The sequence below is a fragment of the Myripristis murdjan genome, chromosome 12, assembly GCF_902150065.1.
Source record: "Myripristis murdjan chromosome 12, fMyrMur1.1, whole genome shotgun sequence".
NCBI classification, from domain to species: Eukaryota; Metazoa; Chordata; class Actinopteri; order Holocentriformes; family Holocentridae; genus Myripristis; species Myripristis murdjan.
In genome coordinates, this window is record NC_043991.1 from 4,262,455 (window position 1) to 4,333,674 (window position 71,220).

General features: G+C 42.4%; 2 protein-coding genes across 5 annotated transcripts; one reads left to right on the top strand and one right to left on the bottom strand.

The window, feature by feature from the left end:
- The first annotated feature begins 1,542 nt into the window (after nucleotides 1-1,542).
- Nucleotides 1,543-3,322, top strand: LOC115369353 (claudin-23-like). The gene has a single exon (XM_030065944.1). The coding sequence runs from the start codon at nucleotides 1,601-1,603 to the stop codon at nucleotides 2,426-2,428; it is 828 nt and encodes a 275-aa protein (XP_029921804.1). The 5' UTR covers nucleotides 1,543-1,600; the 3' UTR covers nucleotides 2,429-3,322.
- An 18,055-nt stretch (nucleotides 3,323-21,377) lies between these two features.
- On the bottom strand, nucleotides 21,378-52,751 carry LOC115369332 (low-density lipoprotein receptor-related protein 2). 4 transcript variants are annotated; one of them, XM_030065917.1, is made up of 35 exons: nucleotides 52,610-52,751; nucleotides 52,168-52,387; nucleotides 51,086-51,232; nucleotides 50,632-50,880; nucleotides 50,107-50,337; nucleotides 49,692-49,940; nucleotides 49,170-49,400; nucleotides 48,751-48,999; nucleotides 47,332-47,562; nucleotides 46,905-47,153; nucleotides 44,562-44,792; nucleotides 44,131-44,397; nucleotides 43,115-43,330; nucleotides 42,561-42,749; nucleotides 42,144-42,266; nucleotides 41,360-41,527; nucleotides 40,585-40,800; nucleotides 38,738-38,967; nucleotides 38,417-38,546; nucleotides 37,268-37,461; nucleotides 35,637-35,823; nucleotides 34,887-35,099; nucleotides 33,728-33,911; nucleotides 32,900-33,101; nucleotides 31,748-31,912; nucleotides 30,596-30,832; nucleotides 29,328-29,552; nucleotides 28,794-28,928; nucleotides 28,144-28,345; nucleotides 27,332-27,457; nucleotides 26,210-26,317; nucleotides 23,934-24,170; nucleotides 22,950-23,208; nucleotides 22,218-22,323; nucleotides 21,378-21,540 (listed from the first exon to the last, which is right to left on the bottom strand). In XM_030065917.1, the coding sequence occupies exons 2-35, from the start codon at nucleotides 52,265-52,267 to the stop codon at nucleotides 21,472-21,474; spliced, it is 6,555 nt and encodes a 2,184-aa protein (XP_029921777.1). In that variant the 5' UTR covers nucleotides 52,268-52,387; nucleotides 52,610-52,751; the 3' UTR covers nucleotides 21,378-21,471. The 4 variants fall into 4 exon arrangements, with proteins under 4 accessions (XP_029921777.1, XP_029921778.1, XP_029921779.1 ...); XM_030065918.1 differs by lacking the exons at nucleotides 49,692-49,940; nucleotides 50,107-50,337; XM_030065919.1 differs by lacking the exons at nucleotides 46,905-47,153; nucleotides 47,332-47,562.
- Nucleotides 52,752-71,220: the final 18,469 nt, after the last annotated feature.

A 71,220-nucleotide genomic window follows, 5' to 3' on the forward strand; every position in this document is an offset into this window, starting at 1 on the left:
TTTCTTGTAACCTTCTGTTCTGGCAACGTGTAGGATCTGTGTGTGATGCCAATACAGTGTGTAAGGTGAAGTGAATTGAAATTAAAGGAGAGTAAGAGCGAAAGGGAGGGAGATACAAGAGATCAACTGAAGCATAAAGAGAGAACGAGCGAGAGAAATGCAGATAAAAATAGATGGAAGCAGGTAAAGAGATAAAGCCGAATGTAGAGACAGAAAGGTATTTGCGAGGTTGTCATGCCATGCAGATTTCTCATAGCCGTTTCCTGCACAACTGCATTCTTACCAAACTCTTCCCACACGCCGTCCTCTGGCTGCGTGACACTGACACGCTGGAAACTTCATCCTGCAGGGATTCAACCCACAAACTGAGGCACAACAGATTCAAAACACAGATACAAATTTGCATCACACTGAGAAACGGTCAAAGAATCACCCGGGACAAGAGTCGGGACCTCCTTCATGCAGCTTTTCCATACAAGTCTCATTAGTTTTACACTGCACACCTAATGGTTTTTTTTTTGTTTTTTTCAGTTAAGCTCCTAACCCTAACCATGCTAGATACAACACAGTGTGCATGCATGATTTTGTGAATAAAAGCATTTCTGCTAAAAGCTCCAGCAGTAGTGCATGTTTCATTCCAGAGGTACTGAGAAGTTTTTAATGACAGTAGATGTCGACACAACAGTAAGGAGAGCTCCAAAAACTCCTGGGTCTTCATTGACTAAAAAACAAGGAATAAAATGGTCCAAAATGACAGTGAAATTGGTCGACACAAATATTTCAAAGTCTCACAATGAAAGAGTGAAGAAAAGATTTGTGCTATCATGGTTATATTCTGCTTTTTTAGTTTTTTTCTTTCGTTCTCATTGATTAAGCTCTTGGTAAGTTATACTACTACTACTACTAAAAAAAATCCTGTTTAATTTGATTAATTATCCAGGGAGTCACAGAGCCTGAAAATTATTCAACAAGAAAGAAAAATTCAAAAATGACAGAAAAATGCAACAGACTTGTTAGTGAAAGGAAGAGAGTGTTTCTCTAATCCCTCATTTTATCTCAGGAACCCCCCAAATAACCTCAGGACCCACTGGAAGGCCCCGACCCTCAGGTTGGGAACAGCTGCTTTAAATGATTATATTTGTATTAGACTGAATTACTGAAAAAAAACATGCCAACCAAACGTTTTGGAACAAGACTGACATGCTTTATGTCTGTTTGGGTCAGTTTTTAACGAGGTGGCCGCTGATCCTCTTGAAACCTGCGCTTCCCTCAGGTGTGACTTGCAGATCTCTGTGTTTTGCCTCTGATCAGAGGCTCATTAACATGATAAAAAGCCCCGTCGAAACTCCTCTCCCCTCCCCTTCGCTGCTGCTCTTGGCCGGGATGAAACGCTCTCAGGCGGCTCGGCTGCAGACGGCGCGCCACACCTGTCCTTATCTGGGACAGAGGCAGACAGGTGAGGCCACGCCCCCTCCAGGTTTCAGTCCGACTTGTTTCTTAAGACCAGCTGTCTGGGCAGTCAAAGCAGAATCAAGGCTGGGAGCGAGTGTGAAACGTCTCAGGTGGAAAAACTAAAACTAAAACACAAGAAGCGGTCGAGATGCCGAGGCGAACTGCGCAGGAGTGGATCCGGACGTCGATGCGGACGCCGGGCATCCTGATCTTCGGGATGGTGATGGCTCCCTGCGGCTGGATCCTGGATCTCACCTCCACCGTGGCCCCCAACTGGAGGACCCTGCACAGCGTCCAGGGTCAGGCGAGCGACGTGATCATCCAGCAGGGCATCTGGGACATCTGCAAGGCTTCCGAGATCGACCGGGTGATCGAGTGCAACCAGGTCGACACGGCTTACTTCAACAACCAGATCATCGAGGTGGCCCAGGGGCTGATGGTGGCCTCCCTCATCGTGACGCTGATTGGCATTGCCGTGGCCATCCCGGGCGTCCGCTGCTGGAAAGACCGGCCCCAGTGGGTCGTGGCCGGGCTGGGCGGGCTGCTCATCTTCCTCTCGGGCGTCATGACCATCATCCCCATCGCCTGGTACACGCACATCCTGCCCAACGTCACCACGACCACCACCTCCACGGACATACGCGTCGGCTTCTGCATCGTCCTGGGCTACATCGGCGGCATTTTCGAGATCCTGGGCGGCTTCGTCATGTTCATCGGCATCTGCCGCTGCTGCGGAGGCAAGAACCGGGGAGAGAAGCCGATCGAGGAGGTGATGGGCGCCCAGTTCAGGCACCAAAAGCCGCCGTCGAGGCGCGTCGAGGTGCCAAGTCTCAACCGGACCCGGAGCTCCGCCAGCAGCGTCCCGTACTCCAAGGACTCCATGGAGGATGATGTGTCCTTCCCCCGGGCCAAGAGCCCCGCAGCCCGGTCAGTCAACACCTCCTACAGCGGCAGACCCTACGATGCGGACCTGTGAGAGGCAAGACGCGGGGGAGTTGTGGGCGCCTCTGACTGACAGGATGCAGGGACAGAATCGGGAAAAGTAAATTTCCTCCATGAGAAAAAGAGCTACAGTAACCCTAACACATATCCTAGTAGCCCATAGACTTTAAACTAAACGATATCCGATAATAATAAAATCAAACACAAAATACCATAAAGTGCTATAAAGTCACAATAAGTTTACTATTTAATGATATAGGAATATTGTGAAGTATTATAGTGATACTATAAGAAGGAAAAATGTCATGAAGGTCATAATTAAATCACTACTAAGGACTATTGAGTCACTTTAAGTCCCTGTAGGAATATCATAATGTTACAGTGGGGCTGTAGCCTAATGAATGATGATGTGTTAGATGGTGTGTGAGCCACAGAGGCTGCTGTTACAAACTGGCATCCTTTAATGAAGCAAATCAGCCAACACAGTGGATGCAGTGTGTGTGTGTGTGTGTGTGTGTGTGTGTGGCTCCTGCTGTATAAGATGATGATTCATCATGACTTAATTATAGCGCCTTATAGATGTATGACTCTGGCTGTGTGAAGGAAACATGAGGAAATGGAAGGATGTGAGAGAGAACGATGACACTGTTTAATAGAAATGAAAAGCTGATTTTTTAGATTCAGCAGGTTGAAGCTGATCTCCATTTGTAAATAGGCCTCATCATAAGTTTACTTTGTTCCACTTTTTTGTATTTTTCTTTTCTTTTCTTTTTTTTTTTTAAAATGTAAATACTTTTTCCTGTGCACTTTACACTCCTGTAGGACAGCAGGCCGCCTGTCAAAAAGCACCAGGAGGTGAACGGTGCAGCCCCTCGTTACTCTGTGATAAAAGTGCTGTTTGAATTATTAAATGTGAGCTGTATTTATGAAAACCTCCTGACTGACTCTCTGTCTTCAACTCTTTATACTTTTACTTTCACCTGTTGGTTGTTTAAGCAGCAACAGGTCCGCCTGGACTTAAAACCTCACTTTGTGTTAGAGATTTAACTCTGGAGCGAGTCCAAGGAAGGCTGGAGTGGTGTGCATGTGTGTGTTTGTGCATGTTTGTGTGTGCGTGTGCGTGTGTGTGTGTGTGTGTGTGATAGTGTGAACCTATCTGATAAGGATGCAGGAATCAACTAATGTGACTAAATTGCCTCAAGTAATTTGTGTATATTTGATAATTTGATTATATAAACAGTGTTATGGATTATGCATCATGCAGATCAGTCATAGCTTTGTTACCTGCTATGCAAATTTCCCTTTCCTGTAGCTTGTACAAAATAAATAAATAAATAAATACATAAATAAATTATAGGGCAAGACAGTGCAGTTAGGATCAGAGGGTCAGACAAAACACACTCCTCAAAATTTTTTTCCAGCTGTGGTGCTGCAGTCTGACCACTAAATTATCTTGAAGATGAAAATCAAAATCATAAAGGTGCAGAGTTCAGTTTTGTTGATGTGAGTGTATTTTGATTTTATTCTTTCAGACAGTATAGTTTCAAAATGTTGTGGATAAAACAGCTCACAAGTCAGATTTTTGGCGCTTAAAGAACTTCATGCTGCTGTAAAGGTGCAGGAAACCATTTCAAAATAATTTAAACTCCAGAGTGCATGCTGGGAACCAAAAAAGATTGTGTTTTTGGAGATGCAAGGTGACATTATTCTGTCATGTTTTATTGTGACTGTACAGAGTTAGAGCTGGTGCTGGTATAGGATTGCAAAGACCACACACACACACACGCACACTAAGATAAGCTATACTTTATAGTGACATGGTTCTTCCATTACCAGCCTGTCAGCTCAGTGTTAACCTCATAAGCACACATGCAATGCAGCCTGACCGGTTTGTGCGGCTGGTTTGTGAACGCACCTCGTCTGACAGCCTCAGCTCGTCTGTTTGAACCGGATTAACGTCTCGAACAAGGCGGCTCTGTGACCGGCCCTCGTCCCAGTGCCTCAGTGCTGCCGTCTGGAGGTTCACCGGCCTCCAGCTGGACAGAGAGGACGACGCAGGAGTGACGACAGTGAAGGGAGGAGTTCATGCTTGGCACAACAATAAAATAAAAAGGAAACAAGATTAGAAACCCTCAAGCGAGGCTCAAGGGTTCCTATTCCCTCAATACAGCCGATGATCTTAGAAACACTTTGGGGGAGGAAAAACAACAACAAAAAATTTTTTAAGATTCTCTCAGCCAATAACAAACTTTTAACTCTACAGTCAGACATGGCAGTTCAACAAAACTGGTGCAGTTTATGAGTTTGGGTTCATTTACATTCATGCTCACAGCTGAATAGAAGCAGAATTTACATTAATAAAAAAAAAATAAAAATACATAATACACCCAACAAAGTGCAGTGTTATAAACACATCCACAGTATTAGAGCCATTTAGCCACAAACTGAGCTGATGAATCCATGAACAGACTGAAAATATTTTGATGGTTGAGTTAAACAGTCTAAGTAGACTTTTACCTTTGAAAGAATATTTGTTGATTTAATGTTGTTATCCCAAATCTCTGAATGCGAAAAAAGGTTATTTTTGCATATAAAAATACAGAGAAGATTAGACATAGTAGTGTTTTTTTCTCCCTGATGTACAAAATGAACTGAACCAAAACTAAAATCATGACCTAAAAACTGTAATACAAACCTTTTATTGAACTGTTTCATCCCTAGTATGCATTCAAATACATAGACTCACATCCAACCATGCATGCATTTTAAAGTTCCTGTATTATAACTACAGTATCGACTGGAGCACTGTACTTCCTATTTTCATTTCCACACATCTAAAAACCATATCCCACAAGTTCAAATCTACCTTAAATCAATATTTTACCTAATTTATGTATTTATTTAGTTATTTATTTGCATACTTATTCATTCATTCATTGTGTTTGGCCTAACAAACACTGTCTCCTGATGTCTGTGACATTTAGAGGAAACGGTACATGCATGTTCCTTTTACTGCTTGGCAACATTAATGTAGCTTGTTGGCTGTGACAAAGGTTCAGTAAAACACCTTGAGGATCAATAATCAGCCCTGCAGGAGGTACGTTTGTGTCGATTGGACCTCGGGGGACAGAGCTGTATCCCTGCTGTCCACCTGTTTCTTTCCTCCAGGTATGCAGACCAGGCTCATGAACAGGTGAGCAGGTGTTGACACAGCGCAGGCCTCGCGGGCTGCGGCAGGTCGAGTCGGCTACATCTTTTCTCAAATAACCAGGAGCGCTCGGCGTCAGCCCACATTCATCTGTTTATGATTCCTTCCTGTCCCTGTTGCGGTGCAGGTTGGGTAAACACTGAGCTCGATACTATCTGGATGCCAGGGAGAGGGCAGTCATGCAGCAGGTATGTGCTCAGGCTGACAGGCAACACACACACACACACACACACACAAACCTGGAGGCAGCTTGTGTTCCTCCATCCTGCTGCCTGTGGAAACTTTCAGCGATGATGATGATGATGTAAGTGTTGATAAACTTCGGCGTAACCCAGGTCTGACACGCTGAACTGGTTTGGGATGTAGGACAGTGAGCCCGACCCAGAGACCGTCCCCTCACTGAGAGGTCAGAGGTCACACGGCTCACGGTTTAACTCGTTCTGCTTGTCTGAAAAACCGAAGTGAACTTGGTGAGGTCGAACCTCGGGGGCCACGGTCACTCCAGAGGTCAGTATTAACCACGGTGCACTGCAGTTATTGCAGGACATGAATGATGCAGTTCAACATCGGGCTGTATATTAATACAATGGTGATAATAGCAGTAACAACAATATTACTAGTGCTGCAACAAAAGGAGTAACCCTAATAACACTAATAGCAATAATAATGAAACTTCTAATGTTAGTAGCAGCAGTCAGAACAATGATAGCAAGAATAGTAAGAGTGATAATCATGGGTGTGATGGTTGCAGGACTGAGTAATACTAATAACTGGAGTAGTACTAATATAACAAATGACAACTAAAGTACATATCGTACAGTTATGAATTATTTCATGATGCAGTGTGAGCTTGTAGGAAGGGCCAATGATATGAGTGTAAGTAAACAAACCTCAATATCCATTTAATCCCAGGAGCCCATGTGGCACGTTACCTGTTATTGTTCACCTCCACTTGTAGCATTAATCTGGCAGATGATGATAATGATAATAATAGAAAAGAGAATTTTTAAATGCAAGAATCAGATGAAACTAACAAATGCAGACTTATCACAATCAGCTGTAGAAAATGTAACAGTGTGGCCTTCTCGAGTTTCCAGGTGTTTCTACCTGAAACAAAGAACAAAACATCACTGAGTTCCCACACAGAGGGCTGAGGGGAAGTTAACTGGGGGAAATGAAATAACTAGTAATGACATGCAGTCAACAGGTGATTATCAAACCAAGAAAGCCAGCTTGAAATAACCACGTCAACAAGGATTTTTTTTTGTTATTGTTGAAACCATCGTGTTTACTCAAGCAAGCTCAAGACAATCTCATCCGGGCCCTGACATCATTATAGTCCCTGGTTCACCCTCATATTTAAAAGAAAACTTTTGTACCCACACAAACTTAATTTTTGGTGAACTCATTAAACAACTTGGATTATTTAGGTTGAACACTGACGCTATTTTATTGTTTTCTATCCTAAAATAACTTCCACGCTCGTCTCAGGGACAACAAACTCCTCAAGAAATCAAGAAGATCTGTACAGATTCAGACCGACTGAATCACCGCTTCCTGACTGATGAACTGAGAAGAGAACAGAGTGAAAACGGCTGATAATGTTACACGATGCAAACAGGAGAGGTGTGAATCAGGTGATTATATTGTGACTGTAACCACCAAGTGACATTCATTCATCTCCACAAGTCATTTAGTCTCATCTTGTGTTAAAATATTGTTTTTTCTTCAAACAATGTTAAAAAAAAAAAAGCTTGTTTCCAGATTTTTCTTGAATCAAGTGTAATTTTCTTGATCTCAGTGGCTGATCTGCTGTATTCGGCTTTGTTTCCACAGATTTATACTTGTTCTCATGTTTGATGTAAAATAAGATTTTAACACTGAATGTGAGACTAAATGATCTAAGTCAGATATTTTATTGTAATGGCGAATGGGAAAATCAGGTTTTCGCTTCATATTTCATGTAAAATCAAATGGTAAAAGCTGGGAAGTGTTCATTAATTTGGGTTAACATAAATACTTCTTTCACTTTTCCCTGTATGATGCACCACCAAGAAAAAATCAAGCAAAAACAAACAAAAAACACTTTTTCTGAATTATTTTTAATATAAAAATCAATACTAAAAGCAGCACTGTAGCATTATTACATAATAAACCAACTTGAAACTATAAATGCTCTAGCTTTATATTTCATAACAGCTTGAAGGACTCACTTAATCGCCTGATTTTATTTAATAATAGTAGCAGAAATATAAAAATGTGAAATATTTGAAATAATAGCTGGATAGCTTTTTATGTAAGAAATGAAGAACATGATAAAATATGTGTACAAAAAAGTATAAAAGTATATTTGATGCAGTCTTGTATATTATTATGCGTTATATAATCAATAACAGGACAGCACACACATCAATATGACATAATCTAAAATACTGGACGTCCCGTGACGTTCAGGAGACGTCCAGCCGGGTTTGACCTGTAGTCTGACACCTGAAGGATTTTTTAAAAAATACATTCCTAACAGATTATTGAAGAGATTATTTTCAAATTAATGCTCAGACTTCAATTCCATGTTTGTAAAGCAGAGTCGGCATGAAGCGATTCACCTCAAATAATCAATAAGCTGCAGGTGAATATGATAATAATGACCTGTAACAATCACATTAGTGGACATGAGAAACTGAAACTGTAACATCGGCTGACATTTTCATCGGTTCTGTGGCAGGACAAACATCTTTTCTTATCTTTTTTTTTTTTTTTTTTTTAAAGCAGTGGTATAGTCATGGTGATAATACGATGGCGTATTAGGGCCATTGTAGGGGGGAAAAAAATAAAATTCAGAGGAAAAAACTCATAAATTTATGAGAAAAAAACGTAATTTTTTTGGTCAAGGAGCCACATGTGTTGACTTTTCGAGGTTGGATCAGCCGCACGCTGCACATTTTTCAAATTTTCTCCTAAATTTGTCAGTTTTTTTCTCATAAATTCCCGAGTTCATTATCTCAGAAATATTAAGGTTTTGTTGCTTTATTCATTTATTTTTTTCTGTATATTTACCACTTTAATCTATCCAAGTTTTTTTTCCTTGTAAATTTCCAAATTTTTTTTCTCAGAATATTACCCTCCCTCCCCCTGCTCTGTAATTTTTTTGCTCCCTACAGTCACCCTAATACAATGCCGTATGATGATGATGACATCCGTCTGCAGAATTTATTAGCAGTCGCCTTATAATTTCAAAAAACAACAACAACAAACAAAAACAAAAAAATGAGGTCCAGTTCTCCTGGAGGAAATCAGTTGGAGAGACGAATAAAAGGTAACGAAACACATTGCTTTGTAGACAGAAAAAAAAGAAAGTGTGTCTGTCGTGTGCAGAAACACATCTCCACGTGTCAGAATGTCATCAGTCTTCAGGCTAATTGCTGCTCGCTGTGTTAAAAGCAACGTGCACGTGTGTTTCTGACTGCGTGGATTATTCCATAATCCAGGGCCACAATAATCCAAACTTTGATCGCTAGTCGAGCAGAGGGAGAGACAGAGCGTGGGAAAGAGAAAGACACAGGAAAAATCAAGAATGAGCTATGCTGTTCGCTAAAGCTCCTGCTTATCTATACAGTGATTTACAAAAATAATTCATTCAGTCGGTGCACAGAGAAAGACGGTCAGGGCTCAGAGAGGAAATTCCCTCCCAGCTCTTGTTAACGGCGACGACGTTCCTGCGCTCAGTGAGTTCGGCTTCCTCCTGGTTTTGTGCTGAAGCTTAAACACCAAACAGCAGCTCCTGACGTGAAACCGAAAATCACACGAGCGAGCGAGCGAGCGAGACAGAAACAGAAGGACAGGAGTGAGACTGTCACTCCTCTGTCTGGCCTGGACAGAGGAATGAATGTCGAGGCCATAACCAACTGAGAATAAGAAAAAGCATGGAGGTTTTGTAAATATAATGTGTGCACTGCAGAGTGTTATTGTGGAAATGACCACATATTATATGAATTATCTAAAGCCGAACTTTTGGAAAAATGTTTTGGAAGAGTAAATATGAAAATCTGAAATCAGATTCAGGTGCATCTCTAATATTTAGAAAGACTTCCCATGCATCCACTCACTCTGACTCAGCTTTTTTTTTTCTCCGGTTATTATTTCGATGCCACTAAAACGTGCACCGCTCAGTGACACACACTCAGTCAGGAAGCTGTGGGGGGGCTTTGGCTGACCAGACTGACAAAACTTCAAAATAAAGCCGCTCCCCGGTTAGGTGGGTATCCAGGCTTCCTCTTAAAAAAGGCAGAAAAGCAACATCCGCTCTGCCAAAACCAAACTGTCACTCAGATCCCGACTGAAAGACAGGAGCTGGCAGCTGGACCCTTTCATACTTTTATTGAAAGATTAATTCTGGTAACCGATTTATAAACGACAGCAGAGGCTCGAGCTCTCATGTAAACAGTTCGGCTGCCTGTCTGACATTTAGTTGATCAAAATGACGATATCAGGAGTTACATGGAAATGAGCTCTAAACGAGTCCATCCGGTCTCCAGAGATCTGTTTACTTCAAGAGCAGCTGAACTTCCAGGGAAACTCGGTGGAAGAGCTCATCGGCTGAGAAATCACGCCCACGCCTTAAAATCTCCATGAAATGAGCTCTAATTACTGAAAAACAGAGCATCTTAAAAAGTGACACCATTCTGCACCACAGAGGGTGTCAATCAAATTTCAACCTGTAAAACCTTCACAAATCTTTAAATGACATCTTTAGACCCCTGCTCTATCCTATGACGGAGTATTAGGGCCAGTTTACACACTCAAGCATTTATGAGGCAAAAAAAGAGAAAAAATTCTGAGATTATAAAGTTTCAAATTTACACAAAAAACTTTTTTCTATTGAAATTCGATTTTTTTCCCCTCATAAATTTCTAAGTTTTTTCTCATAAATTCATGATTCTAATCTCAGAAATTCTGAGTTTTTTTCTTGGAATATTACCGTCCCCTGGCTCTGAAATTTTTTTTCAAACATTGGCCCTAATACGCCGCTGTACTCATCCACCTCATCCCTTCAGATAAAAATGACTGAGATGCTGTTGGTTTGCACTTGTGAATGATCCTTCCCTCCATCATGGCCTGCCCAAACTTCCTGTTTCAACAGGAAATACATCAAATCAAGAAAGTATAAGTCCATTTCATGGGCTCTTTAACTTTTCAGAGTCACCGCTCGTCAACAGCCAATCAGATTCCTGCACTTACACTAGTCCCGTCTAATGAGATTTGTTTCATGAGCAATACTTCCACCTGGCAACAGCCGGACAAAAAGGATGAGAAGTTGATTTTTTGGGGGAGGGGAAGACTAAGGGGTAAACATCCTAAAAATGAAGCTTGGAGAACGGCTGCATCAATCATCAGGGTTGACACTAAGCTAAGCTCTGACACCATTTTATTCATTTATTTGATTAATACCATTAAACTATCGCCTGCCAGCCAGCCACGTGAACACGATGGAACAATGTCAAATCAAGAAAGTCAACGCCTGTCGAAACACAGCTCAGCAGCGACGTCCTGCCTTTCTGTTTATGCTGTGCTGCGCTCATTTTCCTGCCCGGTCTGCTTGCACCTGCAGCCGCACCTGCAGCTGCACCTGCCCGCACCACCCGCCGTCTGCACCGACGCAGCCACCTGTCGGCTGCGTCGCCGGCAGGATGAAGGTTTGGTGTCGGGGGCCGGTCGCTGAGCCGTGCAGGAGCCACCAGGCAGCGTGGAGTTTGTGCTAATAGATACAGAGGTGAATACGATACGATTTTCTTCGGTCTCTCCGTCGAGCTTCTCTGGAAGTTGATGGGCGCCGAAGGAGGATCGGGAGCGGTTGACCTGGAGGAGGAAGGAGAAGGAGTCACGAAGGTCAGATGACTCTACGTTACTGTAAACACTGTGTGGTCTGGCCCATCGAGCACGAAGCAGTCGAGGGTTCTGGAGCTAAAACCAGCCATCCTTAGTATGATGGTTTGTGTCCACAGGTGTGTGTGTGTGTGTGTGTGACTCCAGGTGTCGCGTCCTTTCCCAGATTTGGACGCTTGGTGGGCGTGGCCACTCCTGATGATTGACAGTTGCTCTCGCCTGTAAACACTTCATGCTGCACCTGATTGGATGAACGCTTCACTAGTGGGCTGTCCTCTCCCGGATTTCAAACCGGACCATCACCGGCCGTCATTTTAGATCGACAACGGTTACTTTAAAAGTTTGTCGGGGGTTTCCAGAGGCAGCGAGTCACACTGGACGCCCGTAATTTGAAAAAAAGAAGCCTCGACCTCAACTTTATGCAAATGAGGAGACGCCAACGTGACACTGAAATGCAACTCAACTCTGATCCTGTAGACATGAACCATCAGCAAGGGTACTGTAGTTCACCAAAACTAAACTGAAAACTAAAACTAAATTAAACAATATTGTGTACCTGCAAAACAAACTAAAATAAATGACAAAATACAGAAAATGTCTTTAGTTTTAGTCTTTGGTCAAATTTATCAACACAACCAGCATGAGGAGACGTTGGTGCTTTTGTGTATTGAGACCGGGATGTCGACTGGGAGCCAGCTGCCTTCACAAAGTGTCAAACACCCCCCATATTATATAAAAAATTAAAACTAATCAAAACTAAACTAAAAAAAAACAACAACAAAAAAAAGAAACAGACAGCAAGCCCACACAGAAAACTAAACTGAAATTAAAACAGAATTGAAAACAAAAATTAGAAATGCAATAAAAACAAAAAATGAATGAAAGATACATCACTATCCTAACTCTGCTCATCAGTTCATCAGGCTGCCAGGTGGATTTTCATCGTCACGTTGGAACGGTTCAGGATTTCAAGGAAAAATCCAACCTGTGCTCTCGTCCTGTCACGGATCACTGCTCTGAGATGTTCCGTCCATTTCGGCATTTCTTTTTGCTGAAGCCTTTTAATTTGTCTCGCCAAATTCTGCCTCACTTTTTCTACATTTCCCAGAATGCTTTTTGACAACCTCCAGAGAGCAGGTCTGGACTTACCGCGAGCTGTTCTAGGTTTGCATGTAGAAACAGAGCGAAGAAAAGCAGCTGTGTCCTTTTTTAATTTTCTGTAGTTATGTTACCGCCTAATGTGTGTTTTATTGTATCCTGCTTTAATCAGTTTACCTTCGATTCTTTTTTTTCATTTAATATCTTTTTTTTTTTTTTTTTTTACCAAAAGCCCTCTAGGGACAGGTGTTGCTGTTTACATTGTATGGGTCTAACCATTAATAAATAAATGAATGAATGAATAATAGCATTGTTAACTTGTCAAGCCTGTTGCGTTTTGCATTCCTCTCTATGAAGGCTGCAGCGGTGCATTCTGATTCTTTTGTGATGTATTTCTCTGTACGATCGCTGAACGTCAGTGCAAAATGTCGGCTCTGGAAAGAAGCCCTCGCTCTTTTATTCAGAGGAGCTGCACAGGGTGTTTTCTTTGAACAATGTAAATATGTTTTAGGGTGGAACTGTCCTTTAAAAAAACAGTAAAACAGCAGAAAACAAATGCTTCTAATGAAATATCAGCCCTTTAAAGTGACACAACAACATCAGTGATCAAGCACAAAGTTAAACAGAGGAACTTTTTAAGCATATTAGAAACGTACACATTCTGTTAAAATTAAAACAGATATGAGGTTGCAGGATCGTACCTTCATGGAGAATCATTCACGTTACATGGCCACATTGTAGCCGTGGCTTGCTGCCAACTCCTTCCTGTTGACCAAAGACAAAACATGCAATCACTTCTTTTTTTTTTTTTTTTTTAATTATTGAGACAGGTGAGACATTTCCACGGGTGCAGGAGTAATTTTGACATGTAAGACCCTCTAGTTGGACTGGGGTGATACATGCTTTCCTGGATTAAAAAAAAAAAAAATCTAAATTTGGGTTTAAACTTTTTATGTTCAGGTTGTCCGGTCTGCCAAAAGACAAACCTGCTGCACTGAACATCATCTGGGACACTGAGCTGTCACTCAAAAACTCAGTAGCCAATGGGGACACACACACACCTGAAAAACCCCGCCCACGCGAGACGTTTGTGAAAGAAGTGCAAACAAAAATTCAGGCAGCGCAAAGCAGAGAACTGCAGTCTGATCAGCAGGGGAAGCTGGAAAATAAAGGATATATTTTCAAAAAAAGGCCAATAATTTGCTCAATTACACAAATCATTTATTCAGGTTCAACATGAAAGATCAAACCTGAACTTACTGTTCAACATTGATCTGACCTTTTGTTCAATACTGATCTTGCAGTTTGTCTAAAATTGATCTGACAGCGAACTTTGTGACCATTTCCTAACAGTAGCAAATAAAATCCACTTGGTCATGGTGAGGAAAAGGGTAGATTTAGGTAGAAAAATGGGCACAAAACATGCACAGCAAACACACAAGAGAGTGTGGAGACCAAAACATCGTCACTGTGACCGAGAACTGAAGCAAAAGATGTTTGTCTTACACATCTGCCATCATCCAGTCTTCCATATCGCTGTGGCCGTTTTGCTATTTATACACGGTGTCCACAAAGTCTCTTTACAATTTAAAAAATCTATTACAAATGCAATTGATGAGATATGTCAATCAGATTTGCTCTATGTACTCAGTGGTTATCAAAGTTTTTAATGACATGGCATTTGTGTATTTCAGCAAAAGATCACTGATGCCATTGCCACCATTGATGAGGCTCTGCTACAGCAAACAGTGCAGCTAATGGTGCCCATATAGAGGTGTATTAAATGAGGCAAAAAAAAAAAAAAAAAAAAAACAACTTCAATATCTACTCCTCATTTTGTAATAATTTCCACATATTTGTCTATTCATTTGCTTTTGTAATAAATTTGTTAAATTGTAAAGAGACTTATACATCAAATCAACAGGAAACAGGAGTAAATCACTGAATATCTGCTGTGTAACCACAGCCACACTGTGGCAAACAGAAATTTTGCAGTGTGCGGCTTCAAAAGCGAGGTCATAGTGAAAATAGTTTATGACTGAAAGCCTTTGATTGGTCAGATTATTAATTGTTAGAGTTCCCCGCCCTCTCAAAGTAACAGGTCTGCAGAGATACAAACAAGCGGAAAGATAAATCACTTCCAGCTGGAATAAACCGTTTCTGCTACAGCGAATCTAAAAGCTGGTCGGGTCACAGCAACTGGCGACAGAAACAAAATCCAGTGAAAATGTGGATGATCACAGTTCAGAGGGACTCACCTGCGCTTCGCCTTGTATCTCTGTCGTATCTTGGCGACGATGAAGGCCAGGATCACCAGGCCGACGATGACGCCCAGCACGCCGAGAGTCAGCGGCAGGCTCACCGCCTCGTTCACCGTGTCCTCGCAGGCCGCGCCGCGGTAACCCAACGCGCACTCGCACACCAGGTCACCGCCGCCACCTGGAGGAATCACGCAGGTACCGCGGCCGTTGCACTGCGTCTCCCCGCAGGTGGGCAGGCTGAAGTCGATGCCTCGGGGCTGTGGGGGCGGAGGGGTGGACATCACAGGAGAGGAGAGGAGAGCGAGGGATGGACGAGTTACACCCTGGAAAATAAACACAGACACACACAAAACTCATCATTATTATTTGTATTATTAGTACTAGCATTATCATAGTGGACGCAGGATTCTTGGCCCCATAGAAAGTGAATGGGTAAAACTGGCGGTTGGTTCCTGCCAAATCAGAGTATTTCCCTTTCCAGGTGGTCCACGTTGCCATGGCAGCAGCTGTAAATATTCGTGTGACGTCACGGCGTTGGCAGAGGAGTTTGTTTTTCACCGGGAGCAGATTGCCTTTCAGAGGAGCTCTTATTTAATTTTATTTATTTATTTATTTATTTTTCTGAAGGCACTTCACCCTGTCGCCTGTAATATTCCTGTAATATTTCTGTACTTAGCCTACTCAGTTGCATCTATGGAAAAAGGGAGCCTGAATTTGTAGGCTATGTAATGTAGCTACACACTGGGAATTGTGACAATGCATTTTTTTTTTTTTTTTTTTTTTTTTTTACTGCAGATATCCTATAAGTTAAAATAATAATCATACTAACATAATAATAAATAAGCGCACCTGTATCTCCCTTGGTTTATCCTCCACCTCTGCAGCTTCACACCGGAGCACCAAGTGTGAATCAGGAGAAAGAGCTGACTTTGATTTAAAAAATAAAATAAAAAATACAACAACTTTAGGTTTTAGGAGGAGTTGAGCCTTATAGGTTGATGGTAGCTTTGCCTGAACATTTTCAACAACAACTCAGCTAATTAGGATTAATTTAACTCACATCTAAAGGGCTAATATCAATGTCAGGCTGTGAATTTGCTTCGGGCAAGCAGCATAATATTTAAATCACTTTAGCAGCAGCACATGATGATTTAACCTCCCCCTTCGTTGTTGCTCTGAGCTCAATCCAACAGCCAGATGCTGGTTTTGTCAAGATGGAAGTTTAAACAAAAAGTCTTAAATGCCGATCAGTGAAGACTACAGCTGTTGCAATGGCGAGTTGAACCGCCTGGAAATACCCTGATTTCCCATTGAGTTTCTATGATGAGGGCTTTTCCACTGACTGGCAGACTGACATGTGCTGCTTTTCCACCAAAACACAGCGGCGCCAAAGGTCCCGGGTCTTGGAATAGAGTTCCTGTGGCAGAGCGAGTTCTCCAAGCTCCTGTGTGTTTTTACATTTCCATCCTGAGAAAAGTGAACCCGATGCAAATCAGGAGGAGGCGTCTAGTCGCTCTGCTGCGACCCACAAGAGCAAAACAGTAAGCTGTCATTGTGTCATATTTACTTACAGCTGTCAGAACAGACGGTCAAAAAAAAAAAAAGAGACTGAGGCACTAGAGAAGCAAAAGCTGAAAAGAGGAAACTGTTTTTGTGTAGAGTTATGGAGATCAGCCGTGACATGGAGACAAATGCCATGTTTTTAAGCGATTTGATCTTTTGATGTAATGACCTTTTAACAGTTTGTTTGCAGTTGCTCGCTTATTTTGTGGGTATTTCTGTTTTACCAGACAGCCACAGCCGAGAGAGACAGGAAAGGCAGGGCGGAAAGAGGGGACAACATGTAGAAAGGGTTCACGATGACTTTGAACCTGGGCCGCTGCCACTTAGCCTTCGTATGTCACGGCACCCGACCGTGGCGTCCCTCACATCGACTTTTAAAAACAAAATGTTCCAAATGTTCGGGAATGTTCAGTGCTCAAACTCCACCCCGACAACCCCAGGGAGCTCGGAGCTCGTTTTGGGGTCAGCGAGTTCTACCTCTGGGGCAAAAATCAGAACTGGTTCCTCCAGTGGGAGCAAGGCAAGGGCTCCTGGTTCCACAACAGGGTTCTTGTGTTTCAGAGGCCGTTATCCGAAGTCAGATTGGAACAAATATGTCTCGTCCTCTAATGCTGATGCCAGTACTTTCAAACAGAAGTGACCGATAGGTGACTATGCAGTACTGAGTATCTCTAAATCGACTGTTAACAGGGTTCCTGCACATTTTCAATTTCAGGATTTAAGACTTTTCCAAACTTACATTTCTACTACTGATTGCTACATGTTAATAAGGCATGTAAATATTAAAACCGTTACATCTGCTTGATCACTTGCTGGCCTTGCTTGTTGTTGGTTTGAGCAAAAAAATTATGCGACAGCGGGGGCTGACGATCAAGATTCACAAGATAACCGATCACAGAAAACATCGGTCAGTGGAAAAAGTCTTTGTGAAAAGTGTGTAAGGCAATGTTTCTTCTTAATAACGGCTGGAGAACCAGGTCTATTTTTTTTCTTTCTTTTTTCTTTTCACCTTTTTTTTTGCTCCTCAGGATGATTGGATTTGAGCAGAGAACAATGATTTATTGTTTTTGCATCACACAACCAGTATGAAGGGATAGGACTTGAAAAGCTTCTGGCTTCTTCCTACCCCTTTTGAACATGAACTATATTATTCAATTGACAATCAATCAATTTTTAACATGTTCAATAAACTATAATCATAAAAAAAAGTGCTCGGTAAAGCTGAAAACAAGGCCGCTTTGCTTAGTTCCTGAAAAGTTTTCACCCAGCAGAATGAAACCCACATGATGTCATTGTCCCTTCCTCTCTAATCCGCCATTCAGACACACCAGGGAGTCATGCAAATGAAACCCAAACACACACACACACACACACACACAGATCCCAGAAAACGCCCTGGCTGGCAGCTGCAGTGCTGTCTCACCCACACACAGGACTGCAAGCTGTGTGTTTCATGGACTCGCTCTCAGGCATATTTCACTTTTAATCATTAAAGTGAAGAGGAGAGTTTCATCAGTGGAGCTACAGAACAATAATGCATCTCGTCTTGAGGATAAATGCCTTGCTCATGGGGGAAATTTGACTAGATTTTGCACGAGGGCCCTTTGCCAAGAACTCTAGTTTCATTTTTTTTGTTATCAGCATGGCTTCAGCATTTTGGCAAATTTGCATTAGGTCTGCTGAGCTCCAGGAATTCAGCTTCTCTCTCTCTGCCTGGTTTAGGGAAGCACAGCGAGCTTCCATGAGTGACAAGAGCACAGAACATTAGTCGACATTAATACCGACATTTGGTGGAGGTTGGCTTTCACATCAGCTCATAACCGGCTCCTATCTACTTAAGCAAATATTAACCTTTTCCAAAAGGCAAAATGAAAGGTGCTGAAGTGAAGGACAAGCCTTTTCACTCTCAGCTGAAACCAAAGGATGCAGCATAACACCGTCATAAAACTGATTTAACTTCAAGCAGAGGCTTCAAGCGGCAAATGAGGACGTTAAAGAATCATCATTCATTCTTCTTGAGGTATTCAGCACAAGACTGAACCCAGGGAGGACATTATAAATCCACCACATGCTGCGATCCCAACCTCTTACACGGGACGTTTCACCGTGAAAACACCACTGTGTTTTGATTTAGTCAGGCCAAAACCTCCCGTTATTCCAAGAGATAGCAACACGTCAGATCAGCCGATAACTCTGAGTTGTGACGGTGAAGGTATTGTCAAACGTCTGGTCAGTCAGGTTTCCTAATAACACAGCAGGACAGAGGACGGCAGCGGCTGTAGGGCGGGCCTCCTCGTCCACAAACATCCAGCGACGGAGCGTATTATCAAAAACAATACTCACAAAAATAAAGAGTGCCGATCCTCAGACGTCGGGCCTGTCCCGTGGAGGAGCGCCGAGGAGTTTCTGGTTTTGGCTCAGGGCCGTCCTGAGTGTGTGTGAAAGGTGTTGAGTGTGTGAAATAGAGTATAAGTTCCCTTTTCAGTGAAGGAATCCGTAACAAAGGGAAGGAGGGGGGAGGAAGGAAAACCAGCCCTGTAAATACCTGTCTGCTTATTACCTGAACACACACACACACAGAAACAGGCAGGCGTTCACACACTCCTCCCTCTGCCTCAACATTTACCTGAGCTGAGTCACACACACACATATACATAAACACACACACACACTCTTGTTCACACAGACCAACTGCAGCGTTTCATCATAACAATGTACACAGCAGCATTTTTTCAGATTAGAGCAGATTCTTTTCGTTAAGCTCCGACTCGCACAGACACACATGCAGACGCTCCCACAGCGAACTCAGAAACATAATAATAAAATTTGTTTGGATGGCACCTTTCAAAAGAGATTTGCAATGTGTTTTAGCAAAAGCTTACAGGGTAAACATTTTACGGCGGCAGATATCACTTAAAAACCAGTTAGGAAGAAGATGAACCACCACAAACATTACAAAACCAAACACAGTGGTAGGAAAAAAGCATGGTCAATTAAAGATAAAACACCTCAAATCAGCCACATAAAATTTTACATATGTGCAAACATTAAAAATAGCATTGATTTTGCTGGCTCTAACTCCTCAAAAAAAAAATTCTGATGATTGTGAGGCCATATGGGCTTAGATTAAAAGAAAATAAACGCCTTATCTAAAGATTCCTGCAGAATAAATGATCCAAAATGTATTATTACATTTGTTTGATAGGTAAATTCACGATGTGCTGTATCACTGTGGCGTGTGAAATGTTGCAGTAAAAATAAAATGATCTCTGAGAGAGGGCACTGTGTTAAAAAATTGACTTGGTTTTGCCAGTAAATGTTTCACAAAACTGAATAGCAGGAATAACAAAACACTTTGATATGATACACACACACACACACACACACACACACACACACACCCTCCCTCAGGACAATCCCTGTCCCGGTGTAATAGGAGTGTGTTTCTCAGACAATGAGAATGAGGAGAATGAGGAGGAGGAGGAGGAGGAGAAACAGGGCAAGTTAGAACGAGTCGACTGCAGGACCCGACAAGACTGAGTCTGCACAACAGCTGGCAGCTCTCACATCCACCAGCTGATAACCTGAAAAAAAAAAAAAAAAAGGTTTATTTGTGTTTATAATCCCACTTGTTTTGTTGATTTTCTTAATCCAAATAAGTTCCTCTGCCTTGTTTCAGTTTATTCACACTTGTTCCCAGAGGAATTCCTGAAACAAGTGAAACTACACTGGAAAAAAAGTGGGATTATCTCTTTTTTTTTTTACCTTGGAAAACAAGATTTTAACACTGAATGAGATTAAATGGCCCGTTCAGTGGTAGAGGCAGTGTGTCTGACATTCAAGCACCGACAGGCGGAGGACAGGCTTTCAGTGGCTGACAGACAGGCGGAAGTACAAAAAACAAAGCGGTCACTGATATTCAGCTTACTTCCTACAGAACAAAGAGTAGAGACAGGAAGTGGACGCCTCTGCCTGACAGTGGTATCAGATTACACCGCTGACTCGATGATCTGCCATGATGTTTTGTGTTCTTGGATAAATTGTGGTGAACTGCGAAGCAAGAGTCGCTGGTTGGGATTATCTGAAAAGGAAAACAGATGATAAACCCATAGTTCAGATTCTCACCTGTATCATGGTGTTCGCGTCTCTGTGCGAGTGTTATACATCCACCAAGTTTGGTCCATCAGCTCCCTTCCCACTCTGAGAACAGGAGTGTGCTGCTCCAAAATGATCAGATATGGTTGATCCAGGAAAACATCATCATCTTGAGCGAAAACACAAAGCTGAGGAACTCGTCTTAAAGGATGCACAGCAGCACACGGTGGTTTTGGTTTAACTCTCAGACGATCTTTTCAGCCCTCTGCTTTCCAAAACGGGGGAACTATTTTATGCCGTAGCACTGCCGCTGTATCACCACGCGGCGGCGCTCTGGTCCCACATTCAGCGTGCAGGGCGACACAAAGGCAGAGCTACGAACTATCAAGTCTCTGTATATCAATATTTTTTTATATATTACGCACAGTAATATATATATTATGTATTACTGTTTTTACTAACAACCACAATCCCCTTCTCATACATGCATATACACACCCACACTCACTGAAACACATCATCACACTCGTTTTGTAATTATTGTTGTGTTGTAATGTTGTGAGGTCTGCACAGCGTTAAGCTCCCAATGAGTCACTTTATTCTCTTTTTTTGAAGCAACGTTTTGATCTGAAAGTTCAGCGTCAGGCAAATATAAAATTAATCAATTAATTCCCAGACAAATGCCACAGAGGCTTAAATACAGATGTGAAAAGGCAGGAGAAATGGTCTGTAATCATGTTGTACTGATGCTGTGATTGTAACCATGTCTGCTTTTCAAAGAGCGAGTGATGAAAACCAGGCAAAAAATGTTCAATGTTTGTCCAGTGACGGAGGAAAACCCTGAGAGGTGGAAACAAAGAGCTGCACAGACAGGTTTCTGGTTCATCTTATGTTCTTTATTGCGCTAAAAGTTTAGCCAGGTTGAAATTCATGACAATGGAAATGCATGCTGACGTGATGAAGCCAGTTTTAAGTCTGTTTGAGGTTTAGTGATTGTAACTCCACAGCAGCATTCATGTCGACTGGAGATTCTGCTTCCTGAAGGAGAAGAAACAGGAAAATATGAGTAAGAAATTCACCTGCAGTAATGAGAGAGTAATAGTAATAACAAGACATCATACACCAATCCATCAGAAATCCAATGCACTGAACCCTTTTATACCTGAACAAATTTACTTTGTTTCTTTAAAAAGGAAACCATCTTTGTAAAAAGAAAGTGCCACAAAATTACCAAAAAATGTGTTAAAAAAAAGCTGTAAAACAGAAAAAACAATCACAAGGAAATTACCTAAAAATGACCTAAAAGATTAATAAAACGGGAAAATGACCAGAAAATTTGCCAAAACATTTTTAAATGTCAATAAAACTATATTTATAATTATATATTTTAAACTCCAACAACATTAAAGCTGGGCTGTGGGCTCCACAAGTTTCAAAGGGTTAAAAACTGAACAGATAAGGCCCATCAGAAATGGACTCAATATCTAAGAAACACAAAACTTTTAATATTTGAGGAGAGAGAAAAAACATTGAGATGCACTGTGGAACATTTACTCAGATTTATGACCGACTGTCCTGCTGAGTTTCTCCACGTTACCAGACAGTAAATGGAATCGGGCCGGTCTACAAGTTTTTTCCAATTTGCAGACCAGGGCCTCTGTGCGGTACCAGTTATAATAATAAATAATGAAAATGTTTGGTGTGGCTCGGTTTACCTCGAAGACCGGGTCATAGAATTCACTCGGCATTCCCATGTTGGCCATCAGAGTGTCCGTCTCCGTGCCTCTGCTTCCAAGCGACGGAAACTTTTTCCATGTTTTCCTTTTGACAAGATCAAAAAAAAAAAAAAACAGAAGTGAAAGAGGACTGCATCATGGAGGACACGTTCATACACACTTGTAGACTGTGAGATATCAGTCTTAAGTTTATTGCCAGCCACACTGTGGGACATGGATCTAATAAACTTGGACATCAATACACAAGAAAACATCATCGGCGTACGTGATCCTGTGAACATTGAAGCTCAGCAAGAAGGGCGATTAATGTGTTTGGACACACACACAACATTGCAAAACTAAGATGTGTGCAATTTCCAGCATTTGGTAAGGAGTGTGCCATTTAGACTGAGCTGGCAAAAATGCACAATAAGTATGAAAAAAAGAGGAAAAATACCAGTGAATTGGCCTGACGATGAGCACCATGTAGACTCAACCACCATAAATTATGTGCTTGTTCCACATTCGTCAGTTGAGTCTAGAGGATCTTAACTTGAGTTTCGCGCAATGCACCTTTACGAGAATGTAATTTGAAGCGTGTTCTCACCTACTGCAGTAGATTTTTACAGCAGAACGTCTACTTACAGTGCAGTGAAATATCAGCAAACTAATAGTACTCCTACTTCAATAGCAATTTGTGGTACTCTTTCCGCTGTATAACACCATCCATACCTCTTAGCACAGAAGACCATACAGGCTGCAAATGTGGCCGTCAGGCAGAGGACACTCAGGACAACAGCGACGTGATTTCCCTGAGCTGCTTTCTCTTTGCAAGACTCGTCGTCACAGGAAGACGAGTTTTTCTGGACTGAAAGACTTGAATCCTTTTGGCCAGCAGGGTGTGAGGAGGAGGAGGAGGAGGAGGAGGAAGACTTTGCAGAGAGCTCATCTTTAGACTGGGTGACAAACAAGTCCGAATTTGTGAATGGACCTGGAGGAAAAAAGTCAGCTTAGTGACACAATTACCAATTATGATTCTTTTGTTGCAATTGCACTATGATTCTGATACATTTTTCAATATTTTAGCAAAAATTTTGATAAAAACAGATTGTTTCTTTGTATTTACTGCATTTGAATATGATAGTCTTTTTCTCCCATAATGAACAATTTAATTCATGAGGCAGAAATCAGGCTAACATCACAATATCATGGCAGGAATCCATTTTGAGCAACCATCATTCCAACAAAACTTCAGCCTCTTGCACATCAGGAATTAAGTTTCCATTTTTTAAATCTCACTTTCCAGACTAGATGCTGTTTGGGAACAAAAACTCAGCACTTGCATTGAAATTGTCAGGACTCCTTTCAACCCCCTTTAAATGAATACTCCAACATTTTGGGCTATTTGATACCATTTTCACTTCTGTATGTCCAGTGGTTGAGCTCCTATGGGTAGTATTATGTGTTAGCTTAGCATAAAGACTTGAAGTCTATGTGAGTCATTAACCTGGCTTTGCCAAAGAGGAAGTTGTCTCTGAAGTTGTCTTAATTCCACAGTGTGTCGTGGATTTGAAATACACGTCTCAGTCTGGGTAAATTGGAAAAAGTTGGAAATTGGAAATTTTGCCCAAAATGCTGGATTATTCCCTTAAAATCTGTTTTAATCTAAATTTCAATTACTGTAGCTTTCCATTTTACAGCAGCCGACAAACTCACAGTCCTGTTCATCCGACTGGTCCGGACAGTCCACGCGTCCATCACAGAACCGGGCGCTGTCGATGCACCTGCTGCCATCCAGGCAGGGTTTTTTGCGGGCGGGGCAGCGAGGGAGGGCCACGCAGGAAGTGACGTTGACGGGGTGGAAGTCCCGCCCACATTTACAGGTGCGACCTCTGGGATAGGCCAGACACAGGTGGAGACAGTCGCCGTTGTTGTTTGAGCAGCTGTTGGTTCCTGGAAGAAATTAAGGGTGGATAAAATAAATATGACTGGAAAAATGGCTACTTCTGGTATGAATTTCTTCCAGTGCCTGACCGATGTGGGATTTTTAAGATCAATACAGACTTTAGAGGGGAATATTTCACTGATTGCTGATACGACAGCTGATACAGTGAATTTTTGAGCTGGAAGGAAAATCAAACTTTTCTATGTGGATTGTGCACCAATTTTAATTACCCTAAGCATTTTTTCTGCATTATATTCTGTAAAAAAAATTCCATACCGGTCAAAATATCTGCCAATACCAGTATGATACCTATATTTTTGTGATAGCCAATAACCAATATATTCACAGTAAGCTACATTTGAACACAAATCTACTTTAGACTGTTGACTTACACTACAAAATTAGTTTGGTCTCGTTATCAGTTTTAAAATCCTGTTTTCCTGAACTTTATTAAAACTTTGAGAGTGTCATGGATTCGCTCCAGTGGAAACAGTGAAGTGTGTTTGATGTAAAAAGCATCACTAAAGGCCAACAGTCCACCAGGCTTTGTGACAGACACATTTCATTGGACTGAACGCAACAAATATAAATTTATACTCATACTGTGGCTTTAAAAACAGAATCGAGGATCTGCCGGTTAGATGAAATAATCCCACTTGAATCAAATGTACTTTTTTTTCTTGGTCGTAGTTGGCTGACCTGCCCTATTCTGCTCATTTCAGCCTTTTTATACTTGTTTCAAAAGCTGTTTCACTTGTTTCAGGATTTTTTTTTCTGGGAAGAAGTGGGATTACCTCATCCTTCTTTAAAAACAAACATTTTAATATGGAATGAGATTTAAATTATTAGCAGGCCTTCCTCCAGCTGAAACACACTGTTGTTGTTGTTCACTGGGTGTGTTTGTGGACCCTGCTGCCTCAGTCTACACAAACATCTATGCTTCTTTTGCTTTGAAAAGAACTCTTGCTTACGTGTGTGAAAGTGTGTGACGGGTCAGCAGAGTGAGAGAAAGCGCGAGGGAGTGGAATGAAACAATGAGTGTGTGTGTTACAGCTCCATTCATGGCTGTTCTTTCCCAGTGCAGCAGAGTTACAGACTCGGGTCTCGCCCAGCTGGCCGGGCCACGTCGCTCGCCGGGTATCACATCACCGCACCGCCTATTCAGCCCAAACTGAGCCTGAGTGGCTCCTTTATCTCCACCAGGAGAGGCTGGTTACATTTGTACCTGCTACCTATTTCAAAGCAAACATTTAAGACACAAAAAGAAAAAAAACAAGCACTGATATAAGCAGACAGATCTTTTCAGCTCCTAACAACCAATTCGATGTGCTGCCTTCTTTAAAAAATTAAGCGCATATCCTGTGTGGCCGTTGGCTGGCATTACAAATCAGGGCAGGAAATGACTTTTTAAATAGCAGCAGTGTGTAGTGATTTTAGGGTTCTATTTTAATGATTTGCATGGAGCAAGTGCATTCAGGGTGTGTCCAAGTTCACTTTTAATAGTGGATAAAAGGCTGGTTCCTCCAAGCTCCTGGTTCTAAAGGCTTGTAGTGAGTCTCTTCATTAATCCTAGCTGTGTTTTGGGCGTAACATGCAGTAAACCAATCAGAGCGCCGTTTCCCATCCCCTTTAAAAGCCAGGTGTGTCACACCTTGGTGGGTTGCTGTTATAATGGAGGATTCTCCAGGTAAGAAGGAAGCCAAAAGGCAGAAAAGGTACAGAAACATGCAGTCGGATTGTAGACTTTACAATAATTCAACAGTACAGCAGCCCTGTACTGTTGAATACGTTTTACACATGCTCAATTTCTTATTTCTGTATTTATTGTTGTAATATTTTTGTAGGATTAATGCACACATTCCTTTCACTAATTTCTAATGCAATTTCTAACACACATAAAATGTTCTTCTCTTGCAAATTTGAGCAACTGCAGCTGACCCAGTGTCCCCTCAAGGATCAATAAAGTACTTTTGATTCTGATTCTGAAACAAATCTTACTGACACACACACACACACACACACACACACACACACACAGCGTACTTACCAGCCTGGCTGTTGTTGCTGTAGGCTCTCATTTCCACGATGACGTGTTTCGTCTCAAACCACATCTGCTTTGGCTCAACGCCGTCGCTGAACCACACTCTGGTTACGTCTTCGAGGAGAGAAAGAAAGAAACAAAAGAAAGGATTAAAAAAATAAAAAACTCCAGTGATGCACAGACTAAAAGGATCACTAATCATATCTGCGACAGGGAGCCACAGAGGCAGCATGGGAGCGGCTGTCTGATGTCAGCTCACAGGATTTCAGATTAAGATTAAGATGAAGATTACATCAGTTTTATGTTAATATGAGCAGTGGCAGCAGTGTTGGATGGTATAACTGATGGTTTGCTATAACTAAGGTTTTCTTGTGATCCTGCACCTGATTACATTAAGCATTACATTAGGCTGTGGCGCCACCTAGTGCCTGCAGGGGGTAATGAAGTAGACAGGATGAGCAGATACCCACAATTCACTGGACTGAGTTTCTTGACTGCACCACAAGATGCAGGGATTAGAGGTGAAGTGGAGAGAGAGTCCCATTTTTATTTTGTACAGTACACATCATGATGATCAATTTAATTTTGATGTGTTTCAGTCTGCTAACTTCATTTCAAAAGCCTGGAAAAGTAGACAAGATAGTTTGTTTAATTAATATTACATTCATTTGTTATTAATATATGGTCAGTGTCTGATGTAGGAGTTTTGTCCTGCCTGATGAATCTGAGGATGAAAGATGCTTCATTTGTCTCTTTGTTCCTTTATTTCTGATCATGTACACACTAATTAAATATCAATCATTCATTTTGTATTTTGTCTGAACCTCAGTTTATTAACATGTGATGTTTCTGATCATCAATATTTTTGATATTTTATGATTTGGTAATTTATTTCCTTTTTTGTTTTTTAATTGTAACTTGTTCTATGTTCTTGTATGTTTGCTGTTATCGGTGCAGCTGCCACAGAGCCGTTCCTGGTTAAATAAATACGATTAAAAAAAAATAATTCTCTTTGCCCCCGTGTTTCCTGTCTCTCTCTACTATCACAATAAAGCCTAGCCAACTTGCGCACCACTCATATCCACATGGAACAATCAGACAGCGTGTGTGTGAGTGTGTGTGTCTTACTTTTGTCCATTGTGACCCACAGGAGGCGGTTCTCGATGTGTGTGAAGGAGACGAGCACCCCCGTCCCTGTTTCATACCGTCTGTATCCTGATCCGTCCACCCCGATGGAGCTGATCACTCCCTCACCTGGGGAACACATTTTACACACACACACACACACACACACACACACACACACCACACACACACACACACACAGAGGGTAACCAGAGCAAATAAAAGCCTCTCTCAAGTCTTTGATGACAGCAGCTCCTTAAGCATTTCCCTCTATTTGTTTCTAAAACCTTTTTGTAAAACAGGTGAAACCCTCTGCCAGTGGGAGGAGATAATCCAACATTTTTCCAGTGCAGTTTCACTCTGCAATACATTCAGTGTTTAAAATATCACTTTACATGCTGTACATATGATGAATTTGTCTTTCAGTGTTTGCACTGAGCTGGCAGGGTGAACAGACTGAAACACTGCAAAAAAAATATCCAACTCAAGTCAGTTTGTGTCATTTTATCTGCCAGTGGGATGAGATAATCCCACTTATTTCCAATGCACTTTGATTTTTTCTGGTGACAAAATCTGTTGAAACAAGACAGAATGAGGCAGATCAGCCACTAGGATTAAGAAAATGACACTTAATTCAAGAAACAAGGTGATTAGCGTTGGAAACAGGTGGGATTATCTCATCCCACTGACAGATTTTCCACCTGGTTTGTGAACAAGAGACTAAATGACTTGTTACAATGGAGATTTTCTTGAAGTGCAGTGAATTCTTGTCTTCCTCCTGCAGAAACACACTGAGCGTGGCAGCAGTGCCTCACCGATGTCGGCCCAGTAGATTATTTTTCCCTCGCTGGAAAACACCAGCGAGGTGGGAATGCTCGACTTCCTCCACAGCACCGCCTGGTTCCGGCCATCCATGTATGAGCAGTCAACCTGGGGCTGGCTCCGCCCGCCCGCCGCGCCGATCGCCGTGTAACAAAGCCGCCCCGAGGCCGGGTGCAAGGCGATGGATGTGGTGCCCTGAACGTACGAGAGGACGGGAGTTAAATTCAATATCAATATATTTTGGTTTTATTCGACTCTAACATTGTTAACATTGTTGGAGTATTGGAAGAATTTTAAAAAACAAAAAACAAACAGTAACATTGGAGCATTAGTTTTCAAAGTGGGGTGTGGGGGCCTCCAGGGATCCTTGATGTGTATCCAGGAGGTCCTCAGTAAAATGAGGAACAGTTTAATTTTACTGTCATTTATCTGATGGAGCTGGACTGGAGCTCTTTTTTCCAACCAATGTTTTTTTTTTTTTGCATTGGTCAGGAGGTATATCACTGAAAAAAAATTCACAGGAGGTACGTTATATGGAAAAACCTTGAGAACCTCTGGTCTAATATATTTAGTTATTATCGGGTGTTAAACATTTTTACAGGACTGACTGACAGGGCGGCAGGGCGCCGGCGGCCGGGATCACCTTCAGAGATCCCTGCAGCAGTGAGGTGGTGTAGCCGTCATGGATGGAGGTCACGTGGAGGTCGGGCCGCCGGGCGCTGCTCCAGTAAAGGTTCGAGGTCACCCAGTCGACCGCCATCGCCGTCACAGAGTCGTCCTGGAGGGAGACACCAGTTTGGTGGCAAAGGTCATGAACCCACCATGTGATGAGACAAATCCTACCCAACGTGAAGCCAATTAAAGGCTCATTTAAAGTTCAGTTTACAAATTAATCTAGATTCTTGTTTTTTTTCACTATTTACAACCACTAACTGATGGTAATCTTAGTGGGCAAAATCACACGACTGATTCCTGCATGCATTTCTGGGCATGTGTGTTGTGTGTAGATGAATTGTTTGGCTTGTTCGGCAGAGCGCTCAGCTGCTTTTATATTATGTTATAAAATACATCTCCATTTCACAATGTAGCTGTTTTTTGCATAGATTTAAACCGTTCAAGAAATCCCTCTTCTCTCTCTCTCACTCTTTCGCTAGGGAAATAAACAACACACTCGTACCTTCAGTTTGAGGATGTTTTCGGCATGCGTCAGCCTCTGCCTCGACCTGGTGCTGCTCAGCTTCAGCAGGTCCACGGTTCCCTGTCCGGCGTCGGCCACGTACAGCGACAGCCCCTGGATGGCTGCGTCCAGCGCCGATGCCTCCGTGATGCCGGGCAGGGCCAGCACCCGATTGGTCGGCAGCTTGTTCAGAGCCACGCTGTCACGAATGGAGTGCAGGTGGATCTACAGGCGACAGCAGGACGAGACATTTGAGGGGAAACAGGGAGACAGAGCAAACACATCTTCATAAAGCAAGGGATAAAACAGATTTGACGCAAAACAGGTAGATACAAAAGGTGGTGATGGGGGGGTTACACTAATAGCTTTTCCTAGTTTTGTCATGGATGCTACTGGGATGTGGTCTGGGATGTCATAAATTTTAGAAGATGGTGCGGGCAGTATTTAACAAGGTTCACTGTGGAAAAACAAGCCAATCAGAATTTGCTCCTCTTGTTTTATCAAAACTGGGCCTCATCAAAAATCAGGCGATCAGGTGGAGTCTTAAATTTTCATCATCCTGCCCAGCAGCCAAAGATATATTCTGGTTCAGCTCCGTCCCCACAGCAGCAGTGGTTTGATGGACACCAGAAGCATTAATGCTGCCTTTTTTTCCTTTCCAAATATTTTTTTTTAGTTTTGCGCACTAAAAATCATTTTGATTTTGATTTTTCCAGGGTTGTGATCAACACAGAACATGATCAAAAAGCAGTAATAAGATATTTTGTATTCTAAAATCAGTTGTGCCCTCCTGAAATCCTGAAAAATGTCAGCTTTCACGGTATGGAATAAATACCACAGCATATTTCAAAACTGACAAAAAAAAAAAAAAAAAAAAAAAAAAAAGAGCTGAAAACGGTTCAAACTCAGCATTTGAAAGCTTGAAATCTACTCTTTTGCAAGACAAAGTTTTGAGGCTTTTAGACCATTTTTATGGGCTGAAAAAATTCAAGTCTCTGCAAACATTATTGAATATTTCAGTTTTCCCTCTTCACAGCTGCAGCTCTTTTTACAGTTTCTCCATATTATATCTGGTCTCCAGTCACATGTCAGATGGTTTTTATTCAAGCAAAAAGTAATGCAAACTGTCATCTAGCAGAAGGAACAAGTTTCCTGGATGTTTAATCAGTGAATTCAGCTGATGTAGTGATGGGTGGAATAATAAATAAAAAAAATTAAAAAAAAAATGCTCTTGTCCCTTCATGACGTGTGATACTGCAGCTCTTTACCTGGGTGACGGCTTTACGAGACAAAAGCAGGATGAAAGCAGAGTTTGCAGAGGGGGAGCAGCTGAACTTGTCCTTGGAAAGCGTCATCCCCGTCGGGCAGCGGCACACGGCGGCCGGCCCCCTCGCCGCCGCCGGCCGGGACCTGCCCCGCGACGCCGGGGCCAGCAGGCAGAAGTGGGAACAGTTGAGCTGCTCACAAGGGTTGGAGATCGCCGGCTGGGAGAGGGGGTGCATCAGCTGGACAGAAAGAAAACATGTGCACAGTTTACAATGTTTGGGTTTTCTCAGATTCTCCTGCCATCTGTCAAAATCACAAACAGCAGCAAATGTTTACCTTCTATTACATTTTATTTCACTTTTAACATCTTGTTTCTTATAAAAACCCTTCTATGGACAGGTGTTTCAAATTAGCATTCACTACAAACATGATGATAATTACATTTGGTAGCAGTTTTCAGTTTGTCTATGTACATTATATCGGTCCCAATCCAATAAACCATAAATAATAAATCAACTTAACAATGGGTTGGGAAGACATCTTGTTTATGTGTTTGATTCATTGAAACAGCCACATGGACGTGGTTTGGAAACTAAAAATAAACCATAAAACTGCAGCAGATATTGCTATTTTTTTGTGAATTTGTTTCATTAATGCGAATGATTGATGATGATTTTTTTTTGGGGGGGGGGGGGGACTTCCAACATTGCTAGATTCATTGCCATGTTTGCAGCCTTTTTTGAGAGACATATCAAAGCTCAGAAAAATGTAGTACTTTTAATTACCATAAGGAGACTGATGTGACTTTGTTTCCTAACTGGCCTGATGGTAAATGCAAAACTATGGAGCTCACATGGGGTCAGCTGAGAAAAAATTTCTATAATTTCTGATTATGAAGAAAAAGACCCAAGTGTAAAAACATGTGCTCTCGATTTCGTAATCCATGCCCACGGATTTGACCTCAAAATCGTTTTTTTTTCCCTCTCAGCTGACCACAAGGGGGAGCTATACAAAACAATGTGCACATAAAATAACATTCAATTACATATTATATCTTCTTAAATGTGTATCTTCTAATGTTCAAGGTTTGTCATGTCAGATACAGACGATATTAAAGTACAGTTCAGGCTGGGAGAAATCTCTAGAAGAGTCACCTTGAGTCCAAACGGCTGTCCCGGTCTCTTCAGGAGAACCCTCTGATCCTTCCCGGTGATCTTGTCGGCTGAGCGGATGGTTCTTCTCTTGGTGTCGGACCAGAAGACCCGGTCGTTGAAAACTGCCACCGAGAACGGACTGGGGGTTTCTGCCAGCTGGAGGATCTGATGACAAATGATTGAAAGCATCACCTTTCACCGTTAAAATATGGTGTAACATTGTCTAACTGTAATGTCAGTGCTGGATTATTTAGTTCAATATGCTCTAGTCAATAACAATTTAATCCACTCTTCATCCTGGAGACTGAGCTGTTTATCATCAAGGTGCTTCATCCAGATTTTCTGTATTTTAAACCACACTGTATCTGGGAATCAACATGAAAAGACAGTGGAGAGAAAAACATCTAGGTATCCAGTGGGGCTACAGTAAATGAAATTGAACAGGTGAGCAACTGTATAGTGCAAAATACACTGTCACTAGTGCTTTAAAGTCAATTAATGCCAGTGATTTTACTACAATTTACCAACACTTTAAACCAAAATCTCAATTTTCAGTTTTGAATTTTTGGTTGAAGCAGCTGCCTTATAATGTTCTGCTTCTGCGGCTAAAAGTCCTCAACATTCAGAAATCACACAGCTGATAATTGGGTGTGGAAAGCAAAACGTTTCCTCGGGGACTATTTTCACTGGCGGAGGAGGAAGCATTTAAAATTTAAAAAAGTTGCTGCTTTTAGGAAAACCCATGTGGAGGACTTTATTCCACTGATGGAAAACTGGAGTGAAGAAAGTCTGAAGGCTCTGAAAGCTAATTTTCATATCGTAGTGGAATGAATGGAAACCAGCGGCTGGAGGAAAGGGAGGGAATACCACTGCTCGCTTTGGGAAAAGATAAGAAAAAATGTGTGGTATATACATTTTGTAGATATTATGCTAAACATGCAGAATCACTGGTGTTGTCCTTTCAATAGACAAAAAATAGGTTTGGTAAGGCAGCTACTAACCTGCAGTGTGTTTCAGGCTCAGCACCAAGCCGCAAACTGTGCAGCCGCATTACCAGGCCTACAGGATTTAGTGTCCATTCTCTTACTTTGATCTGCCTGTGACGGTGACTCTGCCATTTCATTTCTCCATGTCAGTAACACTGGCGTTTACCTTGACGTTGTTTCCATCCAGAGAGGACGAGCCGATGCAGCGGAGCTTCTCGTCGACCCAGTAGAGTCTGTCGTCCAGCAGGTCGACGGCCAAACTGACTGGCCAGCTCAGGTCGCGGCTCACCACCACCTTCCTCTTTGAGCCGTCCATCCCACACTGCTCGATGTGAGGGGTGCTGCCGATCTCAGACCACAGCATCAAGCTGAGGGAGCAAGAGGCGCGAACCAATTTATATAATCCAACTGTAATCCATGAAATTATCAAAGTCTTTTATATGAAAAACCTGAAAGAAAAACAGATGGTAACTGTAATGCACTGATCATGCCAATAAAAACAAACCCGAGAGTACAACCTGTCCAGCACTTGTGTGTCTGACAGAATACTTCCTGTTATAATCAACATAAAGTATGAAATGATGAAAACACAGATGCAGTGCTGGCTGGCTCTTTTTTCTTAAAAAACAAACTCAATCTCAACAATTTAATTAGCCTGATGTTCAGAGATTTAAAAAAGGGTAAAATAAATAAATAAATAAATAAAAATAAAAATATTCCAGTGGGATGATATAATCCCTCTTGTTTCCAGTGCAGTTGTTTCAGGAAATGTTTCTGGTAATACGTATAAATGTCTTGAAACACTGTGCTAGTATCTAGAAAATTCTGGAAACAAGTTACTCACAGAATTGGAGACAAGTGGATTTATCTCATCTCACTGAAAGATTTTTTTTTACCATGTTGAAGAAAAACAAGAATCAACACTGAATGAGACTTAATGACTTGATTTTTCTGCAGTGTGAGAGGTATAAATGAAGATTTCAGTCCTTCTCACCCTCTCTGAGGCAACAGGACCAGTGAGCTCGGCTGCTCCACGTCTTCACCCAGCACCACGGTGTAGTCGTGAGGCTTTATCGTGGTGTTGCTGAGCCGCACCGCCACGATCTGGCCCACTAACTCGTCCACCCAGTACAGGTTGTTCCCCACCCAGTCCAGTGCTATCAAATCTGACTTCACACCTGTCAACACATGACAACTCCATGTTAATTATTCTTGATTGCTTACACATTCAGTAACCACTCCCAAACATATCAGGCTTTCAACTAATTATTATCTCCGTAATTTTAACCACTTTTAAATACTTTAATGTGTGTTTTCTAATCCTTTATCTACACAGGTAAATTTGCTTTGCAGCTGTTTCAAACATCAATATTTAACTTAAAGCTTAAACTTAAAGCTCTTTTGTTAAACACACAATGCCAACCCTGCCTCTGGGTACATGGTAGATCGCTTTAACGCTTGTAGATTGCCGACCTCCAACTTGAAAATATGATGATGCAGATGTTCAGCTGTAAGGTAAGCTGCTTTGAATAAACTCTTTCAGTTCTGATTGCAACGCCTGATCTGAAATTAGGATTATATTCATCTGCAGAATGTGTGGTTTCAGAAATGCTTTGCATGAAGTTGAAAGCTAAACCCAGGAAATGACAGGCAGGCTGTAAATTTTACAGTGGGAAGAAGACCTACAGTGATGACTCTGACATTGCGAGGAGTCATTTTACTGCCACAAAATACATGTAATATAGGTTAATGTAGCTGTAATAGTGAAACCTGGTTGTCAAATTGTCAAAGTTGAATTCAGTCTCAACTTTGAAGCTGAAAGTACTTGCAGCATGCACACACTTTGCTGCAGGAAATGTACCCATGTAGTTTGCAACCACTGCATTAGTCTAATACCTCATCTGAACTGCAATCAGAGCGAGGGAGTGTCAATGAAACAAAAAAAACAAAAAACAGATTTCTCCAATTATAATCAGAAGTAATGCAATGTATTTCCCCAAAGCATCAGTTGATGAACATTAACTCAATTAATTCATTTCAAATTACTCTATAAATATTGTAGCATCCCACAGTTGCCAGGGAAAGATGCATGCAGTCATCCATACATGGCACACCTGAGGCGTTGACATGCCGGGTTCATATCATCACCGTACCTTTGATAAGAGTCCCTTTGTTTTTGGAGTTGTTGACGTCGGCCCAGCGGATGCTCTGGTAGTCGGAGCTCAGCCAGTAGACTCTCTGCTGAGCCCAGTGGTAGTCCAAAGAAAAGACCGGACGACTACCGGAGAAGAGGAGCCGCAGGGTGCCACTTTGTACTCCGAATATCAACAGCTCTGACTGCACCGACGCCAGGAGCAGAGGCTCGTCTGGAGGTGGAGACATTTTGATTTCAAACATTCAACTCACTCATCCTCTCCAGAACAAATAATAACAGACAAAAATACTCAAACTCTCCAGCGTGCTAAGCAACAGGCTGCAATGACAGTAAGTCAGCTGGTTGCAGCCAACTTACCGTCTTTCAGAGGCTGTAGAGTGTGAAGATACTGGTATGACATGAAACTAACCTTAGGAATCAACTGATGTCAAGCATGTCATGCCAGGTTTTTACGCAAGCGAAATATCGCTGCAAAGTTAGGCTATATTTTGGCGAGGGAAAACCTAGCATGGCTATTTTAAAATGGATCTCTTAACCTCTGAACTCAAGATATCTGAACGAAAATGGGGCACAAACCATGCAGGTTTTTAAATGCAGCACAAATGTGATATTTTTGTAAATTGTAAAATGGTGTATTTCTGCATACTGGGGCCTAAACTCACTCAGTAAATAACAAAAGCTGTGTCCCAAGGTGCTATTACCAAGTAACTTCAAGTCATCAGAACTTGACTTCCCCTTCTTGACCTACCTTTCGTCCTGCAGCTTTTGTTGTCGGGCTGCAGGTAGAATCCAGGGTGGCAGTGACAGATGTAGGACCCCCGTGTGTTCAGACAGCTGTGTTTACATACTTCGTGCAGCTCTGCATTGCACTCGTCGATGTCCACACAGGTCAGACCGCTCGAGTGCAGCGTAAAACCTGAGGCACAGCGGCACTTCTGCAAAATTCAAAAATAGATGCAGTGTTAACATCTTTGGACTGGAGATCGACCTTGGGCCTATTGCACCGTATTGCATGCAAGAAACGCTTATGTAAGTGCAGAGGACGACGCAAAGGCTGTTCGCATGCCCACATAGCAAAATGTGCAGGTGAAAATGTGCGTGATACTGCAACACAACGTCGTCCTGTTGCAATATCCCACATTTCAGGTAGGGGCGACTACCAAAGAAAAAGAAAGTATCTGTTCCAGTGTAAACAAATGGCAAGGGTGGCAGATTTTGAAGACAATCTGGCAGAATTAAATGTAGGCTACTATCTTTCAGTTGCAAAATTTGTGTGCAACATTGGTGGAGCATCAAGAAAAATTCAGTTTCCTCCATGGCAGCCATTTGTAAACATCCCTGAATGTGGAAAAATCTATCTATGTGATCTACATGCGTGCACTATGTAAGCACAAAGCTTGCGTAAGTCAAGAGCTTGCATCTGCATGTGCATGCCTTGTAAACAATAAGTAAGTAAGAATACCGAATTTCCCCAATTAATAGCCCGGGCGTTTAATACGCAAAATCAACTTGGACCCCAGGCGTTTAAAAGAACCAGGCGGCTTTTCGCTGCAGGCCTTTATTTATTTTTGCACAGACCTGCACCAGGCCATTATCGTGATGACAGTTACTGTCCAACACATTTACAGTCGGTCAATTTAAGATTACGGTACACCCTTTTTTCTAACGTTAGCTAGCGCTCTTATTTTGACAGAAAACGGAAGTGCCGCACAGTTATTATGCGGCTAACTGTTTACTGCTGCAAAAATAAGGTGAATTGCCTTATTTTGGGTTTACCTCAATATAATGCAAATAATCGCCCCGGCGGTTATTCGGGTGGGCGTTTAATACGCAAAATGGGTGCAGAGCCCAGGCGTTTAAAAGAACCAGGCGGCTATTTGCGGCCGGGCGATTAATTGGGGAAATACGGTATAAAGCTTTATTTATTGATTTGGTTGGGGAGGATCATTTCAGAGAGTTGGAGCTATGACTGCACAGGTGCGGTTTTGCATTTGGAGTGGGGGATGGATACAAGGCCAAGATTTGAAGATCGGTCTGGTCGGAGATTGTATCGGGAATGAGGAGATCAGAGATGTAACTGGGGGCGAGGTCATGCAGTGTTTTACATGTAATCAATAGGGTCTGGTAGTTTAGTCTGAATTGTATGGAGAGCCAATGGAGGGCAGCAACAAGTTTAAGGACTATTTATGGCTAGTTCTAGTTGATAAGTTGGCATCTGAATTCTGAACCAACTGTAAACGATTTAAAGCGGCTTGACTCAAGGCATGTATTGAGGGAATTACAATAATCGAGATGGAAGGAAATGAAAGTGTGAATTAAAAATGTAGCAGGCTTTAGTCTGCATTGAACTGCGACTCTTTGCTTGTGCAGCAGACTCACCGGTCCCTGCGGGGTGCTGACACAGTGGTGATCACACCGAGGAGCTGAGGGACTGGAGCAGTTGTGTTCAAAGCATCCGAGACCCTCATCTGAGCCGTCAGCACAGTTGGTGATGGTGTTGCACAGCAGGGAGGGGTCCACACACTCACCACTGCCACAGCTGTACAGCGGTGGACGACACTTTGCTTGGTCGCCTGTGAAAAAGATGCAAATTCACCCTCTACGATCAGTGAAGCCCTTTTTATTGTATTGGGTGATGCTTCCTGTGTGTAGGTCATTGTGTCGCCCTGTGACCCAGCAAAAATCACACTGCTTTGTAAATCTTATGGGTACTGACACAAGTTAGAAGAATCTGCTAGTTCCCCTCAGTTCCTGAAAAGTTGCCTTGAGATGAAATTTTATAACAGCACAAAATTAAGGAGAGGGGCAGTGGGAAGACCCAAAACTCCCAGTACTACAACAAAATTTCAAGAAGTAGTAAGTCAGAGGCAGGTTGACTTGTTTGTCTTGGAGACATTTCATGACTTGGACAAGCAGCAAAACATCTTCAGCCATGACAAAAATGTATTTCTTGACAATCTTGATATTTAGAGACTTATTGCATTAGCATTAGTATTCACAAAGTGCATAAACTCAGTGTTAGCTTGTGTTTTGAAAATGACCAGCTCTCATGGGTCTCCCATCTCCACAATCCGAGATGGGAGAGTTTATTCTCTTTAGGTGTTGTCCGACCAAAATTGCACTCTGCAGCATACAGTAAATACAGTACAATAACTTGTGCAGCTGACACTGATGTGCTAAAAAAAATAGTTGACTAGCATAGTTGACTAATTTGAGCATGTGTTTAGCAAGAAATATAAAATGCAAAAAGGTTATTTTTCCCGGGTGTTTCACAAGAAGCGAAAGAGCCTCAAACTCACTGCTGCATGTATATTTAAATGTATGAAAACTGACAGTGAGACCTGGACTGGACTAAAACTACACACATAGTCCAATAATTATTACTGTCTGCCGCTTCACCTTGTAAAACTAATTATGTCTCAGGAGGGTTTAAGGCACACTGGGAAAGACAGTAAACCAAACCACAGCAAAAGTATGAGGTAAGTCTGGACAATTGGAGAAATTTGAAAAAAAAAAAAAAAAGCTCACATTTGTCCTCATCCATGCCGTTGTGACAGTCCTTCGTCCCGTCGCACCTCCATGACACAGGGATGCACTGATTGGTATTTCCGCACTTCCACTGGTATTCCTTGCACCTCACAGTTGGCATCGCACAGTTCTGGATTAAAATAAATAAAATAGACCAAACTGTTTCCCACCCACTACTATGACATTCCTTTAGGGAGTGTGTGTGAGTTTGGTGATATTCATACTGTAACTGTTACCAACTTTGAGACACTACCACAAAGGCTCGCTTCCTAACGCCTCACTTTTTATGAATAATTTTACTTTGTCACTGTTCCCGCTTACTTTCTCGTCTGACCCGTCTTTGCAGTCATCTTCGCCGTCACAGAGCCACTCTCGCTGCAGACACTCGTGGCTGTGTGGGCATCGCAGGTCCGGCGGGCACCGCGGGGGTTTGGCACAGCCCTCCTCGTCCGAGCGGTCGAAGCAGTCGGCGTATCCGTCACATCGCAGGGCCTCCGACACACACTGGCCACTGGAACAACGAAACTGCCCGCTCTCACAGGTAATCAAACCTGGAAAGAGGCAAACTTATGAGCTGTGCTGTAAGTGTGAATACACCAATCATGGGAGGAGCGGGTACGGCAGTGACAAGCCAACAACTAGGATATAAACACTTTATACTGCCTGGGAACCTAGCTGGCTGAGGTCAGCATCATTAGCTCACCCAGATGCCAGACACACGGGGCAAAACCAGAATAGCTGTCATCAGGACATGAAACATGGCTAGAGGCCAGTGAGAGGTGGTTAACAGACACCATATTCCTCTTAGTCACTCCGATTGAGGAGGCAGGTGAGCCAACCCCTCTGGCCTGAGTGAGACACCTCGTGAGACCATTAGCACCAGCATCTGAAACAACTTGAGTATCAGAATGAGTTGTACAAGAAAAAACACTGGAGGCAGTGGAGGCATCATTAATTGATACCAGTGTGAATGTCTGCAGCTGGAGGTTGAAGAACAAGCAGGACCAACTCCACCTTCCTGGCCAGGCCATGGTGAGAGGGCGGAGGGGTTTGGGTGGATCCAGTGCTGCTGCTGGTTGGCCTTTTCTGGTGTTTCTCCCCAAATAGAGGCTGGACACACGGCCTGAAGCACTGGCAGGCTAATGGCCTCCAGAGCCAGCTGCTCCGTAGTTTCTGAGGTAGACTCAGCCCAGTCCAGGATGGCCTGGATGTCAGGCCCAGAGAGGGCCTTACAGGAGATGGGGGTGTTTAAGAGTTGGTGCCTCAGCAACAGATGCCTCTGAACCACCCGCACAGCACATACTGCCCTCTTGCCATTGACAGCACAGGCCTGCAGCATCCTCAAAATGGTGACCACTGTCATCTGGGCCTCTTGTCTCCAATGGAGTAAACTCTGCGTGCTGGTGGGAGAGTTTTTCCAGAGAATCCATGAGGAAGGCCAAGTTGTGCTAATCAAGTGATTGCATTTACTAACAGTCGTAAATGTAGTCCAAAAGGGTCACCATAAACTTATCCCACTCAGAGGGATGGCAACCTCCTACCCAGAGGGAGGACGATGGGAGGACGCAGTGCCCTGACTGCATCCTCACATGGGGAGGATGCCTCCACCCTTCCATTGTGCAGTAAGGGCCATAAAAAATGCCAGGGCTCTGGGTTTACACGAGCGTGCTTCATTCTTATGTGCATACGTCTGGATGGGCGTGGCCTCCAGGCGATGCCTTGAAACAGTAAACGAAGAGTAAAGCCTGTTAGAGGGTGGAGCACGTACAACATAGAACAGATGATTCTGTAATCACAAAAAAAATGCCAAGTAAATAAAAGATCCCACTGAAAGCAGTTGAGGCTTTGGTGGACTGGTCCATTGGTGACCCTCCCCACCAGTCACCAATGGTCCTGAAGTCCTGAAACTGAAACTTTGCTTGGGATCAGAGTTGAAATTTTTTAAAGTGAGGCAGAACTGATGTCCCCTGGAGGAGCAGCTCACAACAGCTGATGTCAGTGACCACAAATAAACTGATAGAAGTGACTGTGAGGCAATGTGCTCCAAGTTCACCTGAATGTACTCACATCAGCGGCTCACTTGACCGCAACCGCCCGAAATGGTGGTAATTTTATTAAACACAAACTAGTTAAGTGGTAAAAAAATCCTGAGATTAGAAATCACCCACCACACTTTTCCTCATCGGATCCATCGCGGCAGTCTCTCTCCCCGTCACACAGGAAGGTCTCCGGTATGCAGCGGCTGTTGTTGTCACAGTGATGGTGGCAGCCCTCGCCCCGACGCGAGCAGTTCATTTCATCCGACCGGTCCTGACAGTTGTTCCATCCGTCACACACCTGCTCCAGTGGGATGCATCTCTTCCCATGGGAGCACTGGAACTCAGCTGGAGAAGGGAAAAGGAGACATCCATGTTTTAATAGTCAGCATTTTCAGGTTAAAAAATGGTAACTGTCCATGTGGAACTAAAGGAGACATTCACCCAAAATACAAAGACATTTGCACAGTTTATTCCTGGTGCAATATATCCATCCAGATAATTTCCATTTCCTCTTTGCTGCAACTTTCTGTCTCCCCTCAGCTTAGTGCAGTGGGTTGGGCGGTAGTCATTTGTGGAGGGTAAACAAAAAAAAAAAATCTGTATGTGAAAAACAGCTGTTTCCAAAAACAATGACATGGATACCCAACATAATCCAGCATAATCCATCCAGCCCCATTACAGGCCAACAAGTCTGCCAAGAATTGGTTCCCAGAGAAACTCTGTCTCCAAGGGTTATGGAACATGCCAGGTATTCATGTAGGGGACATTTTTTTGTATTTTGGGTGAACTGTTCCTTTAGCAGTGACATTTCATTGAGTAGTATGACGCCACACAGTTTTTGCATGTTAATGACTCAGAGACGTTGCTTTAAGCTGCTGTTTATCAACTCAAGTATGAAATGAACCTGCTTTGCACTGAACATCACAGTCCTGCTCGTCCGATCCATCCTGGCAGTCCATCTCTCCGTCACATAAATGGGAATGCAGGACACACTCCCGGCCATCTTTACAGGGTTTGAAACCTTTACGGCACTTCAGAGGGGCCAACCCGGCGCTGACTGCACTGATGAGGGCTGACAGAGTGGGACAGAAAAATTTGCAGTTAAACAGTAAAGAACACAGACTACATCTCAGATTATTCTGGTCGAGAGAGTCAATGCAGGATTATTTTCCTCTGAAAGAGAATGTTGGATTTGGGAGCACAAAGAAGGCAAAATTGTCAGAGATGTGGCTTAACATTCAATCGTTTTCTATTACACAAATTGTGTTGAATGTGCAATGAATTTTAGGTTTTTGGTTATCATGGTTACAGCCTGAAGTAACAGGTGATACCCTTGACATGAAAATTAAAGAGTCATTTGTAGTGATGAGTAATCTATGATGTAGGGCGGTAACGGAGTTGTTTGCTGCAAATGTCTTGGGCAAAGCTCTGGACTGCAGCTCCACTGATAAAGTTTACTCAAAGATATCTGAGAGTCTGTATTTGTGTCCATATTTCTGTTCCAAATACAAAATAACACATATGACATAACACATATTTTTCCATTATAATTGTTTGCATTTGGTCATTTTTGGTAATCTGGAGTGTGTAGCACAGTGGCGGCTGCTGGTCAAAATTTTCTCACAAATGATTATTACTTGTGTATTATTCCTGCACACAAAGCTATTTTCTGAACGGGTCGGGCTTACTCAAAGTATCAGGATCCACTGCTTTACAATTCTTCTCGTCCGAGGCGTCGGCACAGTGGGCGCGACCGTCACATACCACCGTACCGGGAATGCACTTCCTCCTGTCGCCGCACAGGAAGTCAGCTAAAGGGCAGGAAGTAACAGGAGAAGAAGGAGTTACTACACATGAAAGAGAGAACGGTTTTTGTCTCTAAAAGTAAGAACCCTATTATCTGTTTACAGTGATGTTTTCACCAGGTTTGTCATGATGAGGCTGCAGCAGAGAAAATGTAATGGACTATGGGTGAAGGGTTTCATACACACATACTTTACTTTGTCCTTTTGGAAAAAGGTGGGGAGTGTGGGGTAAAATCAGCGACTGAGTAAGCTGACCCACCAGACACTTTGTCTCACCCCAAAAGGTGGCGCTGGACTCACCGGGGTTTTTACACTTGAATATACAGCCATCTTCATCGAAACCATCAGGACAGTCTTTCTGCCCGTCGCACATCTGATTTTTGGAGATGCACAGTGATGAACCTGGACAGAGAAGTGAAGGGCTGACGCACGTTGAGCGGAAAGTGAGGGCAGGCGGCTCGGTGGAAGCAGCGGCATCAGTAATGAGGTCTGGGGGAAAAACAAGTATAAAATGGATGAAGCCATCCAGTTAACAGATAAAATAAAAAAGGTTAAGATTAAAAAAGTCAAAACACACAAATCGGTATAAAAAATATTTTGGTACTGATAATTGGAATCAAATTAAAAAATTTCATAGTTCTACCATATATTTAAATGGCATTTTACAGATTTCCTAAGCAATTCCAGCTCTGGAAAAACAAACTTTGAAATTTCAGGATTTTTGTTTGGCTGTGAAATTTCTTGCGCCGCTACAGAAAATGTGGAATGAGAAAAGTTTGAGATACACATTCAAATCAGGTAAAACACACACTACCCAAGTACTACTGATGCTGAAACAAAATCACAAGACTCACTGCATCCGTCCTCGTCAGTGCCGTCCTTACAGTCTCTCTCGCCATCACACAGGAAGCTCTTGGGAACGCACCGCTTGTTGTCATCACAGCGATGCTGGCAGCTCTTGGTAGATTTCCAGCAGTTAAGTTCGTCAGATTTGTCCTGACACTGAGACTCACCGTCACACACATAAGCCTGCGGGATGCACTTCCTCCCATGGGCGCACTGGAACTCAGCTAGCAGGAAATATGACATGTATTGATTGCTGTTTTTGAACCAGTTGTTTGGTTAAACTGCACTTTGTACACCTGTGAAGCATTAGTTTCCCTGTTCTTGTGTCCTTCTATAACAGAAATGTTAAGTAGTGTAATGTTCCGAAAACTTATTTACTATGTTTGGGCTGTTACTTTTATCAAATGAGCCACATAAATAACATGTCATTTAGAACAGTAGATCTTTAACAACAACAATTCTTACTACCAAACCACGGTCCAGGGTCCAGTTACACAAATTAAACATACAATTCACACACAGTAATTAAAGACATATTTCCTCACGAAACAGCTTTTGTAAAAGGATCTATTTTCCCCCTGAGTCCTTCCCACCACCACCCATAAGTTAATAACCTGTAATATAAGTTAGAAATTCTATTATGTACATTCATGGTTCAGAAAAGGTCCATCTTAGTCTTCCCTTTTATAAAAAAAAAAAAAAAAAAAAAAAAAAAATCTACCCATGGGGTGAGATGAATATGTATTTTATGAGATTAATTTTGTCTCAAGAATTAAGTCATTTCCTTGACACGTCAATATATTTGATTCCTGAAACTGCTAACATTTGCAAAGAGAGTACTGACTTGTTCAGACGGTAATTTTTTGCACTGTTCAACATGAAGCAAAGGAGAGAAATGATGCTCATATACTCGATGGGAGCAACATACAGTTTTTTGAATGTACTGGTTAAACACACTCATAGCTCATGACACTCAGCAACCAAACAGTCCACAAAAAAATCTCAAGACTTTTGGTGAACCAACCTTCTTTGCAGGTTTTCTGGCATCCCTGTTCATCTGATCCATCCTGGCAGTCCCTCTCTCCATCACACAAATGAGTGTATAGAACACACTCCCTGCCGTCTTTGCATGGCTTCGAACCCTTGCGGCACTTCACGGCATCAGGCCGGGATGTAATAGAAGGTGCAATCAGACAGTTGACCTCATCTGAGCCGTCATGGCAATCAGAGCGACCGTCACACACCAGACTCTTGGAGACACAGCTCCTGCGGTCCTTGCAGTGAAAGTCAGCTGGAGGGGGAGAAAAAAAAAAATCAACATAAAACAACAATGCATAGAAGTTGTTTTTGGCTTCACTTTAGGACACTTTACAAGACTAAAATCAAGAATTCTCAAATGAGTCAAAGAAGCTGCTGTGAACAGCGTAAAAATGCACGTCCAGATATATTGCTTACTTCTGGATGGACATTTTTTCACACACTGCTTTTCATCAAAGCCATCAGGACAATCTTTCCGCCCATTGCAAAACTGATCTGGGGAAATGCAGAGGAGAACAGAAGCACCGGGACAAAGAACTGAAGGACTGCTGCATGGTGGCTGGACCGTGATAGGACGTTTGGTGGCAGGTGTTGGGTTTGATGGATGCACTTCTGGCTTGTTTGGAGTTGTTTTCTGTTCTGGAGCACCTAGAAAAGGAGGTAAAAATCACAATATTGCTAAACTGCTCAAGTTAAACTGAACATCCCCCCCACCCCCAACCATGAGACATCCATTATTTGTAAACTTGGATTCATGGCATTTTACTGGACCTCACTTTTGGTTGCATTTGAACTACCTATATGACAATTGTCCCCACCGCACTCATGAAGTGCTTTGAGTCAAAAGTCTTGTCACATATCAAGGCCATGTTCCCCAGCTCAATGGACCCACTCCAGTTTGCTTACCATGCAAACAGGTACACTGAGGATGCCATTTCTACAGTCTTCCACCTCAAAATCTCTAGTATTGACAATAAGAACACAGGTCTAATGGTTTGATGTATGTAGACTATACAATGATCACACCGACTGAATCTTATAGGCTATGACAAAAGTCCATATACAGGAAAACATCATCAGCATACATGATCCATCTGTGCCGCTGTAGTGGTAAACAATGAAGCCAAGCAAAAATGGAGCTATTGCAATAGTGATATTAATGTATTTGTACAAAAATCCAAAGAAGAGGAGGAGGAGAATGTGGACCCTGTTGTTTTCTTTGTTGGAATCCCAAACATTTCATTTTGCTAGTTTTACCCCCCAGCATTGGGTTTAGCCAGTGTTGTGTTGATCAGTGCATCTTTTTATGCTACAGTCCTATTGGTTGATTAGTAGACATAGGTCGCAGCAGCAGTCATTTTGTGAGATGGTTATCCTAAATTTCTGATGATGTCAGCATCTTTGGTTGCAAAACCATGGCAACGGCTATCTTTGAACCTCTCTCACAATGTGATGTAGGACCACCGTTTTGAAGCCACCACTAAAGATATCACCACGTTTCTTTCACATTGGTCATCTTCCACCTAGGACACTGCATTGCCCAGTCCAGCTCCAGTGTCTGTTGAGTTTGCTGATGGCACAACGGTGGTTGGCTTTATCAGCAACAACGATGAGTAAGCAGTTTAAAGAAGAGGTCAAAGTGCTGACAGCCTGGTGCACTGACAATAATCTGTCTTTCAATGTCGACAAAATGAAAGATGATTGTTGTCTTCAGGAAGTCCCATCCAGTTCACAGCCCTCTGTACATAAATGGGTCCACTGTTAAGAATGTCCAGAGAACAAAGTTCCTCTGTTTTCACATCTCAGACAACCTCACCTGGAGTCTCGACTCCCGTTCCTTTTCCAAGAAAGCACAACAACGGCTACATGTCCTGCGATAGCTGAAGAAAGCAAGCCTCCCCCTGTCAGTCCTCACCACATTCGACAGAAGCATCATAGAGAGTGCGCTGACAAACTCCATCAGTATGTGGTATGGAAACTCTAGCACCACTGACTGCAAGATGTTACTGAGGTTTGGCAAGAGAGCTGAGAAGATCTTTGGTCGCCTCTTCTATCCATGCAAGCCACTTTCAAAGCCAGCAGCCTCTGCAAGGCATATAGCCTTGTGAGCGACCCCTGCCAGAGGCTCTTTGTCCCAGGCCTGTGATACCACAGCATCTGGGCCCGCTCAACCAGCCTGTGCAATAGCTTCTTCCCCTAGAACTTGAACGAGGTACCTTCACTTACCCCCTTCTTTATGGCAGCAACAAGAAAACTCACATCCTCTTCAGTTCTCTCTCTATCACAGAAATGGATGAGGAGGATGCATTCCTTCCCATTCTGACATGCTTTAGATCCCTTGAGACACTTACTCAGGACATTTGGTTTGGATGTACGAAAGGCCAAGGCCAACTTCTTAAACTGAACTGCTGGTGCCTCTGGCAGCCTTGGTTCAGTTAATGAGTTGTAGTGCTGGGGTCAGGGTGAAATCACAAGTGCATATCAAAATAGTCCACAACTCAGGAATAATTTTGATTATTAGGAAATGCTGATGAGTTTCTGAGGAAGACTTTTTGGAATGCCTCAGCATTTCCTGATAATAAAGGTCCACCATGCACAATATTTCTGTGCATGGTGGACCTGCTTATTGGCAGATGAGGACCATGTTGATATCAACTATTTTTTTCTTCCACTGTTAGCAGCACAAGAGTGAGCATCAATACGCCACATCATACTATTACAATTCATGCCGATGACAGCCTTATCTTTTAGGAAACTCACCACATCCCTGTTCGTCTGATCCATCCTGGCAGTCCCTCTCTCCATCACACAAATGAGTGTATAAGACACACTCCCTGCCATCTTTACATGATGTGTAGCCGTTACGGCACTTCATGGCATCAGGCCGGGACTTAACAGAAGGTGCAGTCGGGCAGTTGACCTCGTCTGAGCCGTCATGGCAATCAGAGCGACCGTCACACACCAGACTCTTGGAGACACAGCTCCTGCGGTCCTTGCAGCGAAAGTCAGCTGGAGGGGGAGCGGGAAAAAAAGCAACATAAAAGGAAACAAATCAAGGTTTCAGTAATGCATGGAGGTTGTTTTTGCCTTCACTTTCGGCCTGTTTCCAAGACTAGAATCAAGAATTGTCAAATGAGTCAAAGAAGCTGCTGTGAATTACATAACACTGTCCTAATTTATTGCTTACTTCGGGATGGACATTTTTTCACACACTGCTTTTCATCAAAGCCATCAGGACAGTCTTTCCGCCCATTGCAAAACTGATCTGGGGAAATGCAGAGGTAAACAGAAGCACCGGGACAAAGAACTGAGGGACTGCTGCATGGTGGCTGGACCGTGATAGGATGTTTGGTGGCAGGTGTTTGGTTTGATGGATGCACTTCTGGCTTGTTTGGAGTTGTTTTCTGTTCTGGAGCGCCTAGAAAAGGAGGTAAAAATCAGAATTTCGATAAAATGTTCAAGATAAACTCATTCATTCATTTTCCAGCTGGAGCCTATCGAAGCTCTCATTCGACAGGAGGCAGGGAAACACCCTTCGACAGTTCGCAAGTTCATCACAGGGCAAAGTTAAACTGAATCTTTCTTTTGTTTTTTTTCAAAAATTGACATATCATTTGAAAACTTGTATTTATGGAAATTTATAGCAGTGCATTTTACTTTTCATTTTAGCCAGTTTTGTAACCAAGCAAACTAGTGTTACACTTTAAGTACACCTCACCTTGGTTGCAATTTAGGATAACCTAACGTGAAATAACACCATTCATTCATTCATTCATCTTCTAAACCGCTTATCCTCACTAGGGTCGCGGGGGGGGTGCTGGAGCCTATCCCAGCGCACATAGGGCGAAGGCAGTGAAACACCCTGGACAGGTCGCCAGTCCATCGCAGGGCAGACAGACAAACACTGACATTCACACACACAGTCATACCTAGGGGCAATTTAGCTCCTCCAATTCACCTAACCTGCATGTCTTTGGATGGTGGGAGGAAACCGGAGTGCCCGGAGGAAACCCACGCAGACACGGGGAGAACATGCAAACTCCACACAGAAAGGACCTTGGGTGGGAATCGAACCCAGGACCTTCTCACTGTGAGGCGACAGTGCTAACCACTGCACCACCGTGCCGCCCGAAATAACACCAATTATCTGAAATTTTGAAAAACTACCCAGAAAGAAGTTCCTACATAAAAACGGAGCTAACTGAGAATATGTCCTAAGCACCATGAAATGAATCCAATTGAAGATGTTCACTTAACTGCAAATAAATTATTTTTTTGTTCAGTAAGTGTTAAACTGAACTGCTGGTGCTATCAGCGTCCTTGGCTCAGTTAATCAGTTAGGGTGCTGGGGTGAGCTTGAAATCACAAACATCTCAAAATGGTCTGAAACTCCCAACAAACAGGTCCAAAACTTGCAGAACTAAATTTTATTGTCAAGAAATGCTGACATGTTTCTGAGTCGTGGACCTATTTGTTAGGAGCCGTGGATCATTTTGATAAACAATTTTTTTCTTCCACTATTACCAACATAAAAGTGAGCATCAATAAGCCGCATCACACTATTACATTTCATGCCGATGACAGCCTTATCTTTGAGGAAACTCACCACATCCCTGTTCATCTGATCCATCCTGGCAGTCCCTCTCTCCATCACACAAATGAGTGTATAAGACACACTCCCTGCCATCTTTACATGATGTGTAGCCGTTACGGCATTTCACGGCATCAGGCCGGGACTTAACAGAAGGTGCAGTCGGACAGCTGACCTCGTCTGAGCCATCATGGCAATCAGAGCGACCGTTACACACCAGACTCTTGGAGACACAGCTCCTGCGGTCCTTGCAGCGAAAGTCAGCTGGAAGGGGAGGGGAAAAAAAAAACAAATGAAGTTTCCAGGAATCCATAAAGTTGTTTTTGGCTTCACTTTCAGACTGTTTCCAAGATTTGGATCATACTTTGTCAAACAAGTCAAAGAAGCTGCCATGAATTACAAAAAAATGTACACTGTCCAGATTTAATGCTTACTTCTGGATGGACATTTTTTCACACACTGCTTTTCATCAAAGCCATCAGGACAGTCTTCACGCCCATTGCAAATCTGATCCGGAGAAATGCAGAGGTGAACCGAAGCACCGGGACAAAGAACTGAAGGACTGCTGCATGGTGGCTGGACCATGGCAAGACGTTTGGTGGCAGGTGTTTGGTTTGATGGATGCACTTCTGGCTTGTTTGGAGTCGTTTTCTGTTCTGGAGCACCTAGAAAAGGAGGTAAAAATCACAATATTGCTAAACTGTTCAAGTTAAACCTAACACTCCCCATCAAACCATTTTCTGAAGAAGACCTTTTGTAAAACACATCAGCATTTCCTGACAATAAAATGGTTATTTCTGCAAGTTATGGACCTGTTTGTTGGAAGTTATGGACCATTTTATATAATCTTGTAATCTTTTTTTCCTTTCACTATTAGCTGCACAAGAGTGTGCATCAATAAGTCACATTATACCTTCTTTCATGTCGATGACAGCCTTTCCTTTGAGGAAACTCACCACATCCCTGTTCATCTGATCCATCCTGGCAGTCCCTCTCTCCATCACACAAATGAGTGTATAAGACACACTCCCTGCCATCTTTACATGATGTGTAGCCGTTACGGCACTTCACGGCATCAGGCCGGGACTTAACAGAAGGTGCAGTCGGACAGTTGACCTCGTCTGAGCCATCATGGCAGTCAGAGCGACCGTCACACACCAGACTCTTGGAGACACAGCTCCTGCGGTCCTTGCAGCGGAAGTCAGCTGGAAGGGGAGGGAAAAAACGAAGGAAGTTTCCAAGAATCCATAAAGTTGTTTTGGCTTCACTTTAGGACACTTTCCAAGACTAGAATCAAGAATTGTCAAATGAGTCAAAGAAGCTGCTGTGAATAGCATAAAAATGCACGCTGTCCCTTTTTTTTTGGCTTACTTCTGGATGGACATTTTTTCACACACTGCTTTTCATCAAAGCCATCAGGACAGTCTTCACGCCCATTGCAAAACTGATCTGGGGAAATGCAGAGGTAAACAGAAGCACCGGGACAAAGAACTGAAGGACTGCTGCATGGTGGCTGGACCATGATAGGATGTTTGGTGGCAGGTGTTTGATTTGATGGATGCACTTCTGGCTTGTTTGGAGTCATTTTCTGTTCTGGAGCACCTAGAAAAGGAGGTAAAAATCACAATATTGCTAAAGTGCTCAAGTTAAACCTAACATCTTTTTTTTTCCCCTCAACCATTTTCTGAAGAAGACTTTTGTAAAACACATCAGCATTTCCTGACAATATAACGGTTATTTCTGCAAGTTATGGACCTGTTTGTTGGAAGTTACGGACCATTTTTATATAATCTTGTTTTTTTCCTTTCACTATTAGCCGCACAAGAATGTGCATCAATAAGCCACATTATAAGTTTTTTTAATGTCAATGACAGCCTTATCTTTGAGGAAACTCACCACATCCCTGTTCATCTGATCCATCCAGGCAGTCCCTCTCTCCATCACACAAGTGAGTGTATAAGACACACTCCCTGCCATCTTTACATGATGTGTAGCCGTTACGGCACTTCACGGCATCAGGGCGGGACTTAATAGAAGCTGCAGTTGGACAGTTGACCTCATCTGAGCTGTCATAGCAATGAGCGCGCCCATCACAAACATGACTCTCGGGGATGCAGCTCCGGCTGTCTGTGCACTTGAAGTCTCCTGATATTGCAGTTAAAGACAGGTAGCCGTTTTATATTATTATTATCATTATTATTGTTGTGAACCATCAGCAATGTTGTCACTTTTTATCATTACTGCTAATGAAGAATTACTGCCCAAAAGATCTTAAAAGACACTGAAAATTAAAATAACCATATAAAATACTACTGTAAAATTATGCAAATTCATCACACTGAGCCTTCACCTTTATTGGGGCATGTGGTAAAGCAAAGTTTCTCATCAGTTCCATCAGGACAGTCGTTTTTCCCATCACATAGCTTGGACGGGGGAAGACAGACTGACGAATGTGGGCACAGCATGGACGGCTCATTGCAGTCTGGAGTGTTGGGCACTAAGGGAAGTCATTTTATTTTAATGCCATGAACAAGCATAGAATTGCAATTAAGTACAAATCCCTGACATTGTCAGTAACTAAAAGTCATGATCACATGGTCGTATCCCCCAGACATGTAAGAAGCTACTTCTATTTGTCAAAATTTTTAAAACCTGGGAGTTTTCATCAAATGTGAGAAGGAGGAGGGACAAAAACTTGTGTCTTCTCGAGTGTTCAAGCATTGCATCTGTAGGATTATGAGTTTTGGCACAAAAATGCAGTTGACTGATCAACAATTGTAGCTTCAAACTCTCTATAGCACAGCAGTGCATGCATCACGATCACAAATCCACAGTATCAGTCCCACAAAGTCTAGAAGATACAATGAAAACTGATTGGCAGGAAGGTGAGATTGAAACTGTTGCTTACCAAAATTCATTTACACAAGAAATTGAACAGTTGACGACTGACCAGAGTTATTATAGTGTTGGCTACTTTACGTTTAGTTTTTCTTTTCAATTCAGTTATGTTTTTGGTAGATTCCAGAGTGCATGTGCTCATTTCAGTTTATTATTTCTTTATGTTTAGTTTAGTTTTTAGTAGTTGCAGTACTAGTTTTAAGTTATTGTTTGTCTGTTTGTTTGTTTTTTTTTAATAATATGGATGTTATTTGTCAGGGACAAGATTTGATAAGTTCAAAATAGGTATTACAATACACACACACTTTGTGAAGGCAATTGACTGTCATGTAGATGTTCCAGTCTCAAACATCAGCACCAGCACCTCCTCATGCTTGTTGTCTTGACAAATTTGACCAAAACTGAAACACTTTAGTTAGTTTTGTAAGTACATAATTTTTCTCTAAAGTCTAGTTTTTATTTTTAATTCAGTTGATTCAATTTAATTCAGCTTTCAGTTTAGTTTTAATTAACTGTAATAACCCTGGGCCAGACCTGGTTTGACATCCTTGAGCGCAGTCATCACACCAAACACGTTGCTCCCCACATTCACGTCTTGGATGCGGCTCCCATCACGCTGGTCCCACAGGGTCATGAGCTCGTCAGAAAAGGACAACAGGAAAGGGCTCAAAGGCAGCTACAATCGACCCTGAAATCGTCCATCTCTTTCCAGCCGAACGTCTTTTGTCCTGCAGCAAACTCATCGTCGTCAAGCCTGCGGAGGGGCGAGAGCCAAACCTGATGCTCATTCGGTCTATACGGGACTACGGCTGCAGTTGTGGCTAATTTAATGATCCAGTTAGACTGCTAGACATTGTCATCACCATTATTAGACACTACAGGAAGTCTAAATGCAATATACAATCAAAATCACTGACATTAAATCAAATGCTGTAATAACAACGTCAGCATTTGCTGATTCAGACTCAAGTATGACCTGTTCTTTCAGAGTTCCAGAGCAGACTGCTGGCCCGGAGGTCCAGGACGACGCTCCCCTTGATCCCCCCTCCCGTGTTGAGCATCTCCCTCGGCTCGCCTCCAGACAAGCTCATGGAGAAGATGAGGTCTCCCTCCAGCCAGAGGAGCCCGCCCCGCAGCCAGTCCAGATACATGTCGTGGATGTCCTTTTTAGTGCGGTACAGTGACCGCGGGAAGCCACGATCAGCCGCGGTGACACCAATACAGGCTTGGTCACATGACATCCAGTAAAGGCTTCCAGTCCTCTGGTCTACCTTTACCAAACAGACTAAAGGAGAAAATCCCCAACAGAAATGAGTTTCAATAAACATGAGTGAATGTATCCTGGCATGGGTCGTTTGCTCCAGCGCTCTAATACGACCAAATGAACGTTTCCTGAGCGAGTTACCCCGCTAGCCACTAAAAATACTTGGGGATAAGGATACAAAATGTTGGCTAGTTGAAGTTAGCTACCTAAAAGAGAACATTTTAACTCGGGTCAGCTGACTGACCCATCTGCCGCTCCACAAACCTCCTTACATGGACATTATGTCTCACTTAATTCATGTCATTATCTACAGGACCACCAGAGGGCACCTAACTTTAAAACATTACTATAGGTCATAATAAGCAGCTAACAAACAACCTATAGGGCAAACTGAATGGCAGATTGGTTGTTAATCAAGATATCACTGATAATTGTTTCTAGTGATGGTCCTTTAACCTGAAAAACTTCTCAACCTTCGTAGCCAGGCCAATGTAGCTGTTCTTGTAACCCCAGTCTGGTTTAAATCCTAGATTTCTCAACTTGAACCTTAAGACATGTGCAAAGACTTATTTTGAAATATTTTGAAAGCTGCATTGGTGTGCTGATATGAACCATTATGGTGCTGAGGATCATGTGATGTAAACAAACCAGTTTTTGCAATGTGAACTACGGTGCTGCTACTGGTCACTGTGCATTGTACATTTTTTGCTACAGGTAGCTGTACAGCTCTTCAAACCCGTCATCGCTAATTAGTTCCTACTGTAGAGATGCACATTTGGAATGTAATCCTAACGTCCTAACAAGCCAGGGGAAATGAAAGCATTCACCTGGCAGCAGCGTAGCAACCATTTCCATCTTGCCGTTGGTGAGACTGATGCGCTGAACCTGGCCGATTTGGTTAACCCAGTACAGCCAGTCTCTGTACCAGTCCAGATCGAAGGACAGGATGCCAGCGTCCGTGGTGAACAGCAGAGTTTTTCTGGTCTCTTTGCCTTTAAACTCCAGCATGGTGATCTCTGAAGTTGTGGAATATACAAACCTTGGATCTGAGCCAAAAACAAAACAAAACAAAACAAACAAAAAAAAAATCTGACTTGAAGCAAACCTCTAAAATTTGTGAAGTTGTATAAACTAGTTAGCTTGGTAATTGGCATCTGCAAGGGCCAATTCCAAAAGGATGGATGAATTATTTTAGAAGCAAAGGATGACTAAGCAAAGATAAGTCTGAAAAGAGGTAGGCAGTGATGTCCTGAAGTAAACCTACATTCACATGCCCCATCAGGAAGGAGAACTTTGGAGTTGGGACAGGCACAGCTGAAGCCGAGAGGGTTGCCTTTGGTTAGCAAGCAGAGGTGGCACGGAGTCTTAACACACGCATAGGAGCCTGATTTATGACAGAAAAACAAAAACAATGCAACATATAAAGATGCTTCCATTTAGGTTTACAGAAAATCATTTTAAATTCTAATTAAGGATGGAGCTAAGGAGAACCAGAGCGCTACCAAAGGTCATTCTGCAGTTTTAAGGCGAGGCGAGGCTTAACCAACCATCTCTACTGAGTAAAAACCTCCAAGTCAAAGTTTGAGGAGTCTCAGGTTTTACCAGCTGCATAAAGATCAAACTAAACCAAACCTGCTTTTCTTAGTTTTCCTCAACAGGCGACATTTAAGAGAAAGAGAAAGTTTGATCTTTAACTACTAATTAGTGACATTTTCAAAAATAATCATCTGCTTTGCCTCTCTGGTATAAAAATGATCAAACTTAGATTTTACATTCAAGTTTCTAGTGCATGGGAAGTGATGCTTTTTATGTTTGTAATAAACAGAAGAAAAATGGGGTACTGAGCATGAGCAGTAACGCCCAAAGACAAAAGTGCCACCTACAGGAACTCAAACTCCATCAAGGGAAAAAAAAAAAAGTCCTCAACACACTGATATCTCCAGCCAGACATCAGAGCATGAAAAGCGTTTTAACAAGTAAATATTATTATAATAATGGATTTAGCCGGTACCTCGGGGCTGCTGTAGCTCGTGGTAAACCAGCAGTAACGGCAGAGTGGCTCTCTGAAGGAGGTTCCTGTGGCTCGGCTGGTGTTGAGGTGCCTGCCACAGCCCCTTGTCGTCGACCCAGTAGAACCAGCTTTCAAACACAACCAGGCCCAAAGCCGGGCTGCTGCTGAACAGTCCCATGAAGGAGTAACGACCGCTCCCGTCCACCTTCACCGTCTCTATAGACTGAACAAAATGTGCCCGTAAGAAACAGATGTTTTTGCACTTTTACCCGTCTTTGTGTCGCAGCTGAAAGGCCTAACTACAGGCAAAATCATTCACTTATGATGCCATGAAAGTAGTTTGTGATTAATTTTTTTAAATGTAGTGACACATGAGCAATACATACATAGATTTCTGCTTTGAACACAGAAATATTCTTACTGGTAAAATTAAACGTCAGTGGGCAGAGCCAAAGAACTGTTTTTGTTTTGATTTGTTTTTTAGCGCAAATGAGCCAGCTGAAAAACTAGTAAATGGCAATTGTTACATTACCGTAAACACAAACATGTTTTTTTTATGCCTAAACCTAACTTTGCTCTAACCTTAACCAAGTGGGTTTGGTGGCTAAAGTAACAAAAATTGCTTAAATGCAGTTCAATTGTGCAGGAGTGTGAAATTTGATCGTGTTTAGCAAGGGCCAAGCACTGCCCCCAGTGGCCAAAAGTCTGGACTGCACTCTGTCACAGCAGTCAGTGGCCGTGGTTTCGGTTCGTCTCTGTAGGCTTTGATTAATTGCTGATTGCTTCTGCCACTGATAATATCCAATCTGTAATGGGTAATGTCTGCTGTATGTCTTCTCACACTGATTTTACAACACAATGTCTCATGTTTTGCATCATTATGTTGGTGTTGGATGTCACCACGTCAAATCCCTGTACATTTTGTGTTTGGCAAAGTCAGCTGTATTTTGATGATGTATCTATTACTGCCAAACATAACAGCCATTTTCTTATATACTAATGCATTTAACTCATGCATGCCAGTGTTTGTGTGCTGTACTTATCTCCTTTCCTCATTTTACCTTCTTGAAGTCACTGATCCAGTAGAGTCGCCTGGCAGCCACATCCATGGTGAGGCCGTAAGGAGACTGAGCTGTGAGGACGACCAGGGAGCTTTTTTCTGACCCGTCCATCCACGACTTCTCCAGAGTCATCCTGTCGCCGGGGCCCCCGTTGATCCAGAACATCAAACTGGGAGGTGACAGACCATAAAATTAGAAGAATGGGCCCTTCCTGATAACAATTCCTATTTGGTACATGAAAAAACTGCTATTTAATTGATAACATGAACATCCTCATGTTCAGTCCAACAAAACAAAATACTAACTTTATTTTTTAAGTCCCATGCACCGCAGTAATCCTCATTTAATGTTAAAGCTTTCTGAAATTTATTTATGCAATTTCAGTTTAAAAGTATCCTGTAACTACATGGAAAACGTTGCCTATATTTTCCAAGTATTTGCAACAGGTCTTGTAAAAAAAGAAAACAAGATTTTTATCATAATTACATCAGGCAGATTTTTGCTGACAAATAATCTTCTTGTCCAAATTATTTACCCCTCCATAAGGAATTATCTTCAACTGGGAGAACTCAGCTGAGAAGACTGAACTGACGTGGGATGTAGCCACAGAGGATTATTGGTGAAATACGTGAAAAGTGGTACAAAAAAGGACTTAAAATACATAAACAAAAAGTCTCAAGTTTTTTTTGGGAGTTTTGGCAAGGGCAGTGGAAAAGCTGGTCAGTTGGATTACTACACTTGGTTTGAAAACAGCATCTAGAGGGAGATAGGTAAGTTGTAAGTTACACAATACTAAACTATAATACATGGATTTTTTAAAAAAGGGGGAAAGACTCTGTGGCAAATGGGTTTAACATGGCCACCACTACAATTTAAATAAACCAAAAAAAAAAAAAACATTAAAAAAAAGTTTGAAATATGGTTGCCTTGCACCCACTCCAATAACACAAATAATTTTATTTATAGAGTACTTTTCAAAATCCACATTACAAGGTACTTCGCAAAAGGCAGCAAAAATAAAAATAAAACAAACAAAACAAGTCATGAATAAATCAAGTTATAATATGTATACTAAAACAATATGACCCACCATACCTCTCCACTGGCAGCAGCACCAACTCTGCTGGTTGGATGTTTTTGCTCAGCAGAGTCGTGAAGCCTTTGCCATCACTCGCCCCCATGTAGATCGCTTCTGTATTCTGATTGGTCCAGTACAGGTGCCCATTCAGCCAATCACAAGCTAGACCCTTGATGCCAGGCTCTCCTTTCGGTGGAAAATTGCGAAAGTCCAAAAAACAAACATTATTTTTTCTTCTAAAGTTACAGTTCATTCAAATCAAATGGTTGATACCGTTACATAACACTTGGGCCAAACACGTTTGCAACTAATCAGCAAATGTAGCTTTAAAGCAGCTTTGTGCATTTGTAGCCAGTAAGATATGAACTTTTTGCATTTATGCCAACCGACCGGCATAGACGGTTTCGCTGTCCCGTCCGTCTGTCTTGAAGATGTTGCCCCGTCTGTCAGCCCAGTAGTACAAGCCACGGATAAGGTCAAAGGTCAGCGCCACCGGGTTGGAGTTAGGCGTGTGGATCACCTCAAACTGCCGAGTCTCCACATTTAACAGTCCGATAGATCCTTTCCTCAGTGTCAGCAGTCTGGTAGCATTACCTGTATGCAGAAGTACACATTCAGATAAACAGAGAGGTGTGAAGTCAGTGTGTCTCCACACAAATCAAAGAGTGACACTGGCATGGGGCATGAAGTACAACACGAACATGCAAAAGAAAATGTTTTGAATTGTTAAAAAATAAAAGCTATATACTCAAACTGTTGAAATCTGGTTAGAAATAGATCTGCACAGCCATTGCTTGCCTTAAAAATGGAGAACTTCACTGAACAGGGTCGCCAGGTGACATTAAAACACACACAAGATGGTTTAGACACTGATTGCAAATTGGGCCATCTTCATTGTGACTGGTCTTTCAAACATGCATGCACCTTGAAGGGCAGAAAGAGCAGGAGCTGTAGGCTGCAGTCTGTAAACACAACATTCAAAGGTGGCTCCTCCTTCCTAGCTGAGTTAACCACCAGCAGTGTGTTTCCTAGGACAGCAATGGAATCAGATGACTGTCCAAAATGAAAAACATTTGCCTTCTGTTCAACAGAAAACAGGCCAACAGCCCTTCATCCTCCTCCTCTCCCTCAGCGCTTGTCAGTGGGTGAAATTCAACTCCAGATTCACTCACATTGTGGAACGAGTTTTGTCACTTTCACTTTGGTAGATTTCCCTTTTTTTTTTCCTGTGTCCGTGATTTTCGGAGCTTCCTACTGGATGCTGTGGTATCAATCTGGCACTGGGTGCTGTTATTGGCTGGGAGTGACACACCCGCTGCCCAAAGAGATTTTCTCAGTTACTCCGTCTCACGGTTCCCATGACTACAACAGGTTTTGTGTTTTAAGGCAAAATGAGTAGGAATTTCCTAAAGAAAAAAAAAAACCCAATGTATTCACTCATACAAAAAAAATCCCTCTCAATCATGACTTCTGAGTGTCTGTGTGTCAGCAGAGCTCCTCCCACGGCCTGGACTTTTGTTTTTCTGAGCTTGGGACTCTTCTGGGCGTCGGCCTTTGGGCAGCAGGTGTCTAGCTCCCAGCCAATCACAGCGCAGCACAGCGCCAGATTGATAGCACAACATCCCAACACAGAGTGGACGAAGCTCAGTCCACAACGAGAGTGAATCTGGGGTCGGCTTTCACCTGCTGGCGAGCTCTGAGGGAGAGGAGGAGGATGAAGAGAGAAGCGCTGCTGGCCTGTTTTCTGTCGGACAGGGAGGTAGCTGCAAGCCAAATTTTTTTCCTAGGACAGTGATGTCACATTTTGGGTGGTCGTTTCACTCCATCACCATCCTTGGAAATGAAAACTCACTGCAGGCGGTTAGCTGAGCCAAGGAGGAGGGGCCAACTTTGAATGTTGCGTTTACAAACCGCAACCGACAAATCCTGCTCATTCTGCCTTTAACCAACATGATAATATTTCCTGTTACCTGTAGCCACACACATGCTGGTCCCGTTCAGCGTGAAGCCCTCCCTGCAGTGGCAATAGTAGGATCCAACCGTGTTCGTGCAGTGCTGCAGACAGGAAGCAAACGGCTGCGTGCACTCATCCACATCTGAGGCGAGACGAGCATGAAGCGTGACACACACACACACATATTCACGGCAGACACATCAGAGGCGTGCAGGGTGATCATGTTCAGAGATTAAAAAGGTGATATTCAGACGGTGTTCGGGCCTGAAAGGAGCTGCTCAGTCTCTGGGAGCCAGGTAAAACTGGAGCCAATAGTGTCATTTCCTGGCAACTTATACATTTGATGAGTCTAGCATGTTTGCTAGGTGCCAAATCCTTTTTTTTTTTTTTTTTAATTCACTAAAGTGAACTTTATACACTGACTGCAAAATTTCCATTGAAGTAAGGACAAAAACCATGGAATAAGCATGAAATTTGATGGTTGGGTCTACATAATTGTCATGGTCAGCCTGACCCTCATAAATTACGTGTTTATTCCACTTCTATTAGTTGAGTCTAAATGGCTCTCAGTTCACTGGTCCCTAAATTTAGCATAGAGAAACTTTAAAAGAAATTATACAGGGCTTCATAAGCTGGTGGGGGAATGTGTCCAGTTTGTGTCATCGTCATCCTAACACACACACGCACACACACACACACACACACACACACAGACCTTCGCATACGACTCCGTTGGCAGACAGCTTGTATCCGGCGGGACAGGAGCACCGAGCTCCCCAGGGCTCGTCAGTACAAACGTGACTGCAGCCGCCGTTGGCCTCGGAGCACCTTCGACCTGCAGGGAGACACAACAGGAACGGCCGAGGTCAAATCCACTCTCCAGACAAATAACCACACATCCATTTTCAAGTTTTATCCAACATACATGTTAGGGTTACAGGTAATATTCAGTTTTCCAGAAGTATCTCATCATATATTTTTTAATCAAAGTATTTGGTTTAATCCGTAGAAACTGAATCGGCGGAACTGTTGTGGGCCTTGGTTCGTGGCAAATTAATATTAGCATTTCTGGATCGTTCCCGCTGCCGTGGCAACAGCTATAAACGTCTAACTGATGTTACAGCGTCAGAAGAAGTTTGTTTACCTCAGGAGAACTGATGCACGGCTAATGCACGACTTTCCACAAGAAAATGACAAAAAGAATTGTGAAAATAACTTTGTAGCTCTTGATTTTGATTAAAAAAAAGGTTTTGAGGAGTTGAGCCTTACCTGGTACGTTGTTATTCATTCATATTCATATTCAATAAACTTGCTTACAACAATGCAGTTAATTAGGACTAACCATAGAAACTGAATGAGATCTAATTGACTAATAATAATAATAATGTCTGAGAGAGGTTAGGATCCACCAAACAGCCTACCGCAGGTCGCGGGTTCGTCACTGCCATCCGAACAGTGTACCTTCCCGTCACACCTGTCCTCAGCGGACAGACACAGTCCCTCAGGACACCTGACTCCGTCCTCACACCGACCTGCAGAATGGAGTTCAAAATGCAGTTTTTTCCTCATTCATTCAACTTTTGTTTATTTCCTCGTCAATTATTTTGTGTGCATTTATTCTGCTTTTAATTTGTACTCTCAGCACCACTGAAAATGAGAACATGCCCTCAGTGACGCCTGAGAACAGAAAAACAGTTTCATTCAGTAGTGGAACAGTTTGTAATCATGGTTTTAAACTGACCTGTATGTACCATTGTGTTAAGTTTTAATGTGTGCTGCCAAATGTTCCAGGTGTGTGCAGCACAAAAAGTAAAAGCAGTTTTCTCAAATTTAGTGTTTACATGCGGGACTTTGAGCATTAACCAATCAGCTGAGCGGGTCATGTAATGACTAACAGGACCAGATCAAGAAAGAAGTGATACATAGAACAGAACACATAGAATACATGACAGCAAGTTGCCATTAAGGGTGATATAAATACATAAAAATGTACTCCACCCTTTAATCATTCCCTTCATTTCATCAATTCTCACCCTGTGTCACGGAAAACTTGACACCTTGACCAAATGAGCAGAGAGGGAGAGTTCATTGTAAATGACAACTGGCTATCAGTTGATTTAACTGGTTAAAAAAAACCCTCACTAATCACTAATCAAAGAAATCACTTCCAAACCAGTGTTATGAACTTCCATTTTGGCCACAGCACTTAAAGCACCTGATTCAACTGTTACCACACCACTGAATGGACATTATCAGTCATAATCCCCCCACAGGTTTGGGTTAGTAGGTTGCTACTGCACCTTCTAGTGGATCAGAAGCTGTTAGCATCTATTTCCATCATCAGTAGCTCCAGCAAAGTGAAGTAATTGTAAAGTTGTAGAGTAAAGCAGCCATCCTCCTGATAAATCCTGCGCTCCATCACAGCTCCCTAAAAAAACTATTTCAGCAGCTAAAAGTTTAAATTTGTTTCTCCTTGGAGAGTTTCCTCGGTCCTGTCAAGTTTATAATTAATTTAGTTTTGCTGCTTAAAGTTTCCCCACCATATTTACTGCACACATGGAAACGTTTAAAGATTAGAGCGGCTGCTTTCAGGAATTGTAAAGTAAATCATTAAAGAAAACACTCATTACAACACACAATAAAGAAACCACCTGGAAAGTTTGTGCTGGTCAACATCATTAACAAGTAGCACCGGGACGGCTATGTGTGACCTGAAATGTGGATGTGGGTGCGGGTCTCCAGATTGTAGAAAATAATTCATTCATGTGGGTGGCCGGTGGGTGATTTATTTGTTCAGGCAGATTCAGATCATGTTTTAGATAGAACTATGATTTTTGACTGTCAGAGGACTTATATTGAGCTCAAGAACATACTGAGGCAAATGTTTTACTAAACATCTGTGTTGCTTTCATGCTCTGATGCACACACCACACACTCTCAGGTCCATGTTTACGTCTAGTTTCTGATGAAAGACATCTTACCCTGCAGTATGGCGCTGACACATGCGGTGTGCTGTGATATTTGTGATTCTCACCACAGTCCTGCTCGTCTGAGTTGTCCAGGCAGTCGTTGCGCCCGTCGCAGCGCAGCTCCTTGGGGATGCAGATGTGGTTCAGGCAGGTCCAGTCAGAGTCCAGGCAGCTGTCCGAGGTCGTGCAGTTCTCCTCGTCGGAGCCGGTGGGACACTGGTGCTGCCCGTCGCAGAGGGCTGACTCGTTTACACAACTTACAGAGTCCACGCATGAAAACTGGCCGGCCGGACAGTCGAGAGATAAATGGCGTGCTGGCAGGAAGAAAGAACAAAAAATAGGTTAAAAAGAGTGGGAAAATGAAACTGCTCAGAAGCATCACATGAAGATTTCTCCAAACTTATCCTTGAGCATATATTTGCTATTTTTTCTGCACCAAATTTATCAAGTTACACTTGTTGAAAGTTTCTTGCTGCCCTTAACTATAAATATTTAGAGGGAGGGGGCTGGAGACCAGGTGCCCCAATAGGAGGGGACAAACTCCTGTCCATTGCTTGCTGATGTGTGCTTTTTTTGTTTCTCTTAGCTGTGTTTCACTCTGTTTTGAGTCATTGTTGACAAGCTAATTCTATACAGGTTCTTCTCATCATGTCCTTTGAGTTGTATTTTGTGAGGAAGAGCAGCTACACAAATAAATTGAATGAAACTTGAATGTCACATTCTCTTCCCCACAGGTTTTCCCTGCTAGAGCTTGAATTCACAGCTTTCCACTCTGTGCACTAAAGCTTGGGTGACTGGACATCCCAGTTTGTCATTCACAACCAAATTGTCCCATTTTTCCCACCACTAACACCTGCAAATCAAACCAAACATGCACATATTTTGCACCAAAAATGTTCTGCGTTTTCTGATTAATCTAAAAAAGCCGGGGTCAATGTAATCCGACGTCTAATTTTGATGCTGCAATCCGCTGAAGGTGGTGACGTCGTGTTCAACACAGATTCTGCTAGCAGATTCCCTCTGAACCATTTTGCTGTACGAGTTCTTTAAGTGTCTTTGTTTCCACATTTTTAAAAAACAGTCATGTTTTACAAAAAAATGTGTTGAGCTTTTTCTGAAAAACAGCAGGCAGAGCATGGGTCACAGTCAGCCTGCACTCGTGCACACTGAAAAATATCTGACCATCAATACATGTTATATTACACCAATGCAATCCTTGTGTTTCCTTGTCTGTGCTGCTCGGTGGGTGTACCAAGTGCTGAAATAACTGTCTCCATCCTGATGAAATGCCTGCAATGTGCATGCATATTAAAGTGCATACATATGTGTGTGTGTGTGTGTGTGTGTGTGTGTGTGTGTGTGTGTGTGTGTGTAGCACTTAAGGGTCCCAGTTTTGAGGTTTGACAATACAGTCACCAAAAGCTTGGGGCACCAGTTGGCTTAAATCTGTTGGACTTTTATTGGTGTGAAGCAGCAAAACAGGGACGCCTACGTGGACAGTCCATCTCATCAGTCCCATCCAGACAGTCTCCGTCTCCATCACATCGCCAGATATCAGGGATGCAGTTTCCGTCACCACACAGCCATTCGCCAGGATGGCACTCCAGGACCTGACCTGTACGTACACACACACACACACACACACACACACACACACACACACACACAGTGAGACAGAGAGAGAGACAAGATGGACAGCAGGCAGAAAATGAGATTGAGGATCAGATCAAATATGACTGCTCATCTTAGATCATCATCCTGTCTTCACTTCAAAAGTCTGTATTGTAACTTCTGCTGAATCTTAAAGACTGATTTTCATCTTATTAAAAAATAAAGTACAGTAGGTGAAGGGTCATGGAGTCATATGGCAATTCTAATGTAGTTTTTTTTTTTTAGACATTAATTTGCAAGATTAAGCAGCAACATTTGCTAACTGATATTGTGATGCTTCCCAATACCAGCAGGGCAAAATAAGCAAAAATAAATAAAACAACAACAACAATGATCATAATAATAATAATATTAATAATAATAATAAAAATCTCCTTTTAAAAGGAGCACAAGAGAAAACCCACATGAACTCAGCGTACATGCTGGTTTTAGTATGTGAGTATTTTTAACTTCACATGTTGAATTCAGTGATTCAAAAGTCAAAGTTTGGGATGATGGATTTTTAGATGCCAAACACAGATTGAGTATGAAGAAAATTCCCACGTGAATTCCTGTCCTGTGCTCTGAGAGTGTGGGGCGATCATGAACCAAAGTAGAATGCCATGGGGAAAAAAAAAAATCAATTAAGTCAACAGAATACAGCTTTACTAATCTGCAAAGGGCAATTTGATTTTGCGCCTGGTAGACCTACACACATTTACAAGTAGACTAGACTTGAGTGACACAAAGGCAAAGTCAAAGCACCATGGAAGGGCAAAGGCGTTAGTAAATATCTAAAATTTGACATAATATTTGACATGAGGTGTGCCTTCAGATTCCTGAGCCAACAAATTAATAATACATTTTATTTAAAAGTGCTGTTCAAGTCACCATGGGACACTTTACAAATCAGAACATCAACGACAGTCGGTGCATAATTATGAAAGATAATAACTGAAAATAGCGACAATAACAAAGACAACAATAGATAAACAGGTAGGACGCTTTCACAATATACACATTTCAAAGTACAAGGGAAGGCTAATTTAAAGGAAACAGCAACAATAATATATTTTTTTGCCTTTTTATCGCCCTAAAATTGTTTTTCTTGTTTTTCTCCTTTTCTTAACTGAGAGTGTAAAACCGGAGGTGCTAGATAAGTTTGCCAGTGTAGGACAGATGGGCCTCTGCATCACACACAGACATAAAAAAAAACAAAAAACGAAACTGAATTCAATTTCTACGGTCACAGTGTGTATAGAGGTAGATTCATTCTTTGCAAAGTCATCCGATGTGAATCTACCATCTCTTCCCCTTTACCTCAGTACCGAATTGCATGTCAAAAGTACACAGCACTGATATAATTATAGACCTACAGGTAATTCTCGCCGGAGAAAGAGGCACTGCGCTTCATTTACCTCACGAGGCAGAGATATGAGGGACTTGGAGGCTAAAAATGATCAAGACAGCTCAAATTAAAGCCCGGTGCAGTGAGGGAAAACACATTTTCAAAAAGTCAAGTGGCCGTGCTTTGGTTTCACAAAAAAATAATGCTTTTACATGACATAGGCCTACACATAAAAAAAAATTCTAAAGTCTAAATTGGTAGATGAGCCTTATAATGACCAACCGGTGAAATTATCTCTCTCTCTCAAACTCTCAAACACACACACACACACACACACACACACACACACACACACACACACACACACACACACACACACACACACAGGAGATTATTCCCATCCATTTATTTCTCGTCAGATGCTTTTTGATAAAGTTAGACACATATCCTCAGCTAGTGTGAGGTGTGCCTGTGCCCGAGCTGAGCGCTGGTTTACCTGTGGAAGCCCGCACGGTGGCCAAAACAAACACACACACGAACCGGCAGAAACCCATGGCGGCTCGCGCAGCTCCTCCGACACACCTGGGCCAGGTGATGGGAAATTAATTGATCAGCTTCCATATGGACCATTGTGATTGGATAATGAACATCCGGTGCTGACGGAAGAAAACATCAACAACAGTCTGCGCTATACATGCCCTGCGTTCCAATACTCATACAACCATGCTATTTAGTAGGGGGGAAAAAAGAATTAGCATGCATATTACATACTAAACTACATACTTTGTAAGGGCAGCTGCAGTACATACTAAAAGTAAAAAGTACAAGTATGCGATTTGGAATGCAGGGATGGAGATTTTAGCCTATTTGACGCACGCGAGACACAGCTGCTGTGAGAGATGCATAAAAATAAATAAATACATATTCAAAAATTTAAAAAAATAAATAAAAAATACAAAATACAAAATTAGTTCATCTCTTATTTTTGACATGTTTCTTTAATTATGATCAAGATCTGGCCGTTATTAACCCTCCTGTTAAGTTCAAATTACTAACATCTTTTATGTTTGGGGTCAATTTGACCCCAGCCAATTTTTAAAGTCTCTAAATAAATGATTAACATAATTTTAATTGCTTCATATGTAATGACTTTTCCTAATTTAATGGGTAGGCTACTATCGGGTAAACATGAAATTCACATGAGGATGTTTTCAATGTCCTCTACACACTTTGTAGCATCGGTTATAAATAACAAAAATTACCTGGAAATAATATAAAGCCATTAAAACACCAAAAACAGATTTCTTTACAATATTAGGTCAATCAGTGAGATTTTATGGTGATTTGCATATTTTTCCATAGTCGCGTAATAGGAATACTGGATGTAGGCCTATAAGTGGGGGTGGGGATATGTTTTATTTAAAGGGCTATTTAGGTCATCAACAAAGACACATAAAGTACCTGACACATAAACTTTTAACAATTTTAATTATAATAATTTTGTGGAGGTTTAAACTGCTGGGGTCAAATTGACCCCAAACATAGAAGATGTTAGTAATTTGAACATAACAGGAAGGTTAATAACGGCCAGACCTTGATCAAAATTAAAGGAACATGTCGAAAATACATTTTCCTGTGAACACGATCCTCTGCCATGTCAGAACCAGAATCAGAATCAGAAATACTTCATTAGGTCCCAAGGGGTGTGTGTGTGTGTGTGTGTGTGTGTGTGTGTGTGTTATAATTTGGCCATCCTGTCTCCAAAGAAGGATTTTAAGCGCCCATCACAAATGCTATAAAAATTATCTGTATGTATCTGTGTATACATACGATAGTTTTTGTTCCCTCTATTTTACAGCCTGCCATTGGTTATGAAATAACTGTGCTACAATGGCAGCAGCAGCAGTGTGTCTGGTAGTAAACAGTAAAATACATGTTGGCTGTGTCTGTGCGTGTTGGCGAGGCACCAGCGGCAGCCAAAACGACAGTTTGGAGCAGTGGCGTAATTTCACTTTTTTTCAAAAGTGAAATATCAAAAGGGCCCCCTGTCAAATTGTTAACCCAGACCTCAGAGGTAATAAAAACCCGTTTGGGAAAAACGATGTGCGCAAAGACGCACAGTGGAGAGGTGCGCCTTTTTCAATTATTGCCCTACAAGAAAGAGCACTGCATTCATTTCAGGTTGTGAGCGCATGATACATTTATAGATTAGCAAAACGATTTTCAGCAACTTCATCCTGCATGGCTGGTAGCCTACAAGTATTATAGGAGCTTCATACCTGTTAAATCTGTCAATGACCGTCAGCGTCAATCTGTTCTGATTTGCATTTGTTATTCATTTTACATGCATGTAATTACAGAATAAACACAGCACTCTGCTATAAAAGCAATTTTATTTGGATCAACATTTACAACAAATTACAACATAAACAAAATTTAGGCCTACAAAGTGCAATGTTTGTAAAACATTTTTCAATAAAAAAAAAAAAAAAAAAAATACATTGGGAAACACAAGCTACAACATGCCATAAAAACACTTACTTAACAACTAAATAATACACTTTTTAACAAGGTCATTCAGCTGTAGGCCTACTTCTGTTCTCAGCAGGAGTCTCTCCTATTAGGCCAATATTTGGTTACGCTTCACATTAACTGCATAAATGAACGCATTCATAACACATCCATATTAGGGATGAGCGAGTACACCACTATCTGTATCTGTATCTGTATCTGTTAAACCATCTACATTATCCGTATCCGTATCCGAACTCGGAGTGGGCGGGGCCGAAACCGGAAGTCGGCGGGGTTTGCCCTTTGCCCCGGAAGTCGGCTGAGTTTGACCGGAAATGGGTGGGGCTTATCCGGTAGGTTATTTTAAGCCTGAAATTGATATGGGTTGATCAGAGGTTGCTATACTAAACTATTGACAGAACAAGCTTTTTATGAACACAGAACATGAATATTCTTAAGTGCATCAATGAATACAACACATGCATTAGGCAATTATGAAGTACTAGAGAGTGTGTATATATATATATATAGAGAGAGAGAGAGAGAGAGAGAGAGAGAGAGAGAGAGAGAGAGAATTTATATAGCTTAATTTGTAATATTTATACTACTTCTATATTTATTTTTTATGAACTACAGTGAGAAAGTGCCTGTGAAGTTGGTCATTTAGAGTTGTTATTATCATGCATTGATATTGATATCATTATCTCACAGATGCTGCAGATTGTCTCGGTATTTTCTTTTGAAGCTTAAATGGTGGTTAGCCTCGCCTGTCAGGGTCCAGGTGAGTCGGTGATGTGAAAATGGCGTTTAAAAGTTACGAGCCTCTGTGCAGTCGCACTTCCAGCAGTAAGATGGCGTCCAGGAGCCTCTGCTGCCTCTCCACCTTCAGTTTCAGGCGAGAGTTTTGCAGCTTGTACTCGGCCAGTGTCTCCTCCGGCAGAGCCAGCGTCTCCTTGGCGGCTGCAGTTTGTTGCCGCATCACCTGTGATCTCAGCTCGCAGAGTTCAGACATCTCCACCCAGATAGCAAAATACAGTGATTCAACGTTGAATTTTGGTCAAATTGGTTATTTTTGGTTGAGGTTGATAAATCTATGTTGATTCAATGTTTAATTACAGCTACCGTTTCAACATTTGAAAAAATGTTGTTGAATCAGCATTGTATAGATGCTGGTTTTTCAGTGTTGAAATGTCAACATTAAATAGACATGGTTTCAATGTATGGTATGCTGTGCATCTGTGCCCCCGCCCCCCACCTCCGCAGGGGTAGGTGTGCCGTGGGAAGCTCGCGAGACCTGCTCTCGCCTGAGACTGCAGGAGACCCAAAAGAGTAAAGTGGGGCGGCACGGTGGTGCAGTGGTTAGCACTGTCGCCTCACAGTGAGAAGGTCCTGGGTTCGATTCCCACCCAAGGTCCTTTCTGTGTGGAGTTTGCATGTTCTCCCCGTGTCTGCGTGGGTTTCCTCCCAACGTCCAAAAACATGCAGGTTAGGTGAATTGGAGAAGCTACATTGCTCTGCTCTGCGATGGACTGGCGACCTGTCCAGGGCAAGGAGCCTTCGCCCTATGAGCGCTGGGATTGGCTCCAGCACCCGCAACCCTAGTGAGGATAAGCGGTTTAGAAAATGAATGAATGAAGAGTAAAGTGATTATTTTGTGCTTGAATGAGGCATATTTAAAACCTACAGATAAAGGTTGAAAAGTGATGTAATGGTCCTTTAATAATAACATTGTTGCAATGTAGAATCAATGTAATTTCAATGCATTTATAGATGAATCAATATTGATTCAATGTTCGGATTGATTGACTATTCTACATTATTTCAATGTTGAACATAATGTAGTTGAATAAATATTGAATCAATGTTGAGACTGATTGAAAATTCAACATTATTTCAATGTTGATCATAACGAGCGCTTTCAATGTTATTTTCAACATCTGACATCAACGTTGATTCAATCTTAAGCTATGACCATATCTCAATGTTGATTCAATGGATTTTTGCTTTCTGGGCACAAACTTGGTCCTTCACTTCCTGTCGTCTGGGGCGGGTGAGCTGACCAAGAGCAATGTCAGAGGAAGACCTTTATACAATGACTACAGACGGTATGTAAATAGGCAGAGAACAAAAGGTGAGGGAAGCTATTGTGACGCAGTGATCAGGTAGGATGCCATTCGGAACGGGAACAAAAGGCATGAAAAGTGTTTGTGTTCACGCCCACAGGATTAAAGGTCAGGGCCAGACGACAAGATGGTCCAGTCAATTAGCGAGTCTGAATCATTTTTTCCCAGGTCCCGCAGGATTTTAGCCCAAATTTGCTCGTCTGTTCAGCTCATTTCAACGCCGACTGTTTTATCAACCTGACACAATACAATGCCGATTCCACAAAGACATTTTGTAAAGGATGCTGCTGTCCCCACATTGTCTGGACTAACGTCTACTCTGCGACCAGTACGTGATTTTTTTGTCTCTGTCTCATCAAGATGATAACATTTTTGGAAGTTGTAAAGTTTTTCATTGGTACCGTTGAAAACGTTATAGCCGCTAACTTGCCTGTGATTGGCCCGACCGTATGCCACTCAGAAAACAGTCAACCAATCAGTGGAGGGGTGCTGATTCTCTCTTCTGATTGGCTAAACGAAGTGTTTCTCCAGGAGAAATGCAAGAGAGAGGAGCTGTGAAACTATATTTAGCGGACCACAGGCACTCAAAACCACAGGTACATCTTGCAGGGAGATCAGCAGTTCCAATAAAACCCTGGAAAAGTGGACAGCATGGGGCCTTTAATATGGAGTTGGTCCCTTTGCAGCAGCACAGCTTCCACTCCTTTGGGTGGCTTTCTACCAGATGTTGGAGTGTGTCTGTGGGAATTTGCATTTGTGAGATCAGACACTGATGTTGGACCAGAGGGCCCGGCTCGCAATCTGAGGGGCCGAGGCCGAGCCCAGGAGCCAACTTTGGTTGCTGCTGCATAGGAGACCACAGAAACACAGGAAAAGCAGCCACACACACACTGTCTGCATTTGAACGTCAAACAGTTTATTTAGTAAACAGGCATTTATTACAGTAAACACTTTGCCAGAACTCTAATTCTCTCTGTATGAACACAACATATGTAACAAATAGCATTTTTCCACTATAGTACCGTGCCGCGCCGTGGTTCCAGGAACCAACCGTGAAAGATTTCAGCCCGGTTTGACATCTGGTGCTGGCCCGATTAGAACGGGGCCGCGGAGGCGGGCCTAAATATGATCTCCTTTGTGATTGGTCCGTTAGAATGTCAGTTAACCAGGCTGCTACAAACTGACAAGTGACCAGTGTCAACCATTAACCCTTCAGCCAGTAGGCTATTATTTACAAACATTAGTTTCTGGAGAGATCATGGAAGAAATTGATTCGCTTGCTGAGTTTTTTGTTGGGTTTTTCTGTTGTGTAGCTTAGTTTACATTTTTCTTACAAATGGAAATGGAAATGTGACCACTAAGCGCAGATGGCAGAGCATCTGTGAAGATGATGATGATGGCATCAGGCGGGCCGGCCACGACACTGGCCGACCAGTGCTGCGGCCGGCCCGCTTGACGCTGACCAGTGCTGCAGCCGGCCCACCGACGGAAAGTACAATTCTTCTTTTTGTACCATGGAAGAAAGTGGATTCATTTTCACACCTTCAGGGACTCTAAAAGGGCCGACCAACTCTCTTCCCATTATTCCGGCCCAAAACATGACTAACATGGAATAATG

What these genes read in the sequence shown, in the direction of transcription:
- LOC115369353 (XM_030065944.1), top strand. Translation starts at nt 1,601, where the DNA reads ATGCCGAGGCGAACTGCGCAGGAGTGGATCCGGACGTCGATGCGGACG.
- LOC115369332 (XM_030065917.1), bottom strand. Translation starts at nt 52,267, where the DNA reads ATGACCCTGTGGGACCAGCGTGATGGGAGCCGCATCCAAGACGTGAAT. An exon ending in AAGACGGGTCAGACGAGAAA is followed by an intron (nt 38,547 to 38,737) that starts GTAAGCGGGAAC and finishes ATTTTAATCCAG; the next exon opens with AACTGTGCGATGCCAACTGT. An exon ending in TGGATGGAAACAACGTCAAG is followed by an intron (nt 31,913 to 32,899) that starts GTAAACGCCAGT and finishes ATTTGTCATCAG; the next exon opens with ATCCTCCAGCTGGCAGAAAC.